The sequence below is a fragment of the Scomber japonicus genome, chromosome 7, assembly GCF_027409825.1.
Source record: "Scomber japonicus isolate fScoJap1 chromosome 7, fScoJap1.pri, whole genome shotgun sequence".
NCBI classification, from domain to species: domain Eukaryota; kingdom Metazoa; phylum Chordata; class Actinopteri; order Scombriformes; family Scombridae; genus Scomber; species Scomber japonicus.
In genome coordinates this window covers 9,433,533-9,495,258 of record NC_070584.1, presented here as the reverse complement: position 1 = coordinate 9,495,258, position 61,726 = coordinate 9,433,533, and the positions used below count along the sequence as shown (strand labels likewise).

At 41.0% G+C, this 61,726-nt stretch overlaps 1 protein-coding gene across 1 annotated transcript; it reads left to right on the top strand.

The window, feature by feature from the left end:
- Nucleotides 1–11,605: 11,605 nt before the first annotated feature.
- Nucleotides 11,606–40,195, top strand: prdm5 (PR domain containing 5). Its single transcript, XM_053322522.1, has 14 exons — nucleotides 11,606–11,741; nucleotides 12,558–12,641; nucleotides 13,309–13,431; nucleotides 14,934–15,107; nucleotides 15,758–15,921; nucleotides 17,199–17,320; nucleotides 18,153–18,232; nucleotides 20,028–20,112; nucleotides 20,215–20,372; nucleotides 20,915–21,008; nucleotides 22,569–22,729; nucleotides 25,671–25,764; nucleotides 33,136–33,221; nucleotides 39,847–40,195. Exons 1-14 carry the CDS (start codon nucleotides 11,643–11,645, stop codon nucleotides 40,009–40,011), a joined length of 1,689 nt encoding a protein of 562 aa, XP_053178497.1. The 5' UTR covers nucleotides 11,606–11,642; the 3' UTR covers nucleotides 40,012–40,195.
- Nucleotides 40,196–61,726: the final 21,531 nt, after the last annotated feature.

Genomic DNA, 61,726 nt, shown 5'->3' with positions numbered 1-61,726 from the left:
AGACAGTCACTCTATATATGGTGTTTATTGCTTTGTAAACTGACTGATTTCCTCAATAATGAAATTCAATAGTGCTACACAGGATGTTATTGATCAGGAAAAAGAGTCGTGATAAGTCAGATGTCTGGGCATATTAGGGCATATAAAACATAACTTACCATGATGTGACAATATAATCTATGTAAATAATAATAAATAACTGCACTATGTTTACCATCTTTTCTATAATAATGAATAATACACTGATCAAAATAGCAAATGTTTGATTTTTTAAAATTAAATTAAAAAAAAGAAGCTATTAGTGATACTGAACAGGTAGCCATCTGTAAAGCAACCTTTCTGTTAACCTACTGGATGAATCCATTTAGAGTCCTTGTTTTTTTAAGTGAATACAGTTTAAAAAAGCAGGCTTCAAATTTGGGAGAATTGGGTGACTTGCAATATTGTTTAACTATTAGACGCAGTTAACCACAAATAAGCAAAGAGAAAAGCCAGACACACATCAGTGCGCATATCCACACGTTCCAATTAAGAGTAGTCTCAGGTGAATGGAAATGTTCTCTCTGTTGTGGCCAAGAAAAGCAGCTGTTGCTCGTGAATTGCCATGTTTCCATCACGACCCTGATTCTGGGTAGCTACGTTCCCCATCGCCACAACTCACTGTCAATCAAGTGCTCCTGGTCAGAGGAAATGCAGGGAGGCTCCACCTGGCTTCCATTAACCTGCCGTTGCCCTAGAGTAATGTGGAGAAGCTTCCAGAGGGTTGTGGAAGCGTCATGGATATCCCTGTAAACTGCCACTAATAAAGCTGGCCGGCTCTGCTCAAAATGTTATCCTGCACGTGTGAATAAGATCTGCCGTGAAAGGCCTTGGCTCCTTTAAAGAAATCATGAATCTCCAGCTCAGCTCGCTGGTCAAGTCAAGAGGTCCATGGTGGAAAAAGCAGAAAGTACCGACACTTCAGTTTTGGCAGCACGCTTCAGAAAATCTCTTCAAAAACACACATGCAAACATACGTACACAGAGAAACCTCTATCTGAGAGCTAACCATCTGCAGGGCTGTCTATGTTTATCCTTTGCGTGGTAATGAGCGCAGGGCTTTGATGTGTGAGTTTTGTATATATGTGTGTACATGGAGCAGGGCAAGGAGAGGAGACAGACATGTAGTGCTCTGGTAAGTGGTGGAGTAATCACAGCAGCGCACGGAAGACCTGGCTCTGATTCCTGGTTGGGTTAGTTTGACATGCCACTATATTGAATTTAAGCTGAGCTGTCATTTAAGACCGTCCTAGGCAAATGGAATAAATGTACGCTGTTTATGACAACTCAATTATACCAAAGTTGTAAATGCTGTGGTTGAATTACAGTGTCAGAACATCTAAGTTGGGTTTTATACACTACTTATTTTGTATATGTATAAAATCTCCTGTATAACGAAGCCAGATTTGTCTGGTTTCAGAGGGTCAGAGATGTTAAGAAGTGATTTAGGAATACTTATGACATCGGGGGAAATATGCTTTTTTTGGCTTTCTTCATAACAAGAAAAGATCAATATCACTCTCTTGTTTGCACAGTAAATATGAAGCTAAGACTAGCAGCTGGTTAGCTTAGCTTAGGACAAAGAAGGAAAAAGGGGAAGCAGCTAGCCTGTCTCTGACCACAGGAAACAAAATCAGCTTCAGGACCTCTAAAGCTTATTAAATATAATACATATTATATTTGAAATGTTTTGTCTTTGTGTAACAAGATGTGTAAAACTCTTGATGAGTTTAATAGTGACTTTGGGTACTCTTTGGTTTTTGTATTAAGCAAAATTAAATACATTTTAACAAGTGAACTTTGGAGGAGCTGGTATGTGGACCTTTAAAAAAAAAATCTTTGGACAGTGGCTAGTTACAAATATCATAGCATCAATGTGTTCATAAAACTCTCAGAAAGAAAGCAAATAAGTGTTTGTGTGTGTGTAATATACAAGCTATCCAGAACAGCACCATATTCTTTTTATTTGAGACCTAGACTATTCCGTTTGTTTAGCACCTGGTTGGTCAGAGCACAAGGTTTCTTGTCATCTTGTTTCATGTGTTGTTTAAAGTTTAGTCATATTATGGTGCTTTTTTAAATTGCAGAGTTGTATGCTAGTGTGTTTAGGCTAGCAAGACGGCTCTGTTCAAGGCAGTTCTGTTAAAAGGGCAGTTATCTCAATAGAGTTTGTTTGCCGATATAAAGAAATGCAGCGTTATTTGTGTGGTGCATATGTATCGAAAAATGACTTTAAATGTTTCATGTTAAGTTAAAGATATTTACCTATAGCACTCTATTAGAGGGCTAGGGTTGTCATTAAGCTAACAGGGGCTAAAAAGTGATATTTCATGATAGGAATAGATGTGATTTATTTTCAGTCAGTTAATAATACTTAAATATTAAACTAGTAGCAACTCCATCCTGCTATCTACAAAGTCCAAGTCCAAGTCTTATCCACACCTTCATTTCCTCTTAAATTCAATGCAAGGACTAGACTACTGCAATTCATGGCATGCCTGAACGATGCAGCTTTTGCCTGGTGCAGAATGCAGCAGAAAGGCTTCTAACAAATACTCAATGTAGGGAAGACATCACTCCAGTCCTGGCCGAATTACACTGGCTCCCCATTCATTACAAAATCCAATATAGGATTCTATTGGTTCTGCTTGAATCCCTACATGGTCTGGCTCCACTTTACATTTCAGAACTCTTAACCCCTTACTCTGCACTGAGGCTACTCAGATCATAAAATCAAATGTTGTTAAAAGATTCATGATCCAGACTTAAAACAAAAGGAGATCTTGCTTTTACAGCTTTAGCTCCAACGCTGTGGAACAAACTCAGATCAGCTGAGTCAGTGCCTCATTTTAAAAAGCTTTTAAAAGACCCACCTGTTCAGACTGGCATAATGTAATATAATGACTTTTCATTGTGTTTTTATTACATTTTTGCTGTATGATGTTCTTTTTTTTCTCTGTGTGTTTTCTTATACTCTATGGTATTGAATTTTGTGGAGCACCTTGCAACTCTGGTTTTGAAAGGTGCTATAGAAATAAAGTATTATTATTAATATTCTCTCCTATGGTATGTTGAAGGTGTGTTTATAGTTGTCATTCAGCTACAGTATGGTGTGGGTGGTCATAAATAAACACTTTGTGAACCATCAGTTGAAGACCATTTATTATTATTCCATCAGCCGGAGATGCTGCAGTAACAGCTTAACCTCATCATTCCCAGCATACATCCAAGGAGAGCAGAAAGACTCAATGTGATGGTCTAAGGTTGTGGCATCCACTCCATCATTAAATGGAGGCCTCACAAAATATACCTCTAGGCGATAGAGACAATAAAATAGATGCCTGAAAGGACCGCTTAGAGGATGAATTTCCCCGCACTGGACACTTACAGACCCTGACAGAGAAGGTTAGAGAGAACTGCTAAAGTTAGACATTCCTGAGAGCCAGATTACAGCTTTTATAGACACCTTAGAGAAAGAAAGGACAATGTTAATAATATCCATGTGGAAATTAGAGATCACCTCACTCCATCCAATGAGACAAGATGTCCTTGTACACTGTAAGGCAGTAACAAAGACATTGTAAGGATTGGTTATGAAAAAATAACAGGCATTGATGCAGATTTTGATAGTGGAGCAGCAAAGTAATGTCTTTGTGGGCTGTTTAGAGATTATGCTGGCTTCATCAACTGATCCACAGTAACAACTGTTCATGGAAATGTATTAAAAACTTCTTTTTGCCAGCCCTAGCCCCAAACCAAAGTTCCCAGTTAACGTTCCAAGCTTCCCCAAGCCTGCATTCCCTTTTCTTCGTCTTAAAATAAATACCTTATTCTTAACATATCTCTGTCTCGCCAACTGTCTCTGCACCTGGGGTTACCTGCTCTGCCCCACTTAACAAATGAGAGCCTGTTTTCCCTTGGCTTATAGTTCATCAAGAAAGCCTTGTTGTTGACTATGTTGACGACAGTGTCATTAGCATAGCAGGTGTTAATTACACACAACAGTGCAGGAGAGTATACCGCCATGTTAGCATCCTGCTGAAGCAAAGGCTGTTGACCTGGCATTTAATGATTCAACTTTGGAGCTCCAGCTGGGTGACTATTCAACTTCTGCCTGCAGCTCTGCACCATAGCTTGTTGGTGGCTCCTCCACTGCTATGAACCACGCCTCACCTGCTGCTGCCCAGGTCCAGCCCCCCAGGTGGTCAGGCATGCCCACCCTTGGTGCTTGTTGTTGGTACGTCTATGGTCCAGCATGTAATGGTGCATAGTGGCCAGACTTTCTGCCATCCAGTTGTCTGCGTAAAGGACATTATACCCACTGCTCTGCAGCTGATTGAGGAACACAACTGTGTCTCTTTGGTCATTGTGAAAGGCTGCAACCAATGACATGAAAAATCAATAATTTGTGCACCTCATAGACAGCCTGCAGTACACTGTCCCTCATGTCAGCTACATATTTGGTTAAATGGATATTGTAGAAATATAGATATCCCATTCATGAATAGCTTTAGTTATTTCTTTAACCAATCAGTAATTTTTACATTGGATTGTCTCCACCCAAACCACTCAGTGTTACATGAACTAAACATTGAAATGGCCCTACACTCCTGCAAGGCCTTTACAGTATGACATCCGGAAAGTCCTGATTTTGGTCACCCTGCCTCATATTGGGTACTGCTAACATTCCAGTTATAATAATTAATAGACTTTCAACTGCATGTAGAAATACCCACCTAGATAAGAGGGACCTTTGTCCTATCTTTCTGTCCTATCTGGTTTGCTTCATACTTTTATAGCAGAAAATTTGTTGTGTCTGCTGATGGCGTTGACTCCTCTCAAGCATTGTCTAGGTTTGGGGTTCCACAGGGCTCCATTCTAGGACCATTATGTTTTCTCTTTCTCTTTGGGCCACACAGTATGCTATTTCATTTTGTTGCTATGCAGATGATACTCAGCTATATTTGTAATGCAAACCATCTGAATCAGCTAAGTTATCTTCCCTACATAATTGCCTAGCCGCGGTTAAGGACTGGATGTCACAAAATTTTCTCAGCACAATTCTTCCAAAACAGAAATCCTTATTATAGGCCCTGAGCACACTTAAGGTCAAGTTCTGCCTGCTCTTGGCACACTAGCTCAGCATGTGGTGCCCACTGTTAAAAACCTTGGAGTTATTTTAGACAAGAAACAGTTTTTTTCCACTTAAGAGATATTTCTAGAATTAGATCTTTTGTTTCTTTAATTTTTGATTTCAAAGAGTGATTTGTGGTTTTATCACTTCTCATCTGGACTATTGTAATGCACTGTTTAAATGCCTTGGCCAAAACATCATTGCATGACTTCAGGGTGTCCAAAACGTAGCCGCCAGGCTTTTAACCAGAGAACGAAAGCATGATCATATCTGCTCTATTTTAGCTTCCCTTCACTGGCTGCCTGTCCATTTTGGAACTGATTTAAAGATTTTACTCTTTACTTTTTATACCCTCAATGGTAAGGCACCAAGCTGCCTGGCTGGGCTTCTGAATCATTACTCACCAGCGCATAGCGCAAGATCCTCTGATAAGGCCCTGTTAGCTATTGCCCGGCCGAGGGTGAAGACCAAGGGTGACTGTTTGTGTGACTTTTGTTGTTAGGGCTTCATCCCTTTGGACAAACTTAACTGAGGAACTTAGACTAGAAAAATTCACTGGTCTCTTTTAAATCATCTCTAAAAATGTACTTCTACTGTTTGGCTTTTACTTAACTTTTTTACACCATGTGTTACTTTTATCCATTTTATGTGTTTTATTTGTTGATTGTGATTTTGTATTTGATTGTTTTCTTGCATTCTTTTATTACCCCTTTGGGAACCATCACTTGAAGAATTAGGGTTGCTACACTCTGTATATATGCTAAGAGTAGATTAGCTCAGTTTAGCATAAAGGCTCTATCCAAATGTGAAAAATATCTGCCTACCAGCAGCCTGACCACCACTAATTAACATGATTTACTTCAGTTGTTTAATGTTGTCAGCTTCTAAACTTAGTTTTGTGTTTAATTAATGAGCTTTGGATGTGCTGGTAGGCAGATTTATTTAAAACTTCCAGACATAGACAAACTAGCTGTTTTGTACATTTTCCAGTATTTAAGCTAAACTAAGCTTACTGTCTCGAGCTATAGCCTTGATATTGAACAAAGATACAAGATATGAGAGTGATATCCATCTTCTTATCTAACTCTCGGCAAAGACAGAAAAAAAGTGTATTTCTAAAAAATGCAGAAACTTTTCCTTGAAGTAAATGACTCTCTCACAAAACCAGTTTTATGAAGGCAGATGTGGCAGGCACTAGGGGAAAAAAAGCTTTTGGTGAAACTGATGTTTCAAAATAATGTCACAGATGTGCTTCGTAGATATGCAGCAGCTGTGATTTGTAGCAGAAGTTGGACCTCCTTTACACCCTCCCTTTAAGAGGGGCTTTAGGAGTTGGCATTTGTGAGCCTGTTTTGTGTATGTGTGTTTGAATGCACTTGCTGCTCAACTTAGAGCTGAGTGACACTTTTGGATAGACATTGTGAAAAGGGAGCAGAGGCTCGAATAGAGTCCAAATAGAGACAGACAGCAAATAGACACACACTGGGAGGGCTTTGAATTTTACTCCTGTGACAGAGAAAACACTGCTGTGTGTAAAAAAATCAGTACTGAATGAAGAGCTCCTGCCATCTATGGGGTTGGTACTATACTATACAAGAGAGTAGTTAAATTAAATTATTCAGGCCCACACTAGTACCAGTGTCTTAGAAAACTCCAAAGTCAACAGTGTGAAATGAAATTATGACGCTCTGAAATCTCACACACGCACACAGACAGGGAGCCCCGCCTGGGAAGCAAAGAGGAGTAGACCGTGATGAAAATGATTCCCCTTCAGTGGCTCCGGGGATAGATCATTATTGAGGCTCAGGTCCAAACCAGCTCTACATAGCTCTGATTTAGCAGAGGGCCAGGCAGAAATCGGAGGCTTTTTTCCAAACCAATCCTGACCAAGAGCCCATTCCCAGGAAGGGTGGAGAGGGATCAGTGGCCCTTGGGCATTGCCCGTCTCAGCCGATCTCCATTAGGATAACTCGAGCAGTGGAAAAAAGACAATGACTGGCTCCTGATTATGACTTTCATTCATTCCTGCTCTACATTTAACTCTAAGGTCAGCTTTATTATCCTACACAGATATGAACAATATTGTACACATGATATGCATTTGAGGATCCTTGGATGACAATATTGTAGTGGTATACATCTGAGCTTCAGATTTCTGTATGTGTGTGTGTGTGTGTGTGTGTGTGTGTGTGTGTGTGTGTGTGTATGTGTGTTTGTGAGTGTCTATGAGTGTGTATGTATTAGGCATGTGTACACGTAAAGCTTTGTGTGTTTGTGTACTAACTGCCAGCGCTGCCTTTCACCCGAGCTGCATAGGGGTGGTCCCCTTGCTCTCTTGTGTTCATGAAATCACTTCTAAGTGCCTGTAATTTTTCATGCTTCATCAGTACAGTAATTTCAAAAGGCTCCCTCTGAAGACCCTCCTTTAGTGGCGACCTGGGGTTGTCAAATGAAAACATCATTTATCCAGTGACCTCGGAGCTTCAGGAAATGGTTTGCTGGCTATTCAGCGACAGCCTTGAAATAGGGAGCTGTGGTGAGGGACTGCGGGGGTTTGTGAAACATGAAACAAAAGGTGGTCTGGCCCCTCGATCTACAGTATCAGGTTTGGGAGATTTCAGAAAAATGCACATATCCATTTGGAAAATCTTGTATGGAACCATTTGTATGTTTGCCAAACTGAGGTTTTCTTCCAGTGAAAATATTTACTTAGAAAAAAAGAAACTCTGAAAGTATTTATTTCAATGCAATCCTTTCCTTCACCATGTCCTAAATGTGGTTTCTGTAGTTTTTGGCCCTCAGAGACTCAACTGGCAGTCCAGCCACTGAGTGGCTCAGTTCCATAGCTGGGTACTTTCAGGTTCAGAGTCTTGGTCTGGAGGGACTGATGATCTAAATGTCTTTGTTTGATAAAATAAATAAATAATAGATAATTAAATCAATTCTAAGTCCTCAATGCATCATTGTCTGGTAGGACTGGTTTGTCCATGTGTTTGTCAGCGCTTTATAAGGCTAGTCATGGAAAGCTTCTTTCACACATACATTTATATTGGTAAGAAGTGATGAAATAAGTTTGTGAAAAAAATTTCACCACTGCTTTTGATGTTTACCAGTCAGACTTTATAATAAAAGAGCTGGTGATATTCAATTATTTTCATGCAATTTTCTTTATAGATCTCAGGTGTTCTTAAGTGACAAAGAATATGGTATCCATTCATGTTTCTGTATATATGTCAGGGTTTTTCTTTAGTTGTTTTTTTTTTTAGATCTTATTCAACTTCAAAAATATTTTGTATAACACAATAGATGAATGACTTTCTTAGATTATGTTCACTGAAAAGCATGCATTGATAACCAGCTCAAACTACCAGATCATGTTCAGATTGTCCAAGTCTCAATCATGAGGTAAGAGATTAAACCCCCATACACCACAAAGGAACCTCAGCTATCTGTTTAGACCAGCACAGACTCTCCATGATCTTACAATGGCCAAATCAGGAATATCATCTTCCCTTGCTATGGGTTCCCTGGTTTAGGAGAAGACTCCTGTGTGTGTTTCTGTGTGTCTTTTGTGCAGGTGTTGGAGATCAGAGCTGGTCTGGATAACCTAGGGATCTTAGTGAAAGCTGAGTGAAAGTTAATGGGTTGGAGGGTCCTCAGAGGGCACAGAGGAAAAAAGGGGTCATGACATTTAATCGTCCTGCCCCGACAGGCCAAGGCACTGACAGAGAGGTCAGGGGAGACAGAAATGGACCAAGGAAGACATGGGTGGGGCAGTGACACACAAAGGCCCTCTCAGTGCAGTGATCAGGCTTGTCACCCTATAAGTCTGCCTGTAACCCTCTCCTATGGCTTACTTCTCTGAAATACACCTGGAACATGACTCCAGGCCACTGATGACACCATCTCATATACAATAGTGATCTGGGGGGAGGGGGGAAGGGAGAATCCCATTTGAAAGATATGTTTACCCCGGTTTTGAAGTGTAAACCCTTTAAAAACAGCAATTGGGAAATTCTGATGAAGACACTAGAGCACACCAGCTCATTGACTCTGAGGTAAACATGTACACGATGATTCAGTCTTTGCTGTAATTGTCAGCCAACGCAGATCATCTGGACCAATCATGGTGCAGTTCAGCAAAGAGCCACATCACAACAGGAAGCCATTGGCATAAACACAAGCTATAAACACTGTAAACAAAACCAACACAACACTGACACAATCCTGATTAAAGATGGAAGATGTTTGCTGAAGAGGTGTTCAGTGATTAGAAATGATGCTAATCTTTCTGTGCAGGGTGAAAGTCAATAAATCAAGGTGAGCAGAGATTAAAAAAACAACAACAAACATACACTATAGATGAGTGGTTCTCATATTTTTCATGTCAAGAATCTCTAAACTGAGATAAATTAGACCAAAATCCCCCTTTGGATAAGATTCTTGCTTTGAGATGTTTTATTACTTAAAGTGTAAGAAACCAATGATCAAAACATCATCATACACTCTGTTATTGTTTTACTTATGGATGGAATTATAGTAAAAATAAATTATTCCTCTTTTTTTGCTGGGGACCCCCTGGAAACCCCCCCCCTCCCCCAAGGACCCCTCTGAGTCCCTGGACCCCGCTTTGAAAATGATTTCTATAGATCATGTGAGGTCTGATAGTTTCAGCATTTTCACTCAAGCGTATAAGTTTTGTTTTTCAGTAGAGTTGAAACCACATCTATTGCCGAACATTCAGTTTGTCAGCTAAAGAAAAAAAAAAAGAGTCATCTGGCTTTACTTTATGCACTTTTATTTAAAAATTTCAAGTCTTCCCTTTCAAAACAATCTAGTTTGAACTCCATTCTCACAGTTTCTTGAAGTTATAAAGATTTCATTCAACAATGCTCTCTGTCCTGAAAGGTACATGTGTGACATTTACTCCTATTACTCTGAGTTTGTTTTAAGTTCTTATGAAAAAAACAACACTTGAGCAAATTATAACTAATAATTCAGTTAGTAAGTTGTACTAATAATAGTAATACGTTTTATTTATAGAGTTTTTCAAAAAATATTTAGAGATGCTCCAGTGACAGTTGAAAAAATGAATTAAATGGAAGGTGATCATATACCATCCACTCCTTGATTTAGGCCATTCTTTTACATATAAATCTTGATTGGCTTATTTAGCCCAGAAAGTGTGGTTCAGATATTTTTTCAGCAGCCAGCTCCAGGCCAGAAAACCATCTCTCCCAGCAGCCTTTGATTGTTGGTAAATTGTGGTTTTTGGCTTACTGAGTGGACTGCTTGAAGCTGAAAAAGGTCAATCGGACCACCAGTCTGTTGTTTGTTGGTACGGTGTGGTTTCTGAATCGTAGAGCAGATCAATTGAGGCCAAAACACACAGACATCACAATATGTTGAGATTTCTGAGGTTGATGACGAACGAGAAAATGTGGTTAGTGTTATGCCTGAACTATGTGTAATACATGTAGTATCAGTGTAACTGGTAAATGTAACATGTGACAGAATTTATTGAATTTATGACCCGCCAGACCTTCCGGGGTTATTTTCACCAATTAAAAACGCAATTATTTACACTTTAACAACATTTAAGTAACGACAAATATATTTAAGCAACATTTATCCTCATTGGATGTATGAGAATTATAGAAAAAATACACTATTCATTTTTATATTACTGTAGGCAAGGCAAGGCAAGGCAGTTTTATTTATAGAGCGCATTTCATACACAATGGCAACTCAATGTGCTTTACATAAAACAGAAACATTAAAACATACAATTAACCCCTCCCCCCACCCCCCCCCACCCCCCATAATAAAAACAAAGTAGAGAAAAATAGAGAGACATAAATAAAATGCTAGAATTGAACATTAAATATAAGATTGCAGCATAAAATAATAAATTAGCTTTAAAAATCATTAAAAGGACAGAGTGCAAATGAAAGATTAAAATGTAAAGTGCTTTAAAAAGAGCTCAATCATAATAAGCACAGGAGAAGAGAAGCGTTTTTAACCTGGACTGTAGCATCCATTTCTATCTTTACCATTCATGGGCTTACAAAATATAAAATATCTCACTGTATAAACTAAATAATAACTGTCTTTTAAACCCCATATAACATTTTTTAAGATTCTTGTTAAGTTTTGGAGACCTTGTATCTTATGCATGTGCTGATAGTGTATTATAAACAGTGCTGGTTAGTCATCATCATCATCACAGGCAGGCTTGAATGAATCTCAGGCTAGAGGGTTGCACGACAGTAAAGGTAGCTTCTGGTTACAAACTTTAGACCAATCAGGACGCAGCATTGCTTTCCTGCAGCAGGAGCAACAGAAGTTCAACCTGGACCGCTTCACGAAGAAAACTATCTGCTCCAAATTCAAACTGACAATGCTTATTCACTCCCGCTGACATATTGAATATCCAACAGATAGTCATTGAAGGAAGTATTTCCGAGTAATGACAATGTTGGGTATGTATGTGCCAGACAGATTTTCTCTGAAATCGTCAAAGGTCCAGGATGGAATCGGTCTTTACACGGCGAGGCGAGTGAAAAAGGTTTGTTGTTTCTTGACTGGGCAACTTTGGTAACCAAGTCAACGATTTAGAGAAGACGCGGGAAGGGTTTTTTTTCTGTTACTTTGTAAAGATATGTCAGCGTTGTTAGAAGCGGGTTTTTTTTTGGTTTTTTTTGTCTTCGCCTTGTTCCTTGTAGTCGCTGTCAAAGGCTCAGTCTCAACCCAAGGCTGCTCTGACGTGAAGTGCCACGTAGCTACAGTTGTTTCTCTCGTTCACTACAAAACAATGTAGTCATGTCGGCAAAAAAGAGGGCTCGCGCAGCTGCCTCGCGGACTAACACAGTGTCCACATATACATTAATGCGACATTCAGGTGAAAGATTTCAACTTTGTTCGCCATTTTACAAAACTAGTACCAGATAATTCCCCCCCCCCCTCCCACCCCCACTGCTGTCAGACACACAGAGGAGGAGTATGTGGAGCTGTGAACTGCTCCAGAGGATGAATGAGATCAGTCGGGGATGCATTTACTGTCAGGAGGATATTTTAATTGTAATTTGTAGTACAGGTTGAGGATGAACATGAACGCCTCACGAAGAACATAGCATGAACACGCCCCTTGGATGTTTGGCATTTGTACAAGCTGGGGAAAAAAAGGAAAAGAGGGATGTATTCATATGTCACATTAAGCAGTAGTAGGCGTGACTACTAACCATCCAACATTTATCCACTGTGCTAAAAACATGGTTTGGACATCCATTGAGGTGTATAATGTTTTAATATAATTCACTTTGGCTGCCAGTGAGCTTTACAATGGTATCATGTTTGACAAGTGATCCCTGTGTTTGTCTTAAAGGGAGAAAAGTTTGGCCCCTTTGCAGGTGAGAAAAAGCTGCCTAGTGAGCTGGATGAAAGCTCGGATACCAGGCTGATGTGGGAGGTGATTGCACACACATCCTGCCTCTTTTGTTACACACACACACACACATACACACACACGCATACACACATGGTTCGATTTTAAAGTGCATATAAAGGATAAATGAACACTTTGTCTTTTAAATCAAGCCAATGTTTGGATGTAGTCTTTCAAAAGTCACTGTTTAATTGATAAAGCATTCTCATAAGGCTAGGCTGGCACTTGTAAAAACAATATTAAATATGTAAGGTGTTAATTAACAGAGAACAGTAAATAATCTCCTCGCAGCTTGTATTGCAGTCAGGCACAAAAGCATTCTTTATTGTAAGACAGCTGGTGAAAAAAAGACACAGCTGCTTGCAGGTCTGTCCAAGTATGTTCTCAGTTTTTCTGTGATAAAGAAAACATTTAACAATGTTGGAGATTAATTAACCATACTGGCTGATTTAAATTGATGTCATTTCATGTTGTAGGAAAATGATTGATGGTAACCAGTGAATTAAATGCTGTGAAGTAGTTATCTGTAGCTGCCACATTGTGAGGTCCAGGCCTGTCCACATGATTATGTGTTGATATGCACTGCCGTACTTTGATGTAATTTGACAAAACATCACAGCAACAAGAGAAGAAGAATCAATTGTTCACTTCTAACAACTCATGCAGTTATTGTTGGGGTTTTTTTTCTCAGGTCCGTGGCAATAAGGGAGATGTGCTGTATATTCTGGACGCCAGTAACCCACGTTATGCCAACTGGCTGCGGTTTGTCCATCAGGCGCCTTCACAAGAGCAGAAGAACTTGGCAGCCATTCAGGTATATTTCCTCTCGGTGAACATTGAATCCCTACCTAAAAGTAGTATAGACAGTATTCTTCTTTCAGGAAAAATATGGCTGTAAAATTACCTCTAGAGAGATATCCTTTGACCTACATAGGCAGAGTCATTGGAAGCTCACCAGATGAAAAAAAACTCTTTTCAGCCCCCAAAAACTTTAAAAACAATATCTGAAATTCATCGTTTTTTACAGTAGCATTGGTCAGGAAAAGCAGAATTTTATTGCATTTGTTCTGTAAGACTTCTCTGATGATCATGTGAGTCCAGATTTACAGATGACGTAAGTGTTATGTGTGTGAGTGTAAACTTGGTGACTATACTAATGGAAAATGTAACACATCTTCAAACATTTTAGATGAACTTAAGAGGGAACTTTTTGTAACAAAAAAAAGTTGTTTAAAAAAAAAAAATAGTAATGCTATTGCGTCACTTTGGCTTAAACTCTCTCGCAGCCAGTCTGTTTTCTGACTGTTTTATTAAGAACAATCATGTAAATTGAACATAAAATTGGACCTGGATTCTGGAGAGAAACATGTCTTTCTGTTCTTGGTATTCATATCGTTGTGTTTAGCATCCACAAATGTATTGTGACGGATCCAGAAGTCTCTCTATATAGAGGTGAGAAGTGGTTGAAATGAGAGAGGCTATAATGCATTTAGCAGTTTCTCTCAGGATTTTGTTGAAGGATAGTCTTAGTTTTTCCCCCCTCATGGTATTGCAACCATTTGAAATGATTCTCTGTGTATTCTCTATTCTCTATATTTTATTTCCAAAAAAATCCCAAGAACATAATTTTTTTTAAAGTTATGTTGACATATTATGCATCAACAAAAGCAGCCATGCCTGTGAATAACAAGAAAAAGCCAACAAACACGCAATCACACATGTGCATATAACCCCAGCATAGTGTTCCTGTGAAATCTCACCTCCAATATTTCTCTCATGTTGGAAGAAAAATAGAGATGGAATGAAGATGAATATTTGAGGTCTTAAGGCCAGGTTCCTGCCATTAATACACCAATGCCCGAAGTGATTGGTCGTTTAAAGGTCATCCATGTGTGTTAAAGCTCTGTGTTCCATCAACAGTGACATTTATTGTGGTGCTTTCCTCTTCTTAATGATTATTTATGTATATTTAGAATCCCATAGTTAAAACAAAATGACGGTTTGATTTTATTAGCACGACCTTTAAGGACAGTGAAGTTAATTCAAACAATTTTAAGGGTTTGATCTTTTGACCTGTTGCCTCAATCAGGCCTTAACAGACAGCTGTTTTGGCATAATGAGCTCAACCTTCAGGGACCCTCAATAGTTACTCACTACACATTACCATAAATGGTTATAACAGTTTTTTAGCAATTGGCTAAGGTTGCTTTGCCATCACATTACTCTCAAAATATATCAGGTGTAGTTCTGCCAGCTCTCTATTGGATTGTATTTATTGTGTGATTACCTGATAATAACCTTGTTGTTGTTTCTTAGGATGGTGAGAACATCTTCTACCTGGCTGTGGATGACATAGAGACTGACACAGAGCTCCTGATAGGCTACCTTGACAGTGACATGGAGGAGGAAGAGGAGGAAGAAGAGGAGGAGATCATTAAAGATGAAGATGAAAATAGTAAAGAGGCCAAACATCTTGTTGAAATGGGTACAGTGGAATCATATTGCCTTATTTACTTTCCCATGTTAATGCAATCATAGATGATTGACATTAGATTTGATTTGATTTGGCTAAATTATCATCGTGCAGAGTGTGGGTACAAAGCCCATGAAATGCTGTTGTAACCAGACGTGCAAAAATACAGTATTATTAAAAAATGAGTGCAAGAAAGTAAGTGCCACATCATACGTAATGCTTTATCTCACAATATGTACAGAGATTGACAGCTGAGAGTTACAATATACAAATATTATATAAATATTTTAAATACATATACAGAGGAGAATTGTACAGAATATAGGTTGTATATACAGTATGAACAGCATATGAACATTTGGCTATAAACAATATATGTACATGTGCTGGTTACATGTACAGTGACATTAATTGAACAGTGTAGGGGTTCACACTGTGCAAAATGTGAATAGTGATTAAATGTTCAAGTACTGTAAACAGTGCAGTAATGAGTGCAATGACGCTATTGACATGGTGGTGTGGAGTCCAGCAGCGTCACAGCCTCAGGGAAGAAGCTTTTTTTTTCTGAGCCTGTGTGTATCATATATACACATAAAAGTTCTATTTCCCCTCTCAGATCTCTGCTCATTGAGTGTGTTGCCACATCTCTACAGAACTAGTAATAAAGAAGGAGGACCACCCCTGCTTGCTGTGTGAGAGCAGTTTTCCCAGTGAGGAGATCCTGGCTGCCCACCTCCAGAGTCTGCACCAGAGGCCCAGCACAGAGGAGAAGGAGTTCAAATGCAGGAATTGTGGCAAGAAGTTCCCCATCAAACAGGCTCTGCAGCGCCAGTGGGTTTACTGTTTTATCACTTTGCTGGTTGGAGTGTAGTTTTACGTTCATCTTCTATCAAATAACACAGCATCTGCAGGTCATTAAGAAGTCTGAAGTGAAAAAGTATTTAATCAGTTCAGTAGACATTTCATTCAGAGTATGTGTGAAGGAAGAGGTTCATTTTTAAGGGTATTTGTCGCTTTCCTTATAATACAACAGAGGGTATTGCTGGTCCTGCAAAATAATACAAAATAAGATTAAAGAAAAGGTTAGCAGAAAAAGGAATAGTTTGACATATAACAAATACTATATCGGCTTAATTGCTGAGAATAAGATGAGAAGATTGATGCCACTCTCACATCTGTCCATTCAGTATAGACCGTCAGCAGCGAGTTAGCGTAGCTTAGCATAAAGACTGGAAACAGGGGGAAACAGATAGCATGGCTCTGTCTGGTAACAACATCCACCTGCAAGCACCTCAAACGTTCAGTTATTAACATTTCATCCTGTAATCCTTCATTGTGTCACTGTGAGGTTGCCAGGCAACCAGCAGAGACTCAGTCCTGTGCCATGAAATAGACCTACTCAATCACAGCCCTGTAAAACCACAAACTATAATTTTTATACTTTGTTTTTCCATTCAGATTGAACAAACAAGATTTAACGTATTATTGAGATTCAGCAGTGCTTGAAGGTGGATTTTGTTAACTTTGGACAGAGCCACACTAATGTTTTTCCTCTGTGTGTGGCAGTAATGCTAAGCTAATCTTACCGGCTGTTGGCTTTAGCTTCATAATGAGGAGCCACATACTGTACAATATGAGTGCAGCTTCTCATCAAATTCTTAGTAAGAAGGAAAATATAGTTATCTTAAAGATGATAACTTGATGATCTATTGTGCATGTTTTCAGATGAATTTATCCCGTACAGTGGCTCTTTTGTGTTGATATAGCGTCATCATAGTTTGTTTAAAAAGTTTTATTTGGTGCCTAATTTGTTTTTATTTTGAATTGTTCCTCAGTGTTTTGCATTGTTCTGAGTCACTGGATCCATCGGACAATTCTAAAGCTCATCAGTGCTCCCTCTGCCACAACTCATTCAGCTCAGAATCCAGGTAACACACATCTTCCTACATAAATTCATAGCTTGTACGCAGCCTTCCGTACAATGGACATGTGGTATTTGTTTCCTAAGGCACACTGCTGTACCATCAAAAAAACTGTATTACTCTGTAATCCATAAATCTCTCTCCTCCTGTTTCTTCTTCTTCTTCTTCCATATCCTGCATGTACAGTTTTGAGCAACATAAGGAGGCCTGTAAAGGAGACGCCAGGTTTATCTGTAAAGCAGAAAGCTGTGGCAAAAGATTTAAGAGCAAGGACGCTCTGAAGAAGCACAAAGGAAATGTTCACACAGGTTGGCACGTCTGTCTTTCTATCTTTCTCTCTGTATGTATCGCTGTGATTTTCTGCACGTCTCTTGTCTATCACTCTGACACACACATATTCACACGCCTAGCATTTTTTCCTTTTTTCTAAACATCATACTGAAAGTTAATTGTCCATCAGCAGCCTCAGCACTCAAGAAAACTGCAGCAACAGTACTTGACCTCGATCAGTTAAAAAGTCTCTACAATGTTGAGGCACATTTCTAATTACTTGCGCTACATAATTGCTGACCTATGTGTTCTGGGGCGGCTCAGTCTTTCAGATAATTGGACTTTCATAGCTATTTATGATGGGATGTAGGGCAGCGGGGATCTACGCAGCCTTACACGTGAATCAAGTATCAACCCAAGATTAAGACGTTCATCTCCGAGGCTGATGGAGTTGAGATACCGGCTTTTGTGTTTTTACCAATGCGGTCAGGACAAGGGGTGTGTGTGTGTGTGTGTGTGTGTGTGTGTGTGTGTGTTTGTGTGTGGGCGAGGGGGGAAGTGGATCAGACTCGACATATGTGGGTCATGTGATTTAGATGGGGGATAAGGAGAGGGTGCCCGAGATCTCGAAAAAGGGTGGGAATTGTGGGCCTACAATAAAAGGAGATTTCATTGTCCAGTAAAACCTTTGGCATTTTTCTGTTGCCGCGTGATGATGTCATGAAATCGTTGCTCCGCTTCTCAATAAAATGTGGTGATTGAAGGCTTTTCAACTGATAACACAATGTTGCGTCTGCTTTGTGTTCAGCCCACTCGTGTTATCAGTTGAATAGGTTTATTTTGGTCATTTTCTGTTCTTTTGTTTTCCAGGGAGCGCACGAAGGAAACTCACATGCACCATATGCAACAGAAAATGCTCCTCCTCTCTGAATCTACAAGAACATCGAAAGGTGAGGCTCTACAACATCTGCCGCACAGCTCGCATTATCACAACCACATACTTTGCATTAGATCTGAGAGGATTTAGCCCGGCTTAGCTAGTTTTGCATGATCCATCTTTACAGTGAAGTCTCTCTCTTTTTTTTTTTTTCTTGCCATTTCTCGCTGCACAGTGGAAACCCGTCACACCCCACTGTTGCTATAACCTAGTCTAACCTCTTAATCTCACATTTGTCTCTTGCTTCCTGAGCCTCTGAGTTCACTTTGTTCGGGTTATTCTCTCTCTCTCTCTCCATGTGAGGGTGTATTTATGATCAAGTTGTTACAAATTTATTCTGGGTGACACAGAGCAGAGACTTGGTTTCTTTTTCACTAGCCCATCCCACAGGTCTTGTGAAATTTAAGAGGCTCTGTTGGCAGACAATAAGGTTTTAACCTTGGCGTCAGGAGTCTTCCTCATATTGATGGATTACAGATTTAAACAGGGCTGTTAAAGTACTATTTTAGAGTGTTTTCATGTAAATAAATGTTTTGTTGCTGTGTTTCGGCGCTGATGTCATGGTGCGGAAAAGTCAAAGGTGGTACGTTGATATGTGCAAACTGAAGCTGCTCAGGTTGGAATTAGTTACAGGTTGAAATATGTTAATTTTCGAATATAACTTTTTTTCTTTATTATGGATTAGTCACTTCAAGACTTCATAAACACACAAAATTGCTGTCCTTCAGCTTTCTGCTTGTGGTCAGAGCAGCAGTATTGATGATGTTAGGGAATGGATTATTATTATTATGCAAGTTGTCACCAATAATTTGTCTTATTTGTTGTTATTCATTAACCTGACACAGCTGGTGTAATTTCATTTTCTCTTGTCGACATCTATCATCTAAATGAATCAAGAGACTTTTAATCTGTCCCCATCAGCTCATTCATCATCAAGAAATCTGCTCAACATTTAAAGTCACCTGGAAGTTGTGACATAGTTCCGCAGAGCATCATTTAACCTACTTCACCTGTCTATGAGTCAGTATTCTCTAGTTTCAAATCACTGGGGGATTTTAAAATAGGCATGTGTAATATTCCTGTGAGGCCTTCTCGTGTGTCTATGTGCCAGTTCTGCCATTATGTGGCTCATGACAGCAGAAATGTTGTCAGACTGACGCTTTGAATATTCACTGTTGCCTGAACCTGAATATTCTCCTCATTGTCGTCTGAAATGCAGAATTTGATTCTTCAAATTTAGGTCGGCATTACATTAGATTTAGATAAATGGCTTCTTTTTATCCCAGTGACATTCAATGAAGATGTTCAGCAGAATGGAGTCCTGCTTAAACAAAAAACCTGTTATGACACATTTCTAGGAAAAAAAAATCTGGTGTATTCTTATAGCTTCCATCAAAGACACTGGGCTATTAAGTATTATTCTTGCAGAAGAGCAATCAAACTTTCCATAATGACAAGTTAGCTCTAAAGCAGCTTAAAACTGCCATTATCATCATTTAGCTGAACAAGCTTTCGCAGTAGCAGCTGTGACAAGAGGAGCTGTTTTGCATTAGCATATGCTATTGTAGCTGTACGCCAGGGAACTATTGAATGTGCAATTATCGGAGCTATGCTCTGAAGCAGAAAAAAGGATTGAAACTTTTCATCACTTTAATTGCTTTTTTGTCTGTGTTTAATGAAAATGGACATGCTTTAGCTCATGTTGCCCATCGCATCCACAGTGATTGTTCTTTTATGGACACTCAAGCTGGAGTTTTTAAAAAATGATCAGCAACAGCAAAACTTCTCTCTCTTTTGATGCCTGTTAGGTACATGAAATATTTGACTGCCATGCATGTGACAAGAAGTTCATCTCTACCAATCAGCTCAAACGCCACATGATCACACACTCAGGTGAGATAATGATTCACTTAAAAACACCAGTTCTTTACTTTTGTCTTTAATGAAATGAAAATATTTACCAGAATGCATCTCTCTTTATCATTCATTACGCAGAGAAGCGACCATATACCTGTGAGATCTGCAGTCGTTCATTTAAGCGTCTGGACCAGGTGACGGCTCACAAGATCATCCACAGCGAGGACAAACCCTACAAATGTAAGCTGTGTGGGAAAGAGTTTGCACACCGCAACGTCTACAAGAATCACAAGAAGGTAAGAAAATGTGGTGTAATTCACTGTAGTAATTCAAACCTCTGGAGTTAATTACTAATTAGGCTTTCACAAATGTATTAATTATTCTCTTTATAGCATTATATCTATCTGAGAAGAGAGGGCTGAGAAGAGATGTTAATTGAAAAGCAGTTCCAGGTCCCTTCAAAGGCTAGAATTATTAGTAAGGCTGTAATCAATCAGGGTCTCGTTGGTGGCTGTTATCTGTGGGGTCTCTGGTCTGCTCCACCCCTGAGGTTCACCATGTTTACTTTTGGGATTGAGGTGTCACTCAGACAGATAGGTGGGGGACGGGAATGGGGGAGCAGAAAAAACAGAAGCACTTTGAACCTAAAGCCCCTCGAGCTGCTTGTCTTCATCAAGTCAACAAACCAAATCGGCCACAGAGCCTTCGCCATGATCCCCTCACATCAATTTAAGAAGCGTCAGCATTCACACTGAGGCAGGCCGCGACCCCCCACCCACCCCCATAACACATTATAAACATGCTGATGCTGCTCGGCTTTCTCTGTTTCTCTCTGCAGACCCACTCTGAGGAAAGACCCTTCCAGTGTGAGGAGTGCAAAGCCCTGTTCCGCACCCCCTTCTCTCTACAGCGTCACCTACTCATCCACAATAGTAAGTATGAGTATTTTGATATTATATATATATACTTAATATTTGGAAATTCCAACAGTCACCATCAACATCATCATCATTTATCCAATCATTGAGATATGTAATCATTTTAAGATCTGTTGAGTTACCAGAAACAATGTGTTCTTTAGTTGATAGGCTTATATTTTCATTGGCCCTCAACTAAACCTCACCCCTGTGGATTTTTCCATTAACCACAAACATCATAACCTCGTCAAACGTCTCACTGAGGAGACATCAGGAAGCGTACAGGCTGTCTGGTCGCCCCTGGGTGCTGTGGCTCGACAGCAACTCTCTCCCTGGACAGTGGAGCTGCAGTCGAGCCTTGGCAGGATGCAGCGCTGGCCCTCAAATTGAGACAGATACAAAGAGATTGTAAAGCTCAAGGCATTTCCTGTTGCTGTCTCAGGAGCCGGGCTATTTAATACTCGGACTTGTATTATGTATCAAGTTCTAGACAGTATGTGGGGCGGGAGGCTCAAGTGTGCAATTTCACTGTAGGTGAGAGAACAGACATGCTAGTCTGTCTCGGTGAGTTAATGTTAGGGCTGCGCATTGATTGGCCCACAGTGAGAAAATGAAGCACAGCTGTCATAGCATTGTCAGGTGAAATCAAGTTGTTTCTCACATTCACTGCAACATGCACGGCACATTAATTGATGGTCAGTGTCAGCTGTGGACTTCTTGCTAGTTTAAAACTGTGAGAGTAAATCCTGCAACTGTTTCAAACCAGACTGATTCAAGTAATAATGAAATCTCTACGTAAGGATGTCGTTGATGTTAATGATCATCAAGTGAACGTTTCAATTTGATTAAAAACACAACAGACCTCTGCTTTCACTGGTGTTCCATTTTATTGAGCTGACCATCATCGGCCTTGGTAATAGGAGAATGAGCTCGAGCATGTAACCACTTGCCCCGCCAAACACACGCACACACACACATGCACTCTCTCCAAACTACTCTGGTAATTGAATGATCTCCATATAATGGAAACAACTACTCTCCAACAATAGAGGCTGTTGTATGGAAGCAGAGAGCCGAGGCGTGAAGAAAAACATCAGGCTTCGCGACAGCTGAGGCAGTCTGAGTCCTGTCGGTCCGTCCGTCTGCCTGTCTGTGCGTCTGGCGTTTTAGTGCTTTTCAGTGGAATGATTAGTAAAATAGGCCATGTTTTTTTCGCACTGTAAAAAAATAAAGCAGAGCCATTTGACGTTCAGGCGAAACATATGGTCGAGCAATTTGTTTTACTGTTTCCCCTGGGATGTGCTCAGCTACAGATACACAATAAAAGACAACTTCTGTTAAAAAGTGAAGAAAGAGAAGAAAAAAAAACAGAACCAGACCGTTCTAAAGACCATTGTTTGGTGCTGTCTGGCGCAATGAAACACCCCTCTTTGTAGTTTTCTACCCGCACAATTGCCCCGGTGAAATTGGGTCCCCTCTTGCTGTGCTTGATGACTGTGTGTTTAGAGGCGCAACAATAGACGACTGGAAATGGCTCTGACAAATGTTCCCGCACCTTTATCCTTATCCCTACAGGTGAGAGGACGTTCAAGTGCGACCAGTGCGACGCCACCTTCAAGAGGAAGGACACGCTCAACGTTCACATCCAGGTGGTGCATGACGGCCACAAGAAGTATAAGTGCGACCTGTGTGAGAAGGCCTTTGTCACTCCCTCGGTCCTCAAGAGCCACAAGAAGGTGAATGAAAAGAGCTCGAGCTAGACAACCTCAATCATAGGCGGTGATTGCGTGCCGACTGGGGTTGTCAACCGAAATTGTTGTGTTTATTTGAAATGCAGACAGCTGAAAAATAACAGTTACTTATGAAAGCTTGCAAAACGATCTTGAAGTACTGCTCGAAACCTCAGATTAATTGCGATTGTGTCACACACTCTTGGAAATGTTGCAATTTTGGAAGAATACACTCAACCTCTTCTGCAGTTTAAAGGCAAAGTAATGGAAGCATTCCTCTAAATTGCAGTATTTAATCTGATTTTCCATCATCAATCTTCAGCCATCAAACTAAATCTAAAAGGGAAGAAATGACAGCCCGGCCATCTACTTAACCAAAATGTTTCCATTGTTTCACATCCAGCCTCGCTCCTCGCCTCTAGAAAGTGATGCGGCTAACTGTGCTAATATCTTGGACTGTCAAACCAGACATCCATCTTGACCGTTGCTGCCCATAAAGGCTTGGAATCAATTCCTATGTTGATTAGAAATGGCAGTTAGTCCATTAGCTCCGCAGGGTTTCAAAGCCCCAAACAGATCTCTCTGCAGATTATGAGCCCTAAATCTGACAATGTCCGGTGTGGTTATGGATCAAGATTGAAACCAAACAGCTTCTTGGCACACAGCAAAAGAAAATGTCTCAGAGGTTGTCTCAGAACAGTAGGGCTGAAGACAAGCCTATGAGCTGTCTCACTGCTTTCGGGCTCTGGAGGCTGCTGAGAGATCTGGCCTTGATCAAAGTCAGGTTGCCGAGGAGACGACAACTTACTGGCTGTGTTTATGCGTGCAGGGTAACCCCGCTTTTAACCATACTATTGTTGTGCAAACCATGCCTCCCAAATCATCACAAATAGTTAACACAGCCATGCTTTGTTAGCATCAAAATCTAACCACAGCTTAGTGCACATTGTCTGATTTGGCCCCATATGATGAAAATCAGAAGTTAGAGTAACTAAGTAACATTGTAAAAGCAAAACATCTCATTGGGGTTTGTTATGATCCCAGTATGAGCTTACATCCATTATTTGAACAAAATTGCTGCTTTTGAATAAGTAGCGAACTCCTCTCCAAGTCCATACAGATGTAGCCAAAAAGCCTGAGTGGTTTGAATAATTTAAATGAGATAATTTTAAATTTAGTTGCTTTTTAATCAAATGTCAGTTTAGATAGTGATGGAAAGACCTATCTGTCATCTTTAGTGGTGAATGCAATTACTTAACTTTGACATTTTATGAAAAGGTTGAAGATAACACTGAATGACTTGCGAAAAGTTGCCCTGGAAATTGTGCCGTAGAATCATTCACTTTCTTCCTTCCCTCCTCAGCCTTTCAACACAGGACAGAGCTGATCTTAGAGTTGACATCTGCTCGCCTCCCTGAACTCTCGTCACATGTGAATATGTGTCGTTGCAGCAGTTGCTCGTGTAATTGAACAGTAATGCTGCACAGCACATTTCTGGCAGTGCAGGCCCCAGATATTCACGGAACGCTCTTCTGTTACCATAAATGCTTTCTCCTCACTGAGCCGCCTTGATTTATGTTATATGAGAGGGCGTGTGTGTGTCAGCGTGTATGTGCATGCATTGTATATTTCGCACATTGTACAAGATAGTGTCATATCTGTCAGTGCTGGGCTGCAAGAACGCACGAATCACTCAAAATTACAGGGTTGGTTTTGGAGTAGTTACAGACATATGAGCCATTTAAATATAAAAACTTTTGATGATTACCTACGACTCCCAGTAAATTCCACACTTATGATTTAGAACCTGATGTTCCCCAGTGAAATTGCCTACGTTCCCCTGTGGCTATCTGTTTATGAAGGTGGAAAATGTTTTCTCTGTTGTGCAAACAACTAACTAAATAATGCAGCGTGGCTCCATCTGGGACACATGTGTTCGTATGTATGTGGATTTGTTTGTGCATGATTGTGTGTGAGTGATTGTGCATGTTTGAAACCTCACATGGATGTATGCATGTGTGTGTGTGTGTGTCTGTGTGAGCGTTTGTGTGTGTGCGCATGTGTGTGTGGATGGAGCCTTTGTAACGAAACACCCGAGGTGTCAGAGGGACACAGTGGGGTGATGGAGGAAAGGATGGGGGCCCAGAGAGGAGGTGTTCCTGTATTGTTGTACTGCTGTTGAAACTGTCGCTCTGAGTTTGAGCTTTTCAAACTCACGATTATTCTCGGGAATTTACAACAGCCCAGGAGAGGAATTCAGAGCGCACTCTTTTTCAACAAGGAAAGAGGGAAGGAGAGCAGCGAGGGGGAAGGGGTGAAGGGAAAAGGTAGAGGAGGTAGTACACCCTTTCCACATGTCCTTCTTCCCTGTTTGCATCTGCAGCCCTTATGAGTCCACAGAGCTCAACATAGCAGACTGCTGGGAGGTAAAGGGAGAAGACGGGGAGATGAATACATACGTGCACCCTGGCCTTTAGTCCCTGAAGCTTTGGACCCCGGCAAATCTGCATCATCTGTGTTCTTTGATCCTACCTTCAGGGCAGCTCAGTTGATCCATTGTCATGTGAACATGTGCATCCCCATACACTTGTTAGTGCTGCAGTATGGGGGATAATGAAATGTAGTTTTTTATTTACCCAGCCAGACAGTTCAGTTAAGAAAATGCTCCAAAGAGAGCATTTAAAGCGGAATCAAGATCCTGGAGTTACTTTCACCAAACAAAAAAGCACCAAAATCTAATTATATTTGTTTAAAGATACAGTATGATAAAGCTTAATTTTCTATTTTTGATCATTTTCTGATGAGTATCTTATATATTCTGACATTGAATCCCAGTTATCAGAGTAGATCACATTTTACTTTGTAATGCAGGAAGGATGTAAGGACGAATGTTACAAATGTTTCTCTTAACGTCATCCATATGTCTGTTTTATCATTTCCCTCCCAGACACACACGGGGGAGAAGGAGAAGATCTGCCCGTACTGTGGACAGAAGTTTGCCAGCAACGGCACGCTAAGGGTCCACATCCGCAGCCATACAGGTCAGTGGCCCTCCACAGTTCAATGCTTTAAGTCGACCTTCAGTCAGCTGCCATTACCATCACAGCAGCATCAGTGCTAGTCATGCAATCGTATCGACACGTGTCCATAGAGCTGTAAGTCATATTTGAATCATTAGCTCAGCACAAGCTCAACTCTTGCTTTAATCCCATTGAACCTGGATTCTGGATGTTGATCTAAATGTGTTGGTCTCCAAATTATCAACGGTATCATGTTGCATTAGAAACAGACCTGGTCCTCCAACATTAGGGACCACATAAATACCAGGCCTACAATTCAAACCGAATAGACGATTTCTTATTGAGAGAGAGGGCTGTTTTTTCTCCCCCAGTCAAACAGCATCGAGTGATGAACTCACCTGCTGACGTTAGAAGCTGTAGTGGCCAGGCGTAGTTAAAAATGTTCACGACGATCAATAAATATGCTGATTTTAAGAGTTCCTACATCCAAAAGTCAACTTGTAGTCAATGTAGCAAGGTCACATCCAACATGTATAAATGTTCTAACATTAAAATTCACTGCCTGCACCAGCCTTTGCACCGCCACAAAAATAGAGCCCTGGATGTTCATTAAACTGCCTTAAACTGGAAAGCTACACATTCCTGTGTGTCTCCTTACCAACAGACTGGTGCAGAGACCTGGCACGGCCACACACACACTTCTTGGCCTCTAAACTCCTTCACTCATTCTTTCTTTTCTCTCTGTCTCTCTGCCCGCTCCTGGCTGCCTCTTTTCCTCTTCGCCACTTAGGCTTCATCTCTTTTTCCCTGCCATGTTCTCATCCTATTGTTATACTCTGCTGCTGTCTTGTTGGATTGAATACAACATTTTAGTGTGTTTGCTTTCTGGAAACAAGCACACCTGCTGATGCCCTTTAAAGCTGAGGAGTTTAATCAGTAAAGCAGTCTTTCTATTGGCTGAGTGTTTTCTGAGCTTCCCATTGTATCCAGTGACAGCAATGACATCATTACCGGCTGATGTACATACCTTAGTCAGCTTCATTAGCTCCACACCCCCTTACCTTTGGATTCCACAGCACTCATCAAATTAACAATTATTTCAGCCTAAATCATTTATGTGCAGCATCCCTTCAGGTGTTGTTAAGGTTAGTGGGAACTGTTCAGAGTGTGTATGTTACTGGGCGTCAGTAAAGCAGTGTGGTGGCAGGACGATGGTCCTTTGACAAGTCTACCACACTTTGTCAACAGTCTCCTTTGTATCTGTGTGTGTGCGAGCTGTGTATGTGTGTGTTTTCGTACATGTGTATGTGTGAAGGACAAACCAACAGAAAGGGAGAATGTAAACCAGTGTGGGCCGCTGCCCAGTCTGATTGTATTTATATAGAATAAACAAAAGAGAGGAATGCTGGGGGAGGGGTGGGAGCCGAGGGGACACCTCAAAGAAAGAAAGGAGTAAAGAGAGAAAAGACCACTCCAAGAAAGCATCTAGCCGGATGACCCTTGACCCTGACTGGCTGTAAATCTGTCCCCTCATTCTATAGACTGGGATTTTTTTTTGTTTGTTGTGTTTTTGTGCGATGGTTAAAAAAACTAAAAAAACAAAAACTTTTGTGAGAAGTGTGAGTTGTTCCCTGAGCGACAGTCCTGACAAGACTCATCTTGTTCTCAAACAGTGGAGGGTAAATTTGTTGGCACACACGCCTCATGTAACTTATCTGCGGGTATGTAAATTGTGTGATAAATGTGGAATGCGTAAATCATAAAACAGACCTGTTAACGTAAGTAAGAACTTCAGAGATGGCTACTTACTCTGTCTGTAATCTCTTAAAGAAGGCCACCAGCTGAGGTGAAGCCCTTTAAATCGACAGCTTCTCTGGACGGCAGACAGGAAAGCTTGATCTTGTTTGTCTTCCTGCTTCACAGGAACAAGTCAGCATTGATTATTTACCTGCTAAACACAGAGGACTTTGTAAGGATTCCTTGGAGACTTCCTTCCCCTATCCTTTTACCATCGAACACTGAAGAGCATTATGAGAGAAATGGGCAAAGTGAGAAGCAGATTTTTTTAAATTGAAATTAGGAGCATAAATCTCTGTATATTTGTATATTTGTACTGTATATTTGGCTTGGATTTTGTTTGAGTTTAATTTGGTTTGAACATCATGCTGAGCTCACAAAATTAGTCGTAGCGCGACAGAGGCGGGCGTCTCATAGAACAGCCTTTATGAGATCACCAACAACCCATAAAGTGCGAGCTGTCAAAAACTTGGATGCGGACGCTGAAGACGTTGTGGTACTCAGTAGTCATGATGGATGTTTCTGTCATTTTCTAAATTATTCTTTTTGGCCCCGTTATGATGCAAATGCAGCCTTCTCCACATCAGAGCTCAGTGAGAGTGGATTTTCCCAACATGTGTGCCATGATGTGGTAAATAACCAAAGTGGGGTCATGAAAAATATTAATGTCAAGGGAGATGTTGACAGAACCCAGTGCCTCGGTGTCATACTGACATCATAGGACATGTCATGTTTGGGCACAATTATTAGTGTAAGCCCATGAGCTGCTTACAGCAAATCAGTGTTATATGTATTTTAACCCTTAAAAATGCTGATTTTTGCCCATGTTGTAAATACAGATTTTCCACATGTCTAATCTGGCCAGAGAATTTCTAGTATGTCTGCAGAGATTCAGCAGAGAAAGAAAAAAACTTACCAAGGAACACTTAATAATAATAATAACAACTTTATTTATATAGCACCAGTTTTCAAAGTGCTTTGACAGACAAGGCAAGGCAGCAATAATACAAAGCAACACGTCTGACATTAAGAAGGCGACAGTAGAAGACAATGAAACACAATAAGGGGCTGATAAAAGGATTAAAAGATAATAAAAAAGACATCACATTAAAGCAGGTCTGTAGAAATTAGTTTAAAGAGGTGATTTAAAATAAGTTACTGATCCTGCAAGCCTGATTTCCTCAGCCGATGGGCCCTGATGGCAAAAGCACGGTCACCATCAATAACATCAATAGTTGACTGTAACACTGTACATGTAACAGAAACGGGAACATGAGACAGAATTAAACAAAAACCAGCCAGCTGACACTTTGTGTTGAATTTAACTGGGACACTGACATGAATGAGTTGAAAGCAAAACACAGTCACCATACTGGGGATTCACTGGGATCGTCTCATCACGTTCCCAAAATTCCCCATAATGCCTCATCAAGGATATTTTTCAGCCTATAGAGGATTACATCACACAGTTACGTCACAGCAGGCATAAGACAGCATGCAAAAATGTGTAAAATCAGTGCCATACCCCTTTTATGTACTTAGGAGAGAAGTCACAATAGAAGGAGCCAGTGGCAAGTTGTTTTTGGGTTTGCACCCAGAATCACAAATCAACAAGCCCAAGTTCTCACCGACCCGTGACTCAAGGGAATTTTCATTGTCAAAGCCTATAGTCTGTTATTATCAGGTTATATGTAGTAGATGATATGCATATGGGCCAAACTTCAGTGTCTGGTTTTCCTCAGAGCCGTAAAGTAAGGGGGGTTTCTGTAACTCTTACACCACAGATGACTACAGTAGTAAAGTAGATCTCCCTTACTGTACTTAAGGCTTGTGTTACAGTTGTGCGCTACACAAAACACTTCAACATCACAAAATTGCCGCCTCTTTAATTAAGATTCTACGTGCACTTTCTGTTACCTAATTTACTCTAGATTGCTATAATTCAGATTGCTCTTTGGCACAAGATCAGAAGGTTTGGGTTTTTTTGTGTTCAAACAGGCATTTCTTAGTGAGACAACTATTAATATTCAGGTCGGCATACAGCGCAAAGTATTTTGTTCCCAATAAATGCCTACTTAATTTCTTAAACACGCACTAGCCATACCACTGGCACGAGACGGAGGTCACTAATAGTCTTGATCATGGTTTCATTTTTTATGGTAATTATACACAGCCATATTTTGATGTTTTAAAAAGCTACACATTGCAGCTTTAAGTGATTTCACAACAGAACAACTGCCCTCAAATGGACATCTGGTAGAACTCTGGAATCACTGAACCTATTAACGCACAGATGATTTTGTTTGTCTTGACTGTGGTCATGGTTACAATCTTGTAAAGTAAAATCACCATGTAGTGAATGATTATCTGTCCCTATGATGAATAGTGGCTCACTATAACGCTATATATAGCTTTAACTTCTTTTGGGTGCCGGGGCGGATGCTTTATTTGGATTGAGGATTGTGTTTTGAGACACGTGTCAGGAGTTCAGATCTGCTGCATGTGTGGTAAGGCGAGTCCGTGGTGAGGCTCGGGCACGGACTTGTCTGATACGGGTATCTTCACATGGGCGAGCTTAAGAGAATTGTTTAAGGAAGTGGAGAAATCTACCGAGACCCCCGTTATAATGGAAAGGTCAAGTGTAAAAGTTGTTGGGCGTTCCTACGGCTCATCAAAGGCAATCTCTTATCATCTCCAACACACCAATATCACATTACCTCTGTGGCCCCTGTCGGCATGTGGCACAGGGCAGATAGAAGGACAGTTGAGGGCCACTGTCTGGCTGAACTGGAGGAAGCCGGGAATTAATTTCTGATGGACAGCACTAATGTCTTTCAGACCAGAGCCCGAAGCTACAAAGCGTTCTCCATAACACGAACGCTGTGCGGCAGGCAAACGACAAAGCCGACCATCTGCTAACCAGACACACGGCCTTATGCGCACATATACAACACACAAGGGGTGCCAAACGGATCGATTAGCAGACAAGGAGTGTGAGGGCCACAGCAGGGGGCGGGGGAGACACCCGGGGTCAAAGAGATGGTGTACTGTTTCAGCACATGCTAAATCAGTTACCATCTCTACACACATAAAGCCCTGGCTCAGTGCTGCAGCCACCCCTCATAATCCCCAAACAATCTGGCTCAATCTGGAGAATAAGTGGAGGGTTTCTAGTTACAGTAACACTCAGCGGAACAGACACAAAGCCTCTCGCACGAATAACAGAGACCAACGTTGCAAAGAATGTTACTACTTAGGTTCCCTAGTAGCATTTGTTTATTTCCTGTTTCACTAAGGGATTGAGTTGCTCTTGTTTTATTCCAAGCAGGTTAAACTAGTTGAAAAGGCATGACTGTCAGACAAAAGCAGTGTTTGTTATTAAGATTGAGTAAGACATGGGATCTGTAATTGAGCAAATTTATATATGAAAGACCTCTTTTACAATATCGAATGCCATCATTTTCCCTGTTTTCCAGATGAGGCACACATGTCCAGAATCAGCGAGTGTATAGGTTAAGTAGGTGAATTGGTGTGCACTTATATCGAGCCCCTGTGTTTGCAGGGTGTGGTTGTCTGTGCTGTGTATTAACTGACAATAGCCAACTCCTGGGAGGGATATGATCCAAGCCACAGAGTACACTGGCACACTGTGCTCCGGTGCTATTAGCACACTAATGCCTTCCCCAGGACTCCCCAAGGCTAACGCGGAGCCTTAACCCGATACCACACATGCTACATAAGACATAGGATTTACTCTCCTCTGTCTCAAAACACATCTGGGATTCAGATTTTCCTGTTTGTCAACAAAAGGCCTCCTAGAGGTTGAAATTGCACAGGAGGGGATTTTAGGATAGAATTGTGAGCTGCCCTGTGCACATGTTTTGGTATGTGTAATCAGGCCACATATGTCACGTTAACCCTTTCCACACTGACGCAAGGTTACACGTTTTATTACTTTGTGTCACGGTGCTCCTCCTTGTGCTCCTCTGAAGCCCTCTTGTGGGGGGTTTACGGTGGGTTTAGACCCCGACGTGTGTACTGTCAGCTACATCACCGCCGTCGTAGCTTATCTGCTGAAAGACACACTTCATGGGCTGTGAATCATTTGAAAAAAATCAAGTCTAAAAAAAGATGGATTCAAATGAGTAGATAGACTCCACATACAGTTACATGAGTGTATCTTGCCAGTCCCATCAAGATAAAGACAACATGAAAAACTGGCAGCAATATTCAAATGTGTAATTTCCATATACACAAACATATTGGCTTCTACCACCATATTAGTCAGCATAAATGTCTGAATATCCTTAATATTTAATGTATTAACCATGGCTATTAATATTTACTTTATACCTCAATGAATCTTTCACATCTTGGCTGCGTAACCAGACTTGGACCTGCTGTAAGAAACAGAAGAGAAATATCCCTCTAACACTTGTGTTTATAGCAGTGGGATAATATTACTCCTCTCATATATTCCCCAGATGGATTTTCTGATTTAATAAGCATCTTTGGGTTTTGAATCCCAAGGAAACACAGCTAATTAACCTTATTACTTAAAGGGGCAAAACATCTCCCCCATCAATAAAATGACTCGCTTGCCTGTTCAACAATTAGTCACTGAAGAGAGATTACGTTGCTATTAAGACATTAGATCGTTGTGCTCCAACAGTATCTATTTTTAGGGTATCATTTAAGTCTACTGAATACGCTTTCAGGGATATAGATGAATTCAGAAGAGAGTCATCTTTATTTCATGAGGACGGGGACTCAAGATATAGACCATTTCATGTTGGATTCCTTGATCTCTTTTCAGTGTTCTGGACACAGGAGGTTGATTAAGTTGGTACTAGTTTCCTGATTAAAAGTGCAGCTATGCAATAAATTAAGCAATTATTCAACCCAGAATATTTTCTTGTCTGTTTCATACTGTATTTTCTTGTCTGAGACTTTCATTTCAGTGCAGCTCTATAGGTTACCTCATATCCTTTTTATAGATTAGTAATCAACAGTGGAGCTCCTATCTGGCCTGTGGATCAGCACACTGTAAACAGATCCATGTGCCAGTGGACCGTTTGACTGACAGCCTGTCACTTTCTCTTTGTCATCATCGGTGTGCGCTCAGATAGGATCTGTAGGAGTTCGGCTGGACTGCTTTTGATCCAGCTGGGAGGAGCCGCATTGCCTCTGATGTGTTCCTAAACTGTTGGCCAGTCGTTGCTCTGATAGCAAGCCATGAATCCTGGCCAACACAAACGTTTGCTCCGCAGTGGATAGCTAAATGACTGGTTCACAGTGAATATCTGTTCTACCAGTAGCCGGGTCAAATGTGTGTTAAAGCATGTCAGGAGCAACGCTTACAGGAAGTGACAGGACAGAGGTGATGTAGCAGCGCACACACCTGAACTATCTGTGAGGCAGGACATCACATGCTAGCCATGATACATTAATATGCATATTTTTTTTGTATGTTTCTCTGTGTTGAGTGTGTCTTCCTGTTTGATCGAATTGAAAGTTTAAATCTATTTGCTACACTATTAGTCTTACAAGTGAATGATGTGGTCTCATGCACACTGACGGTGTTTTGTTCCCTAGGTGAGCGTCCATACCAGTGCCCCTATTGTGACAAAGCATTCAGCAAGAACGACGGCCTGAAGATGCACATTCGCACACACACTCGAGTAAGTTCTCACCATTTCTTATTGTCATTTCAGGCCAGCTGTTTTATATTCTCCACTCCGCTACTAATTGCTATTCCACTGTGTACTAAGAATTATATTTTTCTTACATTAACAGTCATAATTTTACCTTTCACAATGAATACACTTCTCTTTTTTTTACACTTGGATTGGATATAATATAGGTAATTTGGATATATCCTCTGGTGCATTGCATTAAGTGCCGATGTGTGCTTCCTAAAACACAGTTGTGGTTGTGGTTGTAGTGAAAAGTATTTTTACTACACAACTATTTACTTGTGTGTGTTTGTGTGTGTGGATGAATGGTTTTTGTTTTGTTTCTGGCACATGCTGCGGTGACATTATTACATATCTACTGAAGTGATAAAAGCATTGGGATGGTTATCCAGACGAAGCATCCCCAAATACCCCCGTACGCTCCTTTCTCACAAAAGACACTTTGACATGTCACAGTAGGAAAAACAGATGTAAATAATACACTTAATGACGGCTGAATTCCATTTAGCTGCTTCAGTTTCAGCATCCTGGTTGCGCAATTTGGCTCACTCTCTCACTGTCGCAGTTTATTGGGACACTTGAACAGAGCCGAGCCATCGTTAGTGTTATTAGTAACACCTGTGTTTTCCCTGCTGCGACAAATCAAAACGTCTGCTGTGAAAAAAGACAGGCCATGAACACTTAAATGTGTTGCTTTTAATGTTTTATTGTGTTCCAATTTCACAGCTGGAGTTTTGCTTGATTTTGATTAATTATGAAATTCAAAAAAACAGTCCTAACCCTTCCAAGTTTAATCTCTGTTTGTATTTAGCTCCTTTTTCTGTCATTTCATTAACTGTTCTTTTTACATTCTGGACTTTTTTTTGTGTGTTAATCTTTGCTTGAGTGTGAAGAGCACTGACTGAATCTAAATCTCCTTCCCAAATCTAGAGTAGGGATGACTAAGCCAAACAGCTGTCCAATGTGCTTTTTTTTTTTTTACAACCACAGAAAGTAAATAAAATCTGTGAGAGCAACATGCATGACGTCTACTTAATAGTAGTGAGCGATGGTGCATATATAAACTTTCACGCAGGATACACAGATGAGAGAAAAAAGACAAGACAGTGAACGGGTGCATGAGACAGAGAAAATGAAAAAAGCGAATCAATCCCAGGTGTCCCTCTGACTTTATCTTTCAATCTGGATGCTACGCTTCCGATTTTCCATTTAGCTTTTGTCTTTCTTCCAGTGTGCATAAAAAAATTCTCACACACACCTTCACCTTACAAATGTGACACTCCCTTACACATTTAATCATGAGGTAATTCCCACACTCACAGGTTCTTTCATAAAGCAGCAGCTAGTCATACACAGACATGAAATATATTACAAATACAGACAGAAGAGAAAATAAGATGAATGGTCACCCACTTTTTACTGCTTTATAAACGGGGAGCAGCTGACTCAGTGGACAACTGTTTACACTCAGAAGACATAGCAAACATTGTTTTAAAGGCCTGAACATATAAATATAAAAATGAGTAACAGTCTTGTGCTACTTGGACGTCATGATGTCATTTCCTGGGTTAGGACGTTGCTCGTTTCCCCGCATCACTTCTCTGCGCATTCAAGTTCTCCATGAGCTCGCTGCACGCATCTGGATGTGTGTGTGTCGGTGTCATGTTTGATGAATGAAACTTAATATGTATTTCATCATACATTTCCATCATCAGTTCCTACAGCTATGAGTGTGACAGTAGGGTCCTGTCAGCACTGTTAATATCAAAGATTTGTTCCCCTTTTAATACAGTCCAGAGCACAGCGCTCTGCTCTTACATCGTGTCGATAATGGAGGTATTCTACCCAGGTTGACGTCTCTTCAGTAGAAACAGACAGGTATAATTTCCTTGCGAGCTGCTGATTAAACTGACTGATGTTTTGTTCCTAATGTTCCCAGATCTGCCTTTGCTCACAGCGGCCTGAAATATGGGCTGAACAGTTACAAACAGCAGAGCCAGATGAAGTCACCACGCAGCGAAACGAATGTCATTTGGCTAAAGGAGCCGCCGTTCACTGTTAATGTACAGATGACTCGGGATGGATGTGTTTGTAGTTTGTGTGTTTATACCACAAACCACATCATCAGCAAGTCGAATGAAACACATTTAATGCTGAATCTGAACTGCTGACTTTCTGAAAATAAGGAGATTTTCAATAATGTTGTTTTGATCTGGGATGCAAATGGATGTGGCTGCGTGCTGTCTAATAACAAACACACTGTTTTATGTGAAGCCTTCCATATTTTGTTCTTGGCCATGAAAGCAGACTGTTTGAGTGTTTGACTAGCACATCTTAAAACTTTGAGAGGTTTAGCCTTTTTTCATAATTTAATAAAGTAGCTGTTTGTGTTAGGGTAGTTGTTTAAAAAAAAAAGGATCAGTTTGGATGATTAAGAATGAACTAATTTCATTTACACTAATTTTGCTTTTGGAGGGGTGCCATTGAACTAATAATAAAATAATCACAGTCAGAGTTGCACTTTGAAAAGGAAAGTCTTATGATCTTGATATCGTCAGCATGGCTCACTCGTTTCCTTCGTTTTGTGAATCAAACACAACAGATCAACAGCCTAACATACTGAGAGCAAAAGGGCAAAACATAGATCACAGTGACAGTGGAGTTTAGTCATGACCCAATTTAAGTTCAAGTCTTTTTTCATCATCAAATCTGTTTACTGCATTTTAAACTCAACAATCATTGAAATACTTTGTGTTTGATTCAAATAATAGAAACACTATAAAACAAAGACGCAGCCAAAAAGTGAGAAGAACCTGTGTCGTGGCAAATGAGCTCAGGATGACAGAAATTGCATATTCATGTCATGATTTTTCAATTATTATTTAAAGTTGCACATTCCTATAAAGAAAATAGCTTTCTTTATGGCTTCAGCACCCATAAAACTGTCTAATGATCTAACAGAGACTGTAGTAACTCTGCTTCCCATCATTGAAATGAAATGAATTGAATCTATTACATGAGAATATCTGGATGATTCCTCAGTTTTCATTCAGCACCTACAGCAAGGAAATGATCATTCTCAGAGAATCAGCTAACAACAGTCAATATCGTTCACACTTTATATGAAAGGGCATCCTGACAACTGCACGAGAGATGCACCCTGAAGCCTGTGAGAGTGCAACCACTTCCTGATGGCACGCTGCTTTACAAATATCCACATATTGAACAGGACACATGAGAAGTGAGGCTCTCTCTCCAAGTAAATAAACACGACTCATTTATAAATTTGCTGTTTGTAGATAGTGGTCGGATTCAGAAGAAAAGGTCAGGTTAAAAGTCAAAGGATGAACAGCTGCTGAAGAGTGAAGGTCATCAGGTACAGATGTTCGATGTTACCGGGGTCATAGCGATGCATTCTGGGTACACCACATCACCTAAGTCCATCCATGTGTTGCTTGACCTTTGAACTTTGATCCCCCATAGTTTTTTTTTCTTTGTCATACAAGAACTATTCTTCCCTTATGGAGAAGGAATTCTTTACTGGGAGAAATGATCCTTGGAGGCAGGTTTCTCTCTCTCACACACACTCACACACACACACACACACACTCACGCCAAGTTGTTTTCCAATGCTCCTTGTTATTCTGTCAAATGCACACAAACAGTTGCATACTTAAATCCCCTCACACACACACGAACACACACATGCGCCCGCTCACACACGCACATGCAGTGAACCTGATCTTTACCTCCTTTTGTATCCTGTTGTCAGTGGGCACTCCTTGCCCCGCCCACTTGATAGCGCCTTTCCCAGGACCCTTACTTCCTGCATTCACCCTGTTCCCATGACAACTAAGCTTTAAATGGGTAGAGCCTTTGCTATCAGCCAGACTTGTCAAAAACAGCTTTCCAAAGGGTGACACTGGGAACCAACTCCCATTTATCTCCATGCTTCTTAGTCTTTTAGGTGTCACCGCTTTTTCCCCTCGGATTTTAGGACACACCTTCTTTTCAAGGTTGTCCGCCTTATTTGAACGCGCACACACACTCATATTTAGAGTTTTTGTGAAAACACACCCACATCGAGATAGCTGCTTTGACTGACACTGAGACAGTCCTCCAAAAGGCACAGAGGAAATGTTCTTTGGTAAACTGATGAGGTGTGGAGACAGAGGAGTGATATTCTACAGCCCCACAGTGCCAGTGCACTGATACATGTTCAAAGGGATTTTCTCTGGTGTGTTTTCCTTACTCTCTTAAGGAATCCATGTGTTTTTGATGGCCCCTATGCCGGTCATTTCCTCCCTACTGCAGGGGCTGTACACTCTTTCATTTCATATCTTCACAAACTCACAGGGCGAACACTTGGGGTGTGAGGTGAGAGGGTATCAGTGTGTGAACGTGTGTGTGTGTGTGTGTGTGTGTTAAAGGAATATTTCCACATCTTCTAGTGTTTTCCACCGCGCCGTACATGTCTGTTTGCTTTTCTCGGTTAGCGTGTGTGTCATTACGCTTGAATGTACCTCGGAGTACTACGGACTCCAGGTTGCGTCCATATGTGAACAAACTGGGGAAAGTAGCGCTTTATGTGTTGTTCTGCTGCCCGCTGATAGATTAAGTGGCCCTCTTTAAATTCGGTGTGTGTGTCTGTGTGTCGCTGCAGGAGAAGCCGTATAAGTGCAGCGAGTGTAACAAGGCCTTCAGTCAGAAAAGAGGACTGGACGAGCACATGAGGACCCACACAGGAGAGAAACCCTTCCAGTGCGATGTGAGTATCCAACCGCCTCCACCTCTAAAGGATCAACCAGCCACTGTCTTCTTTCACTCTCTTCATTCTTGCATGTATTTGCCTGTGTGTGTGTGTGTGTGTGTGTGTGTGTGTGTGTGTGTGTGTGTGTGTGTGTGTGTGTGATGGCGCTCTGGCACCAGGCCAGATAGGCAGATAGTGATCTTGCTTCTCTGGAGGGGTAGAGTGGGCTGATCTCACGTAAACACATTGAGAGGATCAGAGGGAGAAATTACCGTCTGCTTATAATACTGCAGGAGTAATAATTATTCTCAGAGACTGGGGAGGGAACACGCAAGAGAAGATGTCATCCATGTTTGGAACAAACTTCTTCGATGCTGTGTTTAATCGCCTTTTTTTAAAAAAAAAAAAATTGGAAACATAAGGCAGCTCCCTATATTTTTTTTTTCTTCATTTGGAAAGCCGCAACAGTATCTTCAAAATCTCTTAAATCCCAAATTCCATCTAACTCTCACAACTTTTTAATGTGATGAATAAATATGAAGAATCAGTTCCAAGATTTGCTGTATCTGAAGCTACTACAAAGGATTCTGAGCAATGAGACACCTTTCTAAAAGAATTAACATTACATTGTTTGTATTACACTTGACAGTCATGAATAATAGTTTTATATCGTAACTCAAGATTCCAAGTATCTTTTAATTCTTTGATGATCATCAAAAACCAATCCTGGGTCTAATCCATCATCCGAATTCTCCGATTCTCACTCGGGATGTGCCCAGGGAGTCGTCTATAGTTGTTGTTGAAGACCACAAAATCAGAATCCTATTCATTGTCAGCGAAGCATCACCAGAGAGTGTCTTTACAGCAGCATCCAACATTCATCTGGATTCTTTTTACCCAGCTTTGGAAGAGACATTTTCATGTAAATAATTCTACGCAAAAACTATTAAAGATAATAGAAATAACATGTGGATTTAATTTTTGGGGTGGATTTTTGAGTCAGACAAAAGGATCGCACAGCTCCAGGAACGTTTTCCAGCAGAGCTACAGGGCTCTATAAGCTGCGTCTGTCATAACAGCATTAAAAAATGTTGTAGAAGCATCCAGTAACATCTGGGTTACGATGAGACGGGGAGGCCCCTCTCTCATCGGTTTCTGTCACTGTTTCACTCTGCGTAATATTTTACTGACACTGGATGGGATTTGTAGGTTGTTTGAACTACATTTAATTCCACTTGGATAGTAAGACTAGAACATGATAGCACATCCATGAGAGCATCTTAAAGTATGTGAAAAACTAATGATAGGCTCTAGAGTTATATTAGTAGTGTAAGATAGGCTTGAGTGAAGTGAACCAACTTGGAGCCACATAATGTTTGGAATTCAGAAATAGCTGCTATTTCTCGCCCCGCACATGTAAACTGTGATTTTCTGCATGTAATTCATTGCACTGAAGTTCTCCACAGATGGAGTGAGAAGGACACATGCTGTGACTCTCGAAGCGGCGTGTTGAACTGCAGCTGAACACCAGCCAGTGGCGGATTACTATGATTGATAGAGGACGATGGAGTCATTTGTACAGTGTAAAATGGCTCATTTATGATGGATGTTAAGTTTCATGCATTCCCTCCCGCTACTGGTAGAAAAAAAGAAGAAAATTGGAAAAAACTGGATTTCTGTCGCTGAGGTCCGCCCTGTGTGATTTACAAATCATTCAGCGCCTCCAGCTGTGCCTGTGATAAGGCTTTACAGCTTGAAATGATAACAACTATACATTAAGCAGATGATTTTTGGTAAACAAGAAAATCTGTGTGTACTTTAAATATAATGATTCAAATTCTCCATTTTTTTGTTTTGTAGGTGTGTGACCTGTCGTTCAGCTTGAAGAAGATGCTCAGTAGGCACAAGCTCACACACAACCCTAACCGACCCATGGCAGAGTGCCAGCTGTGCCACAAGAAGTTCACCAGGAACGACTACCTCAAAGTACATATGGAGAACGTCCACGGGGAAACAGAAAGCTAGAGCCAATTATGGAAGCACTGACCGAAAATGATATCTGATTCCTGAGATAAAGTTCAGTCTCATGCTTCCATGTGGCCAGTTTGGCCTTTACATACAGTACACGCAGATGGTTAGATAGCAGAAATTTTGCTAATAAAAATACACACATGTAGGATATGGAAAACATTAGGTTGAGAATTTTGAAATTGAGACATAGACTGTACATTTGTAATTTTTTTGTCATACTGTTTAGATATTGTTTTGAATATTGAAACAAACAAAATTCCAGATCTGTTTGATCTGCCTCCAGAGCCGCCGGGTCTGCTCACCGGGCATGGAGGAAATTAAATGTTGTGACATTTCACTTGTAGACCTTCTAACCAGTGTTACTGTTCATACTGTTACAGCCTGACCTCTTCCACTGTAGTATTTACTGACCAATACCTTACTGTACATTTGTGGCCAGTTGCCATACATCAAAAAAAAAAAAAACTTGTGACCAAAGACCTTTACATGCACTTTTTTTGTTTTAACTGCATTTTGCATGTTTACACCTTTCTGTTACATTTAACAGCTGTTCTTTGGTGTCCAAACAGAGTGTACCATACGTCATTTTTTATCTCTTTAAGTATTAAAACAGGATGGTTGAGGAGAGCTTGGGATCCGAAAACAGCAACCAAATCTGAAACAGCCCACAAAGAAAGGCTCTATTTACATGAAATCCAGAGAGTGTAAACATGTCTCTCATGCCCCTTCTTTCAAATTTATAGGGCCCCCCCATGTTTGGAAAAGTTATGAATGACTCCAAGAAAAGCAGCTGAGAGAAATAAATTGTGTTTGTTGCACCATGGAGTAAAGATTTCTGTATTTAGATATAAATCGGTAGACACTTGAAATTGTTGTTGGTTCAACAACCCGAGAAAGACTGACCTGCATCATTCATTTAAGCAGTTCCGCTATTTTTTATTTTGTTAAGAACCCCCAACAGGACCCCTGTTAGTGTGTGAACTCTTAAAAAATATAGGCTCATGTTTTTTTCCCATGACCTGTTGTGTGTGAAGACCAGTGGTCCTTAACATGTGTTACTGTTGCTGCATCCCCTGAAAGAAGGGACGAAAAGCAAATCCAAAGTACTGTGCGTGCTGACTTTTGTTACAAATGGTTGCATGTTTTCATTTGAATGGCCCAGGGATATTGTGCCTTACAATATGTGTTTACATTTGTCTTCATTCATCTCTGTCCAAAACAGTATGTCATGTATTTCAATAGAAGTGCAAAACCTGTCCTTTTTTGTATCCAGATCCATTTGCTTCCTTATTTGTTGCCCCGCTGAATAATGCACAATTTGGAGCTGTTTGTCCTACATCTGTAGACTGTGAATTGTCACTTCACACGTTTGTATTTTGAAATGTATAAAACCTCATCACCACCTACCAAACATCCATTTCCTCCGGTTGCTCTAATTATGTGTTTGTGAACTGTTGACATTAGGAGTACAAGGAAACGCTTTGAGAGTTGATTAAAAGTGTTCGCTTCTTGTTGTTAATCTAACTCCTTTTCTTGGGTTGGCAGTCTGCTGGGAGCGAAGGCTAATTAAGGCCCTTTTTTTTTTCTTTTTTTTTCTGAGGCCACAGTCAACACTCCCCTGATCTGTAAAGCCACACACTAAAGAGTCCCTCTGATGGTTTCTCTTCTGTGGATGCGGGGACTATTTCTCACGTCCATCCCCTGCAGAGGCTCTCTGGTATCTCAGGATTGAACTCTGTGAGAATCTGATGTGTGGTGAACTGAAAGTGGGGGAACTGTGAGTCGTTCTCATCGGCGCTCTGTGAAGTTTGTCAAATGGGCTGCTGTTCAAACTCAATAAATCTTGTCATGTGTGGTTTTGGCTTCCTAAAACACATAACTATTGCAATATGTCTATCGTCACTTTTTTGAGTGTGCGCCGTTTGTATAACAATTAACTAATTACTAATGCTCATGTTAGATTACATTTCATCTCCGTTGCTCAATCAAAATCTGTACGACGTTTCCGCACTCCCGTCAACTTCTGTCAGGCTTCCCGAGGAGCGTGCTTTCTAATGACTCTGGTTCTCAGATGGCATGTGGCCGGGTTGACCTGCTCTCCCTCTGGAGTTCGGTTCACCACATGGCCATGCAGGGCGTGGCTCCTGCCACCCGGCCCCGCCGAAGCCCACGCTGCCCACTGGGCTCGTGCTGCCAGCCGCCTGCTCTTTAGTGGCGAGGTTTCCAGGCCATACTGACGCACTCTCATATACAGTGGCACTTATATTGTATCTTGTAAACAGTAGTAGTAGAAGGGATTTCCAGTAGCGGGGTATTATTGTCTACCACATGTGTTGTCTGTCCTACACTGGCTGATAAGTCTGAGATGTCAGACTGAGTGTTACTTTATATCTGGTTTTGATTGATTAATGTCTCAAACAGTGTGTCTTGCATGTCACCGTCCATGTCTAGGTCCATGTTTTGGATTTTTGCCTCATAACATATGATTTTCTCATGGGACTTTCCAAGTGACCCAATACCCCAATGATCTTGTCCTCCACTTCAATCAAACCCCCTTTTTTCCGCCGCGAGCATCCCTGACTGCGTGTGTCTCTCCCTTCCTGCCGGGTGTATCATGCCAAAACTCCCAGTCAATGTGTTTCTAATTACATGTTTTTACTGGAAGCCCCAGTTTCCTGTGTTGCCTCCCCATTTGTGAGTGTGGCCAGACTGGGCCCCGACCAGTTTCCACAAAGCCGAACGCCAGCCCTGCCCACTGCGCAGGAGTATCATTACCACGCCGGCTCGGGTTTATGGCAAACCACTGTCACGTTAGGAATGACACGGACACGCTTGTCTGACCTCTGTGTTTGGCCTTTGTTGCTGTAGCAACAGATAGCCTCCCCTTCTTCTGCCCTTGACCAATGAGTGTGGAATTTGTGCCCAGAGAAGAGTGCCATCCAAAAGAATTTTAATACGCTCCGGGCAGGGTGTGTTTGGGTATTCTGGGTCACCCTTTCAGCAGTGATGGACATTCCCTTCAAGCCACATTTCCATGGAAACAGACTGCGGCACTTGGGTACCTAAAGAGCCTTGATACTGAAAACCAGCAGAAGGTCAAATGCTTGACATAAGGCCATAGGGCTTGAGCCTAAATGTAGCCCGTCTGAAGAAAATGCACTCATGCACACACACACACACACACACACACACAATTCTGTCTGAATTACAAGATGTTTCTAATTTAATCTTCAGACTGCACTCCAGGCAAGAGAGTGGTGCATCACCTCAGGTATTTCATTAGAAGGAAATTGGGAGAGGAACTACCATTATAACTGCCCACTCCCACCCTACTCAAAAATGTCGTTTTAGCAAGACACCACAGAATTTTTGCTAGTCGTGCATTACAGAATTTCAAGCTGCTATAAAAAACATTTTACATTAATAATCATCAAATGAGTATATGTGACAGGTGTTGCTCATAGTGACAAACCTACAGAGAAATATCACCTGAGTCTACAGTTCCCCTTAGCTGTGCAGAAAGGTTTAGGGTCTTTCAGCTCATTGCTTTGGTTTTACAGCCCCCAACTTAACTGTTTTGGTTCACTCTCACCGCTCTCATCAACGTTTCCACATGTACTGTAGCAGACAGCTGTCCTCAGTGAAAACCCACTGTACATTACCTCCTTTGCAACCAAACCGCAGACAAAGTTAGCAACTAGCAGCATTTAGCAGCTAAAGAGACGAGAGATATTTTTCTCAGACGTTGGTGAAGAGCCAAACAGAGTTAAAAGAGAGTAAATATTGGACATGGACACTACTCCTAATGAATGCTAATACATTGCTTTGTGTCTTCTGGATAGCAACAATTTTACAACAATTGTTAATGAATCACTGTTATGTTTGCAACTTGTTTCTGCTGCCCCCAAGTGGCCAAGAAAATCAGTTAATGTTGCCTTTATATTATTATGACATAAAACATTAAAATGGTTTCACCTCTAGAAAACAAAAACATACTGTATCTTATCATTCTACATCAAATTTTCTTTTCCATGCAAGAAGACTCAGAAAAAATGAGAGTGGACATATATTGATGGAGAAACAGTATGCCTCGATTGTTTATGTTTAAAGTGCCTGGAGGAAATGGAACCACATTTGAAGCACTGGAGCACAATGGTGCTTTGGACACAGATTTGTGAGAAAGACGAGGACTTGACAATATACAAAGGTGAAAAGATGGTCAGGAAATGATCCAGAAGAATGATGGAGAATTGTCTCTTTTTCCCAGTGTTGTCCCCTTGAGGAGGTTATAATGAACCATGTAAGAATAGCTCAGTGTATAGGTGTGTAGCTTCTTATTCCAATAAACAAGAATTATGACTTTTTCTTACTGTGAAGAAATACAGGAGATGAAAGGCTCTCGCAGTGAGTTACAGGACATAGAGGCTCATTCTGAAAAACTGGAAGGTTGATGACATCAGTCAGTGTGCTGATCCACCTCTGGAGTTTTAGTGTTGGTCAGTTCTGTCAGCACATTGTTGCTGTGTGCCATCACTCCTCAGTCTCATTAGGAACTACAGGGCTGTCCTCACTTCATACACATGGGGTGGATGTCTCGTGCCTCTTTTACGTGGCCGCGCTCTGCAGCAACAGAACCGATATGAAAGTCAAACAAGGTTGGCCATTTACAAAGTGTGATCTTACAAAATGGACCACAAATGACAACAGCAGCCTGCAGGGGTGAAAGAAACGATGTTGATGTTGTGCTCAAGTTCAGCTGTCAAAGCAGAAATTCAACTTGGCAGAAAACATACAACAAAACAGAAAATCCAATAAGATTTTGACCTTTGCCAAGGTTCAGTGTGAACTACAAAGGGGAAAATGTCTATGATGAGCTGCCAGAAACCAAATTCAACCCATTCTTTTTATTAGTCTGTGAATATTTGAAACTGCTGCGTGAAAAGGCTGCCTCTCCTGCAACCAGACTCGCCTTGCTGGTTCCCTCCTTCCAGACGATTGCTGCTCAGGGATTTCTTGTTAGGTGATTAGTGATGACAGAGGAGACTCAACTGGTCTAGCCAAAACATTTGTGCAAATGTGATGAGAGATACGCCATAATTCCTAGCTTTTGTCAGTCTGTTGCTCATCCTCCCCCTCCCTCCCTGTGCTGTTATTGTCTCAGCCCCCATAATCTCGCCGTTTTGAGAGACCTGTGTTTCACACACGGACCCAACACAAATAACACCAAACTCCCGCTGGGCTGGTGGACCAGTTTGGACAAGAGAGGCCAGCGGTAATGACTGCAAATGTTTCACTGCAGGAACACACACAGAGACAGCGCTACGAGGAGGATTCATTCATTCTACACAGACCGCAGCACTCTGAAATGAAATGATTAAACTCTGCTTAAGAAGATTTAAAGTAAATGTGAAACATTGGCGCGTCGGATGAAAGAAAAAGCAAATTTCAATACATGCAAAATATCTTTTACTTTAATTCTTGCCAAATTTATATATTCAGAACAGCAGCAGGCAATCTGTGGAATTAAACATAACTAGTGACATAACATTGGCCTTACTGTCCTCGCTCATGCTACGCTTCTGTTTTGAATTTTGCACCATGCTTGAAACAGTCCTGTGTGAATTTGGAGAAACCAAACACCACAGCAAGGCTCTGTTTCCTGTCAGTGCAGCAAGAGAAGCAACACTGAGATACACACCTTTCATGTGCTGATTGAGGTTTCGCTCCGATGAACAGCTGAACACATACACACAAGCACACACACACACAGTGGAACATGCACACAGACGCTAAATTCATGGAGAAAGGCCTCCAGTGTTTGTGGCCCTTCTGAAAAGTGTGAGGTGGGACAAGGTTTCTGTCTGGGTCCTCTGAATTAGCCACGCTGAACCTGTTAACCCAGACCACACACACGCACACATACACACAAACACACACACACACAGACACACACATACGTGCACCGAATTATAATTCCCCTGACATACAGGGACATCATGGGAGGGGAGTGACTGTTGTCAGAGTGAACAGCTGCCCTCCCCAAAACACATCCATCTTCCACAGGAAGTTATCGGTCAAACAAACGTAATGAATCTGTTGTTCTTGTCTTGTTGACCGTGACCATATCTGTCACACGTACACAGAACCCACTCAGCCCACACCATATACATACATTGAAAAACATGCATGCGTGTTTGTGTGTTCACTTTCTCGTCCTCACTCCCTCGAACAGAAACAGCAGAGCGGAAAGAGAATCAAGGTCTTTGCCCTTTTGAATGAAAGTAGGCTGCTCGGTTTCAGCACTCTATCAACAAAAGCTGTTGGTAGCTTGTATAAACACATGCAATATTGTATGTGTGTGCATGCATATGAAGTAAAAGAAAAAAAGAGCCCATCACATGTAAGGTGGTGATGATAACTGTTGATGCTTGAGTCTTATTTAAGGTGGCGGCAGATGCTAAAGCTAAAATGGCTCCTGATCATTGATGTAGCATAACTGCAGTACTGTCAAATAATCCTCCCAATCTGCAGGTGTATTATACTCGCACAGATGCATAGGTCCGTCATGCTATGTTGCTACGAAGCCACAAAAAAGAAAAAAAAAAAGAAAGAGAGAGGCACACATGTACAACATCAGACGATGCTCCGCTTTGCTGCCTCCGGGCTGTCATCAGAAGCAAATGATTTATAGAGACCCGTGTTCATGTTCACTTGTTGGAGAGCTGATAAAATAAGGAAGTGCAGATACCTGTTCCCCCGAGCGGTGCTCTGTAAGACATCAGCCTTGATCCCATAACTCCAGGAGCCCAGCCCTGTCACACTGAAGAATGAGTGAGTCAGGCCCGGGTTATGGAGTAGTCAGGGCCTTCGGATTCTCATAAATTACACCCTTGTTATAAATAAAATCTTGTCTGCAGAGCAAAGAAGAGGTGAAATCCTGCTTCTGCTCGCCACCATGGAAATCATCGCAGTACATAATACAGACAACAATGCTTTTGTCTGCAGATGCTGTGCAATAGTACTAACTTTTGGAGATAATGCCTGTAGGAGGTACACAAAAAAAGAGATAAATGCTGCTTTTTTTCTTTTAAAATGAAAATAGACAGATAGTGAATAGAGAAAGACCTCATTTACAGTCTCCGGTTTCAGCTTGCGTTGGGTCTGAGACAGTTTACCTCCATGTCCTTGAATGAGTCTTTGATGCACTAACCCTCAGTCTTTGTGCCTCAGTAGCAGACAATGATGTTTGTGTAGGACTTTCCGCTTGTTTCTCCTGGCAAATGTGGGCAACCCGTATATTTAACCTCTGCACCAAACCTAAAGTCGTTTCTCTCTCCCCCTCCCCCCCTCCTTTCTTTTAAGCTGATACCATCACAAGGTTACTCAAGCACACCAGAACAGGAGGCCGTTTACACCACGACGCACAAGCATTGTGCTTATTCAAAGTCATTTCGGACCCTCTGTTCTTCACGGCAAATGAGCGAGGCCACTCTTAAGCTCCATTAAGCACAGTTATTTACTGTATTTGTTTTCGTTTCTTCAGCTCTGGACGCGACCGGCCACAGGTGCAGGCTGAGCTCAGAGGCCTCGGGGCAGCGGACCACCAAACACAGTGGTCTCTGTGGGAGAAGTAATGGACCTTCCTCCTGGTCTGACTGGAAGAATGGACTTTAGATCAACGCTTGGAGGTTTTCACTCCCTGAGCTGATACGGATCATTTGAATTGGATTTGTGCTGTAAATGTAGTCTTGTGTGTTGACTTAAGGCTCAAAGGATGAAATCATTTTCAGCCAAAAATTGGTTTCAATTTCATAAATCACTGTGTTAGACCAAAGGAACACATACTTTTTCACAATTACACTAATTCTTTCCACTCTACCCATTAAAAGAGATGTATGAGGTTTTAAACTTAAAAGGAATAGTAGAACATAGTATAGGAATCACCCTCTTATCTCTCCTTAAATGCACAACTACAGTTAACCAGCTGGTTAGCTTAGCTTAGCATTGATGGGAAAAGCCACTAGATGACATCACAGAAAAAATTGCATATATGGATACAATGTAATTATACATATACATATTTTTAGTCAAAACTAAACAAAAGTCAAACTAAACTGACTAACTAGCTATACTAGCTACTTCTTCTGAAGTAGCTATATCATCAAATGCATCTAAATGTAGTGCTCATATTAAAAAATATTTTATGCAAGCTGTTGTAACGGATGTTTTCTGAATAGAGACGATGGATTTGTGTGCAAAGAAAGTTGTCAGCTTTGCCGCTTGCCTTCTTTTTTGAAAGTTGCTACAAAGTTGCTAAATTGGCAACACTACGCACACTATTTGATCCTTTTTCTTAATTCAAGTTTAATGTATATGTACATATGTTTTTTGTTATATGTGTTTCATTATCTATAGTCATTTATAATTATTAAGTTCCCAGTGAAGTTTAGTGCTTTGGTGCACTGATGTCATTTCAAACAACAAAGTCTATAGTTTAACTGTAAAATATATCCTGCCTTCATTACATATCTTTGTCACAAGTTTTTGATAACCACAAATGTGCACTTATATTGATATCAACCCCAAAAATGGGTCTGGCTCTAGTTTAAGCCATACAAAACCACAATGTAAAAGTTATTTGGAGAATCATGCACAATGCTGTTTCTTGGCAGAAAGTTATTGCAACCAGCCAACAAATACTCCCTGGCATATCTGCACTTCAGTATTTGCACAAATTAAACAAACAAGGTAATACGTATTAAGTACAGTAAAAGTGTTGGTAGGCAGATTGTGTTACCGTCACACAGACCTAGGTTAGTCGTTTCCAGTCTTTTACTAAGCTACTGCTGGCTGTTATCGTATATTTACCAGACAAAAATGAAAGTGGTATTAATCTGCTCATGGAACTCTTGGCAGGAAAACGAAAAGGCGTATTTCCAAAAATGTCAAACTGTTACCTCAGACATAACCAGTTTCACTTCATAACTTACACAGGAATAAAATTATGCTCATGATGGAATTTTTTATTTAGTTTATCTAGTAAAACAATTTCTTGTCTGAGGACGTACATCTTGTTTTTAGTCACTATGTACATTTTTCATGTACGTTCAGCATACAGTATGACAACATATGTTTGAGATTGCAGTTCATTCAACTGATTTTTAAAATGTTTCTTGTCTTCAAAGCATTCTCAGCTTTCAGTAGCCTGAGCTGCTGGCCCTTACATCTCTGGAAGTCATAAGCAACCTAAATTGTAGTTTATCCATATGTCATAAAGTTTTCAAAACAAATTGTAATTCTAGAGCGCAAAGGTATAAAGTCTGGCTACATTCATCAGGCTGCTTTGCGGTGTTGCAGGAACAGGATGCTTCAGAGGGGCCTTGTTTGGAGTTTGGGCCTTTTGTGAGGAGCTGGTGTTTAGAGCTGTGAGCACGCTTTAGCCCAGGTCACCTCTGCAACAGCTTTTGATTTTCTGTCTTTGTTCTCCAATCAGAAACGTGTTTCAGTTTGAGTTTCATTAAAAGCATGTCCTGAAATTGGATCCATCTCTTTGTACAGCCGCCGAACAGGAACACTGCAACCTAACTGGAAGCAGATCATCCTACCCTTCATCAATGGACTGGGCCACACGTGTATGTGTTTGAGTGTGTGTGGTGTGTGGGTGCACACCTATGTTGTGTGCAGTGTATGTTACAGCACGTAACATATCTGTGCTTATGAAATGCTATAGCTCAAGGTGTCACTTTCTTTACAAATAGCTTGCAGGGCCTGACAGCCGCATTTATTCACTGTGAATGACATCATTTACCCTTCAGACATATTAATGATTATTTCATTCTCTCCTGCTGCCAAGGAAACACCCCGCCTGTAACACAGCCACACACTTAGCATAGATTTTCCACAGGAAACAGAGGCTTGAAGTGGCTTTGTTGGCACCCACTAAGCCAACAAGTGTCAGGTGTCCAACAAACAAATTTCATGCTTTGCTTACAGTGGATGCTAGCATGCAGTATCACACATGCCACAAAGTATCTCATCCTTGTCAACTTAAAAATAGGTTTCACTTTTCTGACCTTACACAAAGAATCCCTCAGAACAAACGAGGTGTTAAAGACTTGGCACAGTATCTGGGCAAATTGCTACCATTTTGATCTCCCTTTATTTTCCATGTATCGAGGAAACCGATCCTGTAACGTCGGGGGGAGGAATGTGTTCAGAATGCACTCAATAGCTCAAAGCTGTTGTGTTGAAATCTCAGTCTCCCTTTTCATGTCATTACAGGAGCTTCACAATCAGGCCTCCTGGGAAAGGGAAAGCGAGCAGAGAAATGTCTATGCAGCACATGTAGGGAAGAGCTTCCAGATGTGACATGTCAGCATCAACGACACTCAATGACGAGGTGGGGATAGGTGTGTGTATGTGTGTGTGTGTGTGTGTGTGACTGACAGGCTCTCAGCTGAATGAGAATATCACTCAGGGACAGAGAGAAAAAAATAATCTTCTTTTCAATGGTAACCTGTGTTCGTATCTCCATTTCTGAGAAGGTCATGTTTATATGTGAATCGACTGCACTCAGGTTTGTGTGCACGTGTCAGTGACAACATATGCCTTGTAGCTGAAATGAGAGAGTGTGTGTGTATGTATCTGTCTGTATCTCTCACACACATACATATGCATCCTTTAATTAGAGAGGAGCTGGTGCATTTAAGAGCTTGCCGTTGCATGTTGAGAACCAAGCCGATGGCCAGACAAGAACGTCAATATTGGACCACTCTTCAAGACCACAGATTACATTCAATATAAACTTTTTCAAGTCCAACCGCAATGTTTTTAAAATTCTGCTGTTCTGCAGTATTCGTGCAAGACTATATGGTTAAGGTTAGGGAAAGATCATGGTTATGGTTAATAAAAATGCAAATGTTGCAGTTACAATCTTTAAAATATTCAATAAATCAACTCCTGTTGTACTATATAGTATGTGGTCAGCATTTTTTTAGGAACAGTCTTTCAGTGTATTCAATAAGACCTCTCTATGTAGTTTTATCCTGAGTGGTGGACCACAATTCCTGCCCTGGATTCACATTGCATGTATTCCAGTGCCTCACTGTTTATTAACTCTCCCAACACCATATCAGAGCTGTATTGAGTTACTGCTAATGCACACTGAGAACTTCCTACAGCAGCTAGTTATCATTAAAAGTATTCAACTGGCAAGACACGGATGCGGTCTTAGTGAATGCAATGTATGTTTTGCAGAGACTGTTCACCAAAAATGCATCTACAAAAACAAGACAAGTCATTTTTATTTTTTATAAGAGAGTTATGGAGCAAGAAGCATCAGCCACAGTTGGATAAACTCCAACTTCTCAGCCAGGTAACCAACTTAACTGTGCCCTGCTGGTATGAGGAAAGATACCTGCATCATGTGCACCAATCAGACCACTGTTGAAATTATTACTTACCAATTGAAACGTCATTATTTTGTTTGGCAGCACCGCAAACAGACTTTTTTGTTGTATTTCTGACAAACAGGACTGAAACCTGAAAAGGCTGTGATGGGAGGTCTCTGGGTTAGCCGTGATACACATCTTCAACCACTACAACATCCAGATCTGGGTGGATCAAGGTGTAGAATCAGACATAATGAACCTAATATCTAGGATTCTGGCTTGTGACAGCATGTGTCTGGTGAATGTGTACATTTTTGTGTGTTCACTACTACACAGATGTACTTAAGTACAGTATGTGTGTTTGTGCATACCATCACAGGGTCTGTGGGCCATCTGGAATGTACTGTACAACCAGAAAGGGGAAACCCAGCTGGGGAAATTGACGCTGCTGCTGAATTCTTAAAGAGAAGAACATGTCCAGCCAAATTCTGACGGTGACACACCTTCATTGAAGTTCCAAAGCATGTGGAGCGAGGCTGAGTGCTTAGACACCTTGGTCTAACTTAGTCACCAGGCTGGCTTCATTGGACTAGGCCATTCTGGCTCAATGGACAACAGAGAGTCAATCAGACACACAGTTTCCTGTTGGGCACAAAGTCACTCTCTCAAGCATGGAGCCATATGTTGGCCAGATGCTGCTGGCCTCACTCCCCTTCAAAGAAACAATTAGGCACAATTATCGCAACATATAAATGAATTTTATCCATGATTAAAATGTTTGGGGTAGGGGGCGAGCAGGACGCACGGCCAGGTGGTTGTAATCTCGAAGGCGGTCGCAGCGGGGCTTCGCTGAAAGAGAGCAAAAGAAAGAAAAACCTGCTGAGCTGTTTATTCAGGCACTTGTACGTCTGGTCAAGTGGCCCCCAACCCCCTTTTCCCCTTCATCTACACGCTCACTCCACCAGTGAAGGCATCTGTCCCTTAATACCGCTTTAATGAAGGTCATTCATTTTAATGGAGCCTCATTTCAAACTCTAGTAATTAAAGCTTGCGGTGCACTTGTCTGGGAGGTTGTTGAGACAGTGTGAGTGCCAGTTCTCCAAATAAACAGTCCTCTGCGAGCCAATGGGCATCTGAACACCACAAACCAAGCGGGCCAAATCACAGTCATGGAAAGAAGACAAGGCGGCGCAACTCCAAGGAGAAATCTAAACCACGCCGGAGAAATGAAAACCACATTTAGTTAAGTGGCAAAAGGGATGACAGGTGGCTTGACCGTGTTCAGACGATAACACAACAATCACGTCTAATCGGGTTTGAAAGGCTGAGAACAGGGAGGAACTGAGGAGTGATACAATGAGATTCTGATGTCAAGTGTTTGTCAGACCGCAAGCGAAAACTGCTCGGGCGAGGTGAGGGATCAAACTGCATCACACTCAATGCAACTGTGGAAAAGATGAAGAAAAAGTTCAGAAGAGAGAGACATAACCATGCAAAGGAAAAATAGAGAATCTATTGAGGAAAGACTGATCTAAGCTGGGGTGAAAGATGAAAACCCTTACAATCATTCTTCTGTCTCCTCTTCACAGATCGTCAAGGTCTCCTGAAAAATCACCGGACGGTTGATCTTAAAAAGATGTGCCCCTGCAGAGCCTTGCAGCACTCTGGACATGCGTGAGGATGATGTGTTTTGATTCCCAGATGAAGAGTGTGACGAGGAAAGCTGCTGTAGTCGCTATTTGTCAGGCTCTCCAGTCCCAGCAGGATAGTGAGGTAGTGGCATCTCACTGTCACTCACACAGTAATGAATTTCACCAAGGTTAAAAGACTCTCTGTCAAGCATTGCTTTAAATTTCTGCATGCCTGTGTCATATGAAATAAATTTAAAATATCTGTTTCAGCCATCAGATAAAAATCTTACAGGCTGCATAAGTCTCAGCTAAATTGAAACCAACTTCCCATGCACATGGTTAAGAATATCCCTGGATAATTTATGTTTACTCCTCAGATTAGAGAGATCCATCTTTTCTATGTAGGTGTGTCGTTTACCCGGCATGCTTTGCTGCTTCCTGGCGTCAGATGGTATAATGTTGATGTATGATCTGTGAAGGGGAGCCTTGTTTTATCTCCAGCGTGGTGACATGGGACGGTTGTTTTATCTCCCACGTGGAGGCATGGGATGCGCGTCCCGCTCCTCGGCCTATCTGCCTGGTGAGGGCCTGATGAAAGCGCAGGGCCACCTTGTCCAGACGGTGCACATCCATCAGAGGAGCAACATGTCAAACGGAGAGTCATCCATGGGGCGAAAGGAAGGGTATGGACTTGCTCAGACAGGGTTTGAGCTTCACAAACACCTCAGCCGCGGCTTGAGATGTTTATATACTTATTTATCAGGTAAATCTATAAAGTTCTGCAAAAAAAAGCAGTAAGAATTAAACAACAGCAGACAGAACAAAGAGTTTGGTTCCCTTTTTGTGCAAATCCCTGATAAAACCTCTCTTAATCCCCCACACAGCTGAAGACACGCAACAGAGAGATCATTCAGACAATAAAAACATTACTGCTCAAGCAACAACACCATTAAAATCTATAAATGCGTACACCACGGCCAGATAATTCCAGGCACATGTTAGTGAGACGATACTAATAGGCCTGATAAATGAAAACAAACGGACGCAGAGACGTGAAAACGCTTTCTCTTGTGTTTCCCCTCTCCGCTACTTGCACACCAGCACACTTTGAAGTGGCTTTTGTAGGCTAATGATTAGTCTCATGAGCCAAATGTTTCTATTTTTTGCAAAGTGACCTCCTCTTTAGCAAATAAAAACAAAATGCAACATCTATTTGGAGGCAATTGCCCAGGCAGTCTGATCAGAACTCGTTTAAATGGGGCCTTTATACATTTCTGCAGTTTATCCTCCAGGCTTAGTGGCATTTGAATCTGCGAACATAATTTCTCTCTCTACTTCTCTCTGTGTTTCCTGATTGCTTCCACACACTCCAAGCAGCACCAGCTGGAGACTGTAAAAGTAAACTTCATGTTCAAAAATGGGTAGATTAGCCCTTTTAAATTGGTTCCTTTTCATGTTTTTTTTGTGTCGCTGTGTGTCCGACCTGGCAGGAGCTCGCAGGTTGAAAACAGAGATGTGAGAGAGAGTGTGTGTGTGTGTGTGTGCTACATAGGAACGCAGAAGAGGGCAGAGGAACACTAATTGGCAAGAAAGTGGAGCATAAGACCTGTCGCCTGCCAGATGTTTCTGTAAAAGCCGTTAGCGCGGCGCAGGTCCACAGCGAGGTGTTGGAGGCCTTACACATGCATCAGAGGGAGCCGTCAGGATCCTGGTCCGCTCCTGCTGGACACCTGACTTCCTGCCTCCCTGGTACAGCTGTGCAGACTACATGCCACATCATGTTCAGACTCTTCCATCTTGTTCTTCATGTTGAGTGTTGTCAGATTTTGTTTACTGTTAAACAAGCATATCGTGCAGCACTGCTTTTTTGTGGTCAAACAAAAGACAGCAATTAGTCATTACATAATGACTCTGCCTTTAAGTGATTTATACAGAGAACTTGTTTGAAAATGTTCCTCTATGGTTAAATAGAAACACACGGAAAATTGTTTTTCCCCCTTTCAGTCTTTATTGTGCAGACAGTACAATGATTATCATATTGCGTAATCATTTTGAAGCAGTACTTTAATGTGTCTATGAAAACAATGCCACTGAAGGGGTAAGATCAGGACAGCGATGACTGCACTTCAAAACACTAATTGAGGACGAACCAAGACGTGTTTGGGTTACTTGAATTCGTTGAGCACTCTCACGGATCATTTTTCAACAGTCTGTCATTTTTCTATGGCATATTACTCTTCACTCATCGCTTTTAGGAAGACAGAAGGAGAGAGAGAGGCTTAAAGTGAACCTCAAGCAAAACCCATCTGGGAGGCTTAATTACAAGTAAGCTCAGTTTAATAAGCGGTGGATCATATATCCCAGTTCAGCATGTAGAGGAGGAGAGAGGAACCTCCAGAGGCTCAGGAATGTCAGTTTGTTTGTGTATGAACGTACACAGTTGCATGCCAGCAGTGCTGCACTGAGGAGCTGGCACTGTAATCGATTCTGGCTAGGAACATTTGGCTGTGGAAAGTGAATGAGTAACTCTCTCCCATCCTTCAGTTACTGCTGATGAGGTGCTCTTGAGCAAGGCACTTAACCTACAACTGGAATAGAAAGTGTGTGAATAAGAGTGTTGCCATAATTGAAACATGCCCATTTGACTGCATGAAGACACCTGTGCACCATCTCCTCCATGGACGGCTCTCACTTGGAAGAGGAACTGATTGGGACGTTGGTCCCACAGAAGAAAATGACAATGTTGATAGTTATACATTTCAGCATATTAACTGAGAAATATGTATATGGCAAATGGATGTACTTCTTTGAAATGGGCATACATCTTCATACGGCTTTGTATGTAATATGAAAATGTCAAAAACTGAAATTCAGTAAGTCAGTTGTTTTAATAAGGGCACAATGGGTATTTTGTACTAATTTGTGCCAAATAACACATTCTATAGGAAGGTCATCATTTCAGTAGTGACAGAACTCTTGAAGAACACAAATAAGCGTATTTCCATCTGTGTTCGTGTTTCCATCTTAAATCCTACTCAACACCTTCACACAGAAGTTTCAACATTTCCATCTCAGATGAAGCTATTAGGGAAGATCTCAAATGTGTTTTGGCTCCTCTGGCAAATCATCAGGTTACACAATAAAAACCTCCACAGAGAGAAGTTGCATTTACAAGTGTCGCTGGAGTGCGATCTAGAAATGCATAAAATGGGTGATTTCACTTTCTGTGAAAATGCACCCAAGGTCCAGCTGTAGGTTCACAAGTGAAAAAGCATCTGTAAAACAGAACTCTGCAGATAAATAGAGATCATATGTGCACTTTTAGCCTATGACACTCTTCTGTACTGTATTTGTTAGTATGTGTGTGTGTGTGTGTGTACTTGTATGGCTATCATTGTGAGTACCAGTTTTATATCTGGTAGGAAGTGAGGACATTTTCGGAAAGTGAGGACATTTTGGCTGATTCCTCACTTTCTGACACACCTTCAAAGGCCCGTTTGAGCCTTCAAACTTGGTTTTAGGGTGAAGTTCAGAATTGGTTTTAGGTTCAATTTTGGGTAAGGGTATTTAGTTGTAAAGGTTAAGGGTCGGGTTAGGGGCTAGGGAATGCATCATGTCAAAAAATGTCCTAAGATAGTTACACAAAAGTGTGTGTGTGCGTGTGTTTGTGTACCTGCTCATGGTTTATGTTGCTGTATGTTGCTAAGTCACCTTTATTTACAGTGAAAATCAAACTTCTTGCCAAATCTGATCACAGCAACCTTAGATAGCATTGTGTTTACTGTGATATGCTTTCACAGATATGCTTTTTGTAGTCCCGGTTACTGTGACATCATAATCATAATGTTTTGAGTCGCTGTTCCTAACAAACACACTGTCCAAACGTGCTGACGATTGCATAGGATGTAAATGTAACTTTACATTGACACAAGCAAGACAAAGTGTTTTTACAACCACCGGCATGACTTCACAGCACAACATTCAAACCATCTAATCTGGCCGTCAGATTAAACTACTCAAACAATAATAGGGGCTGAAATAAAGCGTAACACTCACCAAGGGAGGGAAAATAGTACCATGCAGGTTTTATAAACTTTGGTGGATGTGATGTGTGACAAGATGAGAGAATTACCGCTTGTGTCAGATGACATCAACCCCCCCCCCCCCCCAACTCTTTCTCTCTGTATCTCTTTCTCTCTACTCTGATTCAGTAACAAGACAGCAAACAGTTCTGAACTGAAGGCTTCTTCTTCCTTTATAATCACAGACAACCATGACTGCTGTGCAAAGGTATTGAATAGTAATTCATTCATTCAGTCTCTCTTCCATGGCTGCCAGGATCTTAGGAAAGGAAAGTCTATAGGCTCTTCTAAACAAACACCTGGTCTTGGGCAGCATAGATAGTGAGAGAGTCTCAGGAGAATTGCTGAAGACAGTCAGTCAGTCAGACTTCACACAGCACTGCACACAGACCAGATGCTTTGAACACCAATCACACTACATTGATTTTACCAAAGATGAAAAATTAAACCCAAATGTCATTGTTGAGTATACAGAATAAACAACAGTTTCATTTAACTGTGATTGTTGCATGATAGATGTGATTTTAGGGATGGCTGTGTCACTTTGTCAGGCAGTTAGTCTGTCCTTTGGTCCAGGCTAAAGTATCTCAACAGCTACTGGATGGATCCCCTCCAAATTGGTGCACATGTTCGTGGTTCCCAGACGATGAATACTTATGACTTTGGTGATACCCTGACTTTTTCTTATGATCTCATCATGGGGTTGTTAAGTGGTTTTGAGTGAAATGTTGGATGATTGATACATACATTCATGATTTATGATTCAGGATGAATTGTAATACTTTTCATGATCCCTTTTTTTCTGTCTTCCACCATCGTGTCAGAATGATGACCAAATACCTGCAAAACTAATGATATTCCCTCATCTGCTCTTTGTTTTGTGCTATCAAATGTTAGCATGCTACCGTGCTAAACTAAGATATGAACATGCTGCACCTGTTTAGCTTGCAGCATTTTAGCATGTTAGCATTTAGCTCAATGCACTGCTATACCGCAGTACAGCCTCACAGAGCTGGTAGTGAGGCTGTAGGCTCTTAGTCAGGTTTAGCTATGCTAACGGCGTGGTGCGGTAGCCCAACTTTGCATCTGTGCCACCAGCAGGCCAAATCTTGAATTTATCCAAATACTTTACTTTATGACTGTGTGTATGTTACCAACATATCTTGAAAATGAATGGCCTGATTTGCATGACATTTGGTGAGCATATGAACCCCCTAATTTAAAAGAGACCTTAGAATTGGTGACCCTGTGATGTTTTCTGTAGTGCCACCATCAACCCAGACTATGGCTCCTTGGAAAATGGCTGTGAAAGTTCTGGTTGGATTATTTGGCCTTGGTTTGTTCTCTACTGGGTGCTTTCTTGTTAAAAAACTTTTCTCTCAAAATTATTTCAGCTTTCACCAGTGTCGCTAATCTGTCATAATTCAGAGTTATCACTTTGTTGTCTGCGGGTCAATTCAATCCGGCGGCACTTCAATTAGCACTCTGTTCTGCTGAAATTCTATTCAAGGAGAGATGAAGGACGCCTGACTTGACTAATAGCCTGAGCTCTAATCTGGGGTGTTGATTGACACTGTCTTCAATGAGCGTGTTTACACAAGGTCCTGCCGTTAGCGTCTGTCATCCAGTCACCTCTCATACATGTCATGAGGTGCCCTCTGTCCCTGCTGTCTGGCAATGAGTCAGAGCAAGATCCACAAATGCAGCTTCTGTCGTCGCTAACTAAACCTCCACGTGTTCTTAAAGTCAAAAGCAATAATATTGTGTGCGTAGTTCAAATTCTTTTCCCAGTTTGTGTTGATTGTCGTGGTTGCTCCATTACAGTATTCCCTCTGGTGCTCAGTTGACATTGTTGAAGACAAGTTTGCATATTTTCTTCACTCTCAAAAAAGGACAATTTGTTCTTGACAATATGGAAAACTTCAACTGGCTTTTTAGGAACTTCATGAACCTTAACAGCAAACACAAAATCTTGATTTGGTTTTGTCAAAATGAAACATAGACTACATCACAGCAATGCAAATCAACATAACCCTTACATAACCATTCAGTTTCAGGTATGTGTCTTGGTTTTGTTTAGTTGTCCTCTTTATGCCCAAATCACAACTTTCAGGACACTGAATGTACAAAACACATTTAAAGTTAAACTGAAATTTGAAGAAAGCATAACCGGGAATGTCTACTGTGCAGAGTTTTAAATTTTTCAAACCAGACAAGCATTTTGGACATATTTGTGGAAACATCATCTAAACTTCCTTGACCAGACTGTCAAAACTCGTAGCTAGTAGTATGACCTCACCTCTCCATAACTGCCCATTAAGGCCTCTTTACACACCAATTTTGGGCTATCTGAGACTGAAGTTGACAATAATGAAATAAACTATGGTTACCAATTCATTCAATTCAATTCCTGGATCATACTGTGATTTGGAGCTTTGGCGTCCAAAAACAGTTTCAGGCAAATTTCTGATTTCCTGATCTGACCCAGTCAGAAATGTAGGACCCAAATCTCACAGTGTGACTGCTGCCATAACCCATGTCTATAAACCAAGCAATCAAAATACGATATTAAGTGACACAGGCTACATTGTCTGATGTGAGTGATATCTATCAGTGAAATTAAAAAGAATTTTGTGTGACTTTGCTGCATTTTCAGAACATATATGTAGTGGGCTGATGGTGTGTGTCTGCTTTCATTTACAGCAGCATGATGATCTAACATCCCACCAATTGATACTGTACAGTCTGTCACAGATTATGACATAAAATTGTGTTAAACAGCAAATTTAATGTGATGTGATGTAATGTGATGTACAATAATCTTACACATTGGTTGTTATTAGACAGTCTAAAGGCAGCTTTAGACTGGGGTTAAATGATATTATACCATTGGCTCCCTAATAGGACTCTGGCAGATCCATGGTCCAAAACAGATACAAATGGTATCATATACTGATTTCAAAGCAAAAAATGAATTTTGTATTCAGTTCAATTTCAATTAAATATAAAACAAATACATAAATAACTCTAATAATAACTTTTAATGAGACAAGTTAATTTCAAAATTGATTGTCATGTGTATTTAAGAAAGTCAAAAGTAAGGATATGTCAAATTACTTTTAGATATGGTTGGTATTACAAATTATTTAAGGAAACATTGCTCTTACAAAAGTGAAGCACACTAATGAATTTCACAAACTGTCACATTCATTTGTCTTCACAGTAAGCAGCTATTTTACAAATACTCATTTTTATTTTTCTCTGATACAGTGTGTGAGGTCTGAAGAGTATAATGAACCAAGTATTTCAGTCCAGTAATTACACACTAGGAGGTGCTCCCTGCAACCCTCGGGATGCTTTTCTGGCGGGATGGGAATTTCCCATATGTGTGCGCTGCCTGCTCTTTCAGGTGTTCAGGCAATCTTTCCTATGGAATATTTCCTAGAGGCCTTTGCCACAACTTTGTGTATTGTTCAAGCAAGTTTAAAGTTTTGCTGGAGGTCTTTGATGAATAATCTGAGCCCCCGAGAGAAACTTTTCTTCTAGCATCAAAAATGTTGTGCTCCAGAAACATGAGAGATAAATTATTATGGCTGTTTACTTGTAATACAGAAGAAAAAAACAACAGTCTTATAAAGAAAACCACTTTAAACTGCAGTGGTGGGATCAAACGTGACCAAACTGGAGTGACAATAGGGGATAGGGGAATAGATTGAGTTTCGTGCAGAAATAACTTAACACTTATGAAACATGCCAAACACATGGCCTGGGCTAGACTCCTCCAGGAGAGGGTTTTATTTCACTGCCCTGTACCTTTGCTCAAAGCTCTGCCATCACAATTTCCCCACTCTATCCACAACGTCACCTGACACACCCCAGGTTCACTTTACCTCAGGGCACCACAAAAGGTATATGCTTTTTGGGAATACATTTAGCTGTAATGCACTTGATTCAGTGCTGGCATCCAGTAGGTCCCCACTTTTTCCACGCAGGGGACTACACTGTTGATCCTAACAGACATGACATCATGCAACAGATGGATGCGTGTAACAGGCCACACTTCATAACAACATTACATCTGAGCCAAATGCCTCTCACATCACCTTTTTTGGGATCAGTTCAACAAAATTTGTTGAAATCAAGCTCTCAGCACCAGTGACAGAACACAGGAGGGTTGTGTTCAAAGCATTGCAGAAACTTTAAAGAGGAGTGGAGGGAGGAGAGGTGCATTGCCACTGTAAGGCCAATACAGGAAGAGACCTGTCATAGGTTTAACATACTGCTGAGTTACGGCCTATGTAAAGGCTTTAGTTAATGTTGCCTTTTGACAGTTATGTCATTGCCATCAGCATTTTCCATTCCTGCTGTGTTATTATCACAGGCTGCTCAGTATAATGACTCACATATAACTGACATTCACATTGTGTCTAACCATTGTGGAAGAAGAAATCATAGTATTTAACATGAGTCAGCCTCACAGTCTGTTTCTGTAAGGTTGTGCTAAAATACTGTGGTGCTTTGAGCTAAATGCTAACATATGCATGCTAACGTGCAAATTAACTGTGGGGGAAATATTTGTGATATGCAGCTGTCTTGTCAAGGCTGT

What these genes read in the sequence shown, in the direction of transcription:
- prdm5 (XM_053322522.1), top strand. Translation starts at nt 11,643, where the DNA reads ATGACAATGTTGGGTATGTATGTGCCAGACAGATTTTCTCTGAAATCG. An exon ending in CAAAGGAAATGTTCACACAG is followed by an intron (nt 17,321 to 18,152) that starts GTTGGCACGTCT and finishes TTTGTTTTCCAG; the next exon opens with GGAGCGCACGAAGGAAACTC. An exon ending in TCTACAAGAATCACAAGAAG is followed by an intron (nt 20,373 to 20,914) that starts GTAAGAAAATGT and finishes TTCTCTCTGCAG; the next exon opens with ACCCACTCTGAGGAAAGACC.